The sequence below is a fragment of the Muntiacus reevesi genome, chromosome 1 (genome assembly GCF_963930625.1).
Source record: "Muntiacus reevesi chromosome 1, mMunRee1.1, whole genome shotgun sequence".
Lineage (NCBI taxonomy): Eukaryota > Metazoa > Chordata > Mammalia > Artiodactyla > Cervidae > Muntiacus > Muntiacus reevesi.
Window position 1 is genome coordinate 94880382 of NC_089249.1, and position 72089 is coordinate 94952470.

At 48.5% G+C, this 72089-nt stretch overlaps 1 protein-coding gene across 1 annotated transcript; it reads left to right on the plus strand.

Moving 5' to 3' along the window:
* The first annotated feature begins 16746 nt into the window (after nt 1-16746).
* On the plus strand, nt 16747-18246 carry KCNA2 (potassium voltage-gated channel subfamily A member 2). The gene has a single exon (XM_065927349.1). It carries the CDS (start codon nt 16747-16749, stop codon nt 18244-18246), a length of 1500 nt encoding a protein of 499 aa, XP_065783421.1.
* Nucleotides 18247-72089: the final 53843 nt, after the last annotated feature.

A 72089-nucleotide genomic window follows, 5' to 3' on the forward strand; every position in this document is an offset into this window, starting at 1 on the left:
CCCTTCTTAATCTCTTCTGCTTCTGTTAGGTCCTTGCCATTTCTTTCCTTTAGTGTTCCAGGGACAGTAGCCATTGACAAAACCCCTGGCCCATCAGCTTTGTAGAAATAAACTTCCACACAGAAATTAAAGAAACAAGTAAAATGTTCATATGCTCATTCGTGTCTACCTCTGCGACCCCATGGACTGTCGTCCACCAGGCTCATCTGTCCTTGAAATTTTCCAGGCAAGAACACTGCAGTGGGTTGCCATTTCCTACTCCAGGGGGATTTTCCCCATCCAGGAATTGAACTCGTGTCTCTTGCATCTTCTGAATTGGCAGGTGGATTCTTTACCACTGTGGCACCTGGAAAGCCTAGTACACTATTTATTAGGAGAAAAAATGGTACGTATGAGTAGACTCACAAGAGCAGACTCAGAGGGAGCAGCGCCCTCAGTGATGGTTTGAATCACTGACACAGGGCATTTCTTCCAGGTTTCTGAGAGGCTAACAGGCAGGAAGGCCAGGGGTCTCCAAACGGAGGAAAGAGGCTGTAAGTGCCAGGCATTTTTATCTCTCTTAAGCGGCAGGAGGAAAAAAACCAGCGATATTTTTTCTTCTCTATACAAATTTAAAAGGAGGTTTCTCTTAAAGTGCTGTGTTGCTATGACACCTGGTTTCACCTGAAGCTAACTACTCTCAAACCTTGAGTTAACCAATACATTTCTTTTTCTTATGGAAATGTCTTAAGCTATGTTAATGTACTCTATCTTCAAGTTGGTTCCCCCGGCCTAACTTACTCAGATATTGTTCCCTAATCTATGTAAATGAAACTATTTGTTGGTATTCTGCCCTTCTACAAGATTCAAGTCAATCGTTTTATGGCCAGGGATGAATTATCTGGTGCCATTCTAAATTTTATGACATTCCTTTCTTTTCATTAACAGACTGTGACTATATAACATACAGCTAAAGACTAGGAGGCAGGTACTCTTTTGCCCCCTTCTGATGCCTATGTCAGAAGCTTTCTCTATCTCCTTTATACTTCAATAAAACTTTATTACACAAAAGCTCTGAGCGATCCAGCCTCGTCTCTGGCCCCGGATTGAATTCATCTCCTCCGGAGGCCAAGAATCCCGGCGTCTTATCGTTCAGCAACAACCTTTCATCTCCTTTGGCTGATCATCTTGCTCTGACTGGTTCTGAATCTGTGTTTGGTTTATCTCAGGGTCCTCCCCCACATGTGTGCACCTCTTAGTCAAGATGGAGTCTGGCAAAGAGGCCTATGGGTATGTTGACATCACCTACTGCGGAGTGACATCCCCTCCATTTTTGACCCCCAACGTGCATTTCTGTGCTTGTGTAGTTGGGAAGGTCTCCCTGACCTTGAGAATGAGAAATATGTGGTCTCCTCTCTTATCTGGGCAGGGCTCAGCTCCTCTCTACCCCTGCTGTTCTCCTCATCTTGGAGTATCTGTCTACAGGAGACAGACTCTAGCTGCTCACCCTGGGACCCATCTATCTCCTGCCTCAGGCCCATCTCTATACTGCAGTCCACGCTTCCAAACAGATGAATGGGAAGGACAAGGTTACTTTGGATAAAACTCTTGTGCAATTTTACCAATTTGTAATGCATTATTTTTAGCTCTACAGATGACGCTAATAAATTATTTCTTTCTCCGTGGAGTAGAAGTCTTGACCCTGATATAGTACAAACATTGACCCCAAATGGACACCCAGTGCTATCGGACTCTGCCATGTCCTGTACTCGAGTGGGAGGGATGAGGCCACGGGACTCAGACGGGGTGCCAAGTCCTGTCAAGGGAGGATGTAAGTGTCTGCTCAGCCCTGGCCCGGAAGTAGCAGACCTTCCTCGTGCTCCTCCAAGCAGGGCTCTGCTGGCTCCTTCCCCTCTTCTCCCTTCCCTTCCCCATAGTGCGGGTGTTCTAGATACCTCAGCCTCCTTCTCCTGACCAAGTGACACTAAACAACAGCAACAACAACATGCTCCCATCCAGGAGGATCTCATTCTCCCCTGTGGCTTCAAATACCCCTTCCCGGTGATGACTCTGAACTCTCCATCCCCTCTCTCCTGAGCATCAGGCCAGCGTTGCCATCTGCACACGCCACCCTCTGAGTCCCCTGCTTGGTCCAAGGCACTAGCAAGTTCCCCCTCCCTCTCCCGTCTCGTGGCCACTGAGCCTTACTGACTCTAAAGGCTCCCTGTTGGTGCTTTCTCTTTGTGACCAACCTCACTGTTCCATCCCTTTGCCCCTTGTCATTTCTCAACTGGAGAAGCAACCTTATGCTTCCTGGTTTCCTGCCTCTGTTCTCAGATCATCCATGTTTTCGTTACAAGTTACAGTACATTCCTGAAACCTATGTTAGCTCCTGTCACACTCCAACACAAAACCCTCAGGAGTTCTCTTTTGCCTACAGGACAAAAATAAATCGACTCCTTAGCATAATATTCCCAATATTCCCCAATGACCCTTCCAGTCTTGCTGGGTCCTTCCATATTGCCTGACTTTGTGTTCCTGGAACAAGTGAAGCTGCTTCTGTGCTCCGTCCCTGTTGCCCTCCAACCCTTGAATTCAGTCATTCATTTAGGCGTTTATCTTACAATTATGTATTGAGCGCCCACAGAGTCCCAAGCACCCTCCTAACGGAATTTGCATTCTAGGAGCAGGGAAATAAGAATATGAACAAATAAGTATGTAGCAAATCAGCAGGTCAAGATAAATGCAATGAAGAGAAATACAGCAGGATTAGACGCAGAGAGGTGGGGTTTGCTGTGTGAGATGGGCTATTCCAGAGAGCCTTTCTGTAGGGGAGTGAATGAATGGATGAAGTAGCAGGGAGGTATCCAGATTTCCCAGTCAGAAAGCCTCAATCCTGGCTTCAACACCTCTTCCAGTCTTCGGACATTCTCCTTAAAGATGCCTCTCAATTGCCCCAACGTTTTTGAAGGCTTCTGTTTTCTTAGTCGCTCAATCCTGCCTGACTCTTTGCAACCCTATGGACTGCAGCCCCCAAGTTGCTCTGTCCATGGGATTCTCCAGACAAGAATACTGGAGTGAGTAGACATTCCCTTCTCCAGGGGATCTTCCCTTTTTTTATGCCTTTCTGGACTTCATCCGTGAATTTAGGCTAGTTCATTCTGCCTTGGGTTAGAGTTGACTGCTGACAAGTCCGCTGCTCTCTCCAGCTCTAGAGAAGGATCTAATCATTCAACTAATATCTAAGTGGCTCCTGTGTGCTAAGCTCTGGGTGTTCCCACAGTGCTTGCTCATGCTCGGTTTAGAGCTGGGCTTGAGTCAGACAGACTGAAGTTCAGCTCCTGCCTCTTGCACCCGGTCACTGGCCAAATGGCTGTTGGCTAGTCACTCAACTCAACCTCATTAAGCTTCAGTCTCTGTATTGGCAAAACAGGAATGAAAAATAGTACTCACACTGTTAGGTATGATCTGTATCACAGAAGCCTGGAGAGAAGAGCTTCCATTAGACCCTCATTCCCAGGTTCTTTTGTGTTTTCCTTAGGACTCATGCCACCATCTTACCATCTAACTCTGGGGTCCCACTTTTCCTAGAGAAAGAAATTTGCTTAGTTCCCAGAAGTTCATGGACCTTGGGCAGGATGAAGCTGGAAGACAAGTGTATGCAATTCATTGTGAAGTGAGTTTCAGCCCCTTCCTGCAGCCCCACAGACCCTGCTGTGCTGACCTGGCAGCCACCATGACCTTGGCTGTGACCAATGAACGCAGGGCAGGGGGAGTGGAAGCAGTTGGCATTTGCCTTCTCAGCCTCTTATCATCCCAGAAAGGAAGGCCTGGGGGAGGGGCTACAGACACCCTTGCCTTTTTAGGTCTACACCCAGGAAGGCTTCAGGAATCTACAGATCAGGGAAACTCTGTCTTGATGCTGGGAAAGATTGAAGGCAAAAGGAGAAGGAGGCGGCAGAGGATGGTATGGTTGGATAGCTTCACTAACTCAATGGACATGAATTTGAGCAAACTCCAGGAGACAGTGAAGGACAGAGGAGCCTAGCTTGCTGCAGTCCATGAGGTCACAAAGAGTTGGACACGATTTAGCAACTGAATAACAAGTCAGGGAGGCTTCGGGAATCTATGGATCAGGGAAGCTCTGTCTTACCCCAGCAGATTCTAAGGGCTAGTGTTCAGAGAAGAGAGCAAATCCTTTGGGGTGTGAAGGAGTCTTAGAAAACTTCTAGGCCTATACCCAGAGGACCCTGGGGAGCCCAGCACCACATCCTCAAGGCAGAAAGAAGCCCAGAGTTTTCTTTTTCTGAGTGGCTATGTACTTTTCCTCTTCCTCTGTCTGGTTTGGCTACCCTGAGCACCTCTTGCATTTCATCCACATAGCCGCTGGGTGGCATTGTTGGACGAGACTGGAATTTCTGGTCACAAGCTGGCAAGCCAAGACTCTGGGCTGGGAGCATGGAGGAGTAGGAGAGTACAGTCCCACTCCCTTTCCCTCCTTCTAGCCCTTCTTCATGCCCCTAGCCCCCTGTTCATTCATAGACTGTCTTCCCTTCACTGTGCCAGGTGCATCTTGGCTCTGCAACACCTGGAAAGTTGCCAGGATGACTAGTCCCCTCCACACTCTATCTTCCCTTTCCTTCCCCTTCTTCAAAAGAAAGGCTGAGTCATTCAGAACCCAGATCTGCGTTCCCTGGACAAGGCCCTGCAGCCTCTCCAGACTAGAGCTCATTCCATTCAACAAACACAGATTTGCTAGCCAATAACTTCCTGTCCAATCTTTCACCCATCTAAAGAGTCAGATACAACTGAGCGACTGAACAAAATACTACTTTCTCAGCATTCTTGGGAAGGCCACTCCTAAGTGATGTAGAGCAGGCAATCAGGCCCCTACCCTGTTCTTAGCAGTCTCCCTTGGGTCCCTCGGTCAGTTAAATGTCCCACAGAGTCCACCATTTTCCCCCATGTCTAACCGAACACTCTCACTATGGTTGAAACCCATATGCTCTCAACAGGTTCTCAGAATTGAAGACTCCCTGAGATCCCCTTGTAATGACCCATCTTGGACTCGGAAAACATTATTAAGATGCGCTGAGCATCAGGTTTGCACTCTTTTGAATTATTTTAGGATTCATTTCAAAGTGATCTGACAGTTCCAAAATTCCTTTCTCCCTTTTTAAACAGGCAGTGAGCTGTGATGGGGGAACTGCTGACTTGGGGATCAATGAGGCCTGGGCCTGAATCCCAGATCTGCCACTTCCTAGAGCTGTGTGACCTTGAGCAGGTCATCCAACCTCCCTGAGCCTTCACATCCTCTAGTATAATCGGCTCACTTCGAATCTCAGTGGAGGGACTTCCCCGCAGGTACAGTGGCTAAGACCTCTCCTTCCAATGCAGGGGGTGTGGGTTCTCTCCCTGGTTGGGGAGCTAAGATACCACATGCCTTGTGGCCAAAAAAACCCAAAACATAAAACAGATGCAATAGTATATCAAATTCAATAAAGACCTTAAAAATGGTCCACATCAAAAAAAATCTTAAAAAAAATACTAGTGGAGCATAAATGAGACATGTCCATTTGTCTGTAAGAAGTGCCCATTCCTTAGCTGGTGCAAAGTCATGGAACTAGTCATAAAACAAGAAAAGGTCACCCAGGTGGTGGCAGAGCTTGGCTGAAGTGCCAAGCCGACTGTCTTTCCATGATAGCAAGTTGCTTCTGCTTTGCCTGCTCCATGCCCCTTCTCTATGGACCAAAGGCCATAATGAGAAGAGAAGGGTATAGGAGTTATAGTAACAATCAGGCCATGGGCTATAGACACTAAGGAGACAGTGTGTGCTAGGCTTCATTTATTAGGCAAAAGAGGTAACCCTGCCCCCATCTCTGGGCTGGATGGGCCAGACTTGGGTCAAAGCACTCTCCTCTGGGGACCTCATGTGAAGCACACTTAAAAGGTGCATAATTTTCAGAGAAGGGCACAGTGATACAAAGTCCCAAGCCATGGTGTCTTAGGAAGAGTTGAGGGCCTAGAGGCGATGACCCCAAAGAACAGAGGCCATAGGGCTCCTGGCCACTCTCTTCAGCTTTGTGTAGCGCAACTGTGTGCTGGGGAGGGGGTGCAGAGCTGTACTTTAAGGCCACAAGTGGAATAAAGACCCCTGGGTGAAGGCTTCAGGAAGGAAAATTCCAAAAGACAAAAGGCTAGCTCTGTCCAAAACTGGAATGACCCATGGTGAAAGGCAGTAAGCATCATTCCTTGAGGGTGTGTGTGCAGAAACGGGAGAAGTAGGAGTCAAAGAGTCCTTAGGAGTCCTTGAAAATCTTACAGCACAGAGTGACAAGTGGACGAGATCAAGCCCAGCCTGCGGCATGCCTGGACATGCAAACTATGAAACAGCAAAATAGCTAAGAGCATGAATTCTGGCTGCTAAGTCACGTCAGTCTTGTCCAACTCTGTGTGACCCCATAGACGGCAACCCACCAGGCTCCCGTCCCTGGGATTCTCCAGGCAAGAACACTGGAGTGGGTTGCCATTTCCTTCTCCAGTGCATGAAAGTGAAAAGTGAAAGTGAAGTCGCTCAGTCGTGTCTGACTCTTCACAACCCCATGAACTGTAGCCTACCAGGCTCCTCCATCCATGGGATTTTCCAGGCAAGAGTACTGCAGTGGGTGCCATTGCCTTCTCCGATGAATTCTGGAGCCTGAATTTAAACCCTGGTTCATGCCTAGACTAGCCGTGTGACCTTGAGCAAACTGCCTAACACCTCTGTGATACAGAGATGGAGCCATGTCTCTATGGGCCATCATCCACACTCCTCTGCCACCCTCTGATGCAGGGGTTTCTTGGGGGCACCCTTACCCCTGGAGGTGGCTAGTGTGTATGGCCAGCCCTCCTTCTTGACCACTCTAGGCCTAAGGCAAGAGTCAGGAACAGCCCTTTCTGGTCCTGCAGTGACTCAGGGTTCTTCAGAAGCAAGGGCTTTCCAGAGATGCCAAGTCTGGGGGCTAAAAGGCAAGGAGAGATGGTTAAGCTACCGGGCAATCACTAGTTCACAAACACTGTTGGGCCAGCTGCTCTGTCTGTGCCTGGCTGGACCAGACACAGGGATGCAGGCAGAAGATACATGTTCCTGCTCTCAGGATGCTGCCCACCCAGGGGAAGACAGTGTGGGGACAGTGACAGACCCCAGAACTTGATGCAATGACCTGTTTCCCGGGCAGCATTCAGGCATTGCCCTAGAGGGCTGGGTCCAGGGAGGTGGTCCAGGAATGCTTCAAGAAGGATGTAACACAGTTGAATGTTTAGAAAAGGAGTCACTGGGGTGATCGGGGAGGCAAGGTGTTCTGTGCAAGGAGACTAGAACCATCTGGAAGCTCATTATTCTTGAGTCCTTTCTGCAGATGAGGCACTGGGATAAACACCCTGTTCACATCCTCTTGTTTGATCCCTGGAGTGAGCATTAGGTCTTACTATTCCCATTTTCCAGATTGGAACTCAGAGAGGAAAAACACACTACCTGAGGTCACATGAGAGGCAAACAGCAGAGCCAGGACTCAACCCCAGGCCTGTCTGACTTCAGGTCTTTAGCTAATCTGTATGTTTTAAGCCAGTTCCAGCCTTCAAGATAGTGTAGTTTGATGCCAGTATAAGTATGTTGTTAAGTATGTTATCACTCAGTCATGTCCAACTCTTGATGACTCCATGGACTGTAGTTTACCAGGCTCCTCTGTCTGTGGGATTCTCCAGGCAAGAATACCAGAGTGGATTGCCATTCCCTTCTCCAGGGGATCTTCCTGACCCAGGGATCAAACCCCAGTCTCCTGCTTTGCAGGCAGATTCTTCGCAGTTTGAGCTACAGGGAAGTCCTTGATGCCACTATAGACTTCTGGAATGGGTGACAGAGGGAGAGCAGAGGAACATCAGATCAGGAAGGGCATTGCCTGCCTTTTAGGACATGCAGTTTGCATCATAGCAATCGGGGCTTCCTAGGTGGTAAAGAATCCACCTGCCAATACAGGAGATGCTAGAGATGCAGGTTCAATCCCTGGGCCAGGGAGATACCTTGAGGGAGGAAATGGAAACCCACTCTAGTATTCCTTCCTGGAAAATCCCATGGACAGAGGAGGCTGAGAGGCTATGGTTCATGTGGTCATAAAAGAGCTGGACATGACTGAAGGACTGAGCACACAATAGGGAGCCAAGGAGGAGCTAAGAGGTAAATGACATGATTGGATCTGCACTTTAGGAGGATCACTTTGGCGACTGTGGGGAGAAGAGACCAGGGAGCTAGTCGGAAGGTAGGGGACCAGGAAAGGATACAGTGGGCCAGACCATGCCTACAGGTAGCTTAAACCAGAGTGCAGGAGAGGGAGAGGGAGTCGGAAAGAAGAGAATAGATGCCAAGATCAGCTGATTTACTGGCTGTGGAGGATGTTAGGATGCGGAAAGCAAAAAGAGCTTTTAAGGACTCCCAGGTTTCTGGTTTGGGCAACAGGGCAAAATATGGCATCTTTCCCAATACAGGGCACATAAGGGAGAAGCAGGGCTGTGAAGTGGGACTGATGAGCTACAATTCTGGAGACAGACCTGAGCCGAAGACAGAGCTCCCAGGGGACCAGTCTTGGGCAGGGCTGAGGAGAGAGGTCATGCAACCTTGCTACAGACCTTGATCTGACCCGGGCCAGCTGGCTCTTGGGATTGAGCTGGTTTCCTCTTGAGCCACCGGGACTCCGTACAGATGGCAGCCATCTGCGGAGCCTGCTGGAGAACTCAAATTGTCCCTCTTACAGCCGGGAGGTCGGGGCATTCAGAGTTGCCTCTCCCGACATCCAGGCCAGGCCAGGCAGCCTGAGTGAGCCACCCCAGCCTCAGAAAGAGCCCTGAGTTGAGGAGCCCATGAGACTGTGGTTGAAGGGGGTACTGCCAGCACACTCAGAAACTGTCCTCCATGGGCAGCTGAAGTTGTAGGTGGTCCAGGGGATGTGGCCTGGAACAACAGAAGGCGTCAGCTGTCACAGCTCACCATAAACCCCTGCCACCTCTGTTCCTAATAGAGAAGAAGACCGTGGTGGCCATGCTATGACAGTGGTCTGCTGATGGCTAATGCTTAGTGTTTGCCAGGGCACAGGCACTGCTCCTAGCACTTGACATTCCAGTCACTCCATAGAAATGTGAGGTGAGGAGCCCAGTCACAGCCAAAACATGCCAGGTGTGGGATTAGGCCTGGATCAGCCAACACTAGCAGCTGTGCTTCAGCCACTATGCTGTTCTGCCTTTGGGTGTTAACAAAAGGGCCCTGATTGTGAGACAACCAGCATAGCACCCAATACAGAGGAGCAGCTCCAAAAGGTGAGGAAAGGCCCACCCTCTGCAACCAAAGCCCAGGGCTCCACACAGGAGCTCCTTGGAGGCAACAGTAATTAATCTCAGAAGGCTTCCTGCAGAAGGCAGCCCTTGACCACCTTAGGAAACTGCCTGCAGGAGGCAGCTCTTAGGTAAGTAGGGGGTTGGAATGATGCTCCTTGCACTTCCGGGGGAAGTCCTCAGACATCAGGCATGACATCAGGCACACTGGCAGAGCGCAGTCACAACAGCAGTGGTGACAATCACGAGAACAGTGTACTGTTCCACACGGATCAGGTGTTTTTTGGCTTTTCCAAGTGTGTCCATGCACATTCTTCTCTTTGATCTTTATAAATGAGATTGTAATACACACTGATGTGAACGTGAGTTTCCTTCCTTCCTCCCTCTTTCTCTTTGTGCGTGCTCACTCAGTCATGTCTAACTCTTTTGTGACCCCATGGATGATATAGCCTCCCAGACTCCTCTGTCCGTAGGATTTCCCAGGCAAGGATACTGGAGTGGGTTGCCATTTCCTCCTCCAGGGTATTTTCCTGACCTAGGGATCGAACCCACATCTCTCGAATCTCCTGCATTGTCAGGCAGGTTCTTTACCACTAGTGCTACCCTTTTTCGCTGTAAATCCTATGAAAGAAATGAGGTGGTGAGGGTGATTCTATCCTTCCTGTTTAACAAGTATACTGGGGCAAGAAAGGTCGAGTAAGAAACCTTGGGTCACAGACCTCTGCATGCTAAGGCTACAACCCTGGTCAGATGCTCTGCATTGTATGTGCCTTTGCCGGGGTGAGTGATGCTGAGCCCTGGATCTTGCAGATGAGAGAAGTGTCAGTAGAGCCGCTCTAGCAAAGGGTGCAAGGAGGAGCCTTCAAGTCCTGAATCTCGTACCACTGCCTAACTCCCTTGGTGTGAACAGTTAAACACCATCAGCACCAATCCCCCTCTAAAAAGACCTCCTGTCAGGATGGACATCCTCCGCAGGATGTGTGGGTATGCTCTGTGGCTCTGCAAGTTCTGCTGGATTGAATCCACATTCCTAAGACCAGGAAGTCAACCCAGAGGCCTGGCTCCTTGCTCACGGAGGAAGCAGCCAGCAGAACGAAATGGTGATTTGCGGAGTCAGACAGTCCAGTTCCATCCTAGCCTCACCACTTACCAACTAAATTACCCTGGACAGCAACTGGCCTTCTTTGAGCTTCAGGATCTGCATTTGTAAAATAGAGGTAATGGCATCCTTCCCACTGGGTGGTGGCAAGGATTAAATCAAATGATCTATGGAGAGCTGTCAGCCCAGTGCCTGGGCTCACATTCCATGCTTCCCTGCCCTGCTTCCGGTGGGCTGGCAAGGGCTGAGACTCCACACTGGGTGGGTGGGTAGGGGGGATAACCTTCACAACAGCCTATGAAGTATTCCCATTTTGCAGCAAGCATCAGCAGAGGTGGTAGTCATGCAAGAAGGGAGAGATGGTCCTCCACGAGTGATTCCCACCCCACATACTCCTATGTTCATAAATTGTGGTGGAAAGACCTAAGACCCTCCCTCCTGTCCCTGTGGTGCCTAGGTGGGTGTGGGGGTCAGTGTGGGCATGGACACGCTGTCATAAACCCCTTTCAATGACTGTAGTCTTGGAGGGCAGGAACCAACGGACTCCTTTCTTGTGATGGTCACTCAGCAGTCTTTCCCTCTGCTGAAAGCAGGGCCTGGACTCCAAGAAGGAAACCGGACTGAAGAAGAAAGGAGTGGTCTTTGGGGTTTGACTCAGTCCAGGGAAGGCATCAAAGGGCACTCTGGCTGATCTTTTGTGACCGAAATAGAAAACTGTGACCTCAAGCTAAAAAGATTAAACACCTAGGTTAAGCTAGCTGGCTTAATTCATTTAATCCTTACCATCCCCATGAAGTCTTTTGCTATTTTACCGACAGATGAGGAAGCTGAGGCTCAGAGGGTTGACATAACTTGCTCAAGCTCATACAACTAGCAAGCAACTGTCAAGGGTAAGAATTCTGTTATTTTCTTTCTTTTTTCTTTCTTTCTTCCTTAGCTAATTTCTTTTTGGTTGTTGTTCACACTTAGATCAGAATTTAATGAGGAGAGGTGGGACGACATTGGGCTTCCCAGGTGGTACAGTGATAAAGACTCTGCTTGCAATGCAGGAGAGTCAGGTTCAGTCCCTGGGTGGAGACGATTCCCTGGAGAAGGAAACAGCTATCTACTCTAGTATCTTGCCTGGAGAATCGCATGGACAGAGGAGCCTGGCAGGCTACAGTCCATGGGATTGCAAAGAACTGGACATGACTGAGCAACTAAACAACAACAAGGATGACATACCCCTGAGCTCAACCAGATGGAAGGAGGGTCAGAGGAATATCCCAAAGAGGGGGATGAAATTGAAGGGCTGCTCATTCTACTTGAGCAGTGAGTATGGCGGCTACAGGTATGTGTTAAGACCTGATTCAAGTCCCAGAGCCACCGCTCAGTGGCCTTGGGCAGGTTGTTTCATCTCTCTGCCTCTTTCCTTTTCCCCTGAGATTGTGTGTATGTTAGTCACTCAGTCGTGTCTGACCCTTTGTGACCCCATGGACTGTAGCCCACCAGGTTCCTCTGTCCGTGGGATTCTCCAGGCAGGAATACTGGCATGCATTGCCATTCCCTTCTCCAGGGGATCTTCCCGACTCTGGGATTAACCCAGATCTCCTGCATTGCAGGCAAATTCTTTATTGTCTCAGCCACGGAAGCCCAAGGGATAGTTCTGATGTAGAAATCACCTCCTAGAGCTATGAGGATTACATGTCCCACGGGTCTAGAGATGCCTGGCACAGTGTCTGGCACATGTTAAGCACAAGTCACCAATGAACATGATTATTAATTCTCCCTTGAGAGTTTTTCTCTGTCCATGGCTTTCATTTCAACAAAGGAGGACAAAGAGAATATATAGACTTGATCAAATGGATAAGACTGTTGTGCATTAATTGACATAAAGATCCAATGTGGCAAGAAGGAGGGACAGAGTCCTGCGGGACTGGTCAGGAGAAGCTTCCAGAAGGAGTGTGGAGCAAGGTCTGGAGGACAATTTGGTGAAGGAGGCAGGAACGACTGAGACCTCAGGGAAGGAGATGGGCGGGGCAAACTGAGAAGCAGAGAGAACCTGGTGATTGAGCACTTCTTAGAGAAAGAGCCAAAAGCTTAGCAGCAAGCTGGGAGTTAGGAGTTTCCTAGGGAAGCAGAGTGGAGAGACTGTCATTTGTGGCATGTCTTCCCGGGGCCTAAACTCTTTATGTAAACAGTTGAACCATCACAACAGTTTGTGAAGAATCTTCATTTTCCAGATGAGGAAACTGAGGTCCAAAGATGTGAATGAGCTTGCCAGGATGTAAGTCCCAGCCTGGCTGGCTCTGAAACACCCAGGCCACACAGGCTAGGACACCGCCGGGGCAGCTTCTATGGGGCCCTAAACCAAACCAGTCCTACCTGATAGTCATCTGTTGTCCCCAGAGCTCACTGAGGTCACTGCCCACCCAGACTACCCCCTGCAGCACTGGGTAGGCCCCAGTCTTAAATCCATCTGCCAACGCAGGAGACTAAGAAACAAGGGTTTGATCCCTGGGTTGAGGAGCCTGGTGGGCTACAGTCTGTGGGATCGCTGAGTTGGATACGACTAAGCAGGCATGCATGCACCTTAATGAAACACTGGAATCCCACAAACCTGGACCCTGTGGGCTCTCGGAGCTCCTATCTGAAACTACAGGCCTAAAGAGGAGGATTCGCTGAGCAAGGAGGGATCAGCAGCAGCCTTCCTGGGAAAAGAGGCCCTCTGCATGCAGGATTCCATGTCTGCTTCAGATCTGGGCTCAAGGAACCGCTGTTTGGAACCATAATTCGGACAGGAGACAAGAACTGGCAGGGACTTGAGGCTGTCACGGGCCTTCCAAGAGCACCCCTGACCCTCTCAGACCCACCATCTGAGCAGAGGGCAGCCTGGGCTTCCCACACACTTACAAAAGCAAAGAGCATCCTCCCCCACCCACTCAGGGGTACCATAAGCTCATCCCCAATTTCAGAGCCCGTAGGCCAGCTGGCTCCCTAAGGTCTGTGAGGGGCCGATTTTATAAGGAACCTGGCACTTGCCTGGCGTACTGCAGTCCATGGGGTCACAAATAGTCGGACTGAGTGACTGAACTGAACTGGCGCTTGCCTAGGGCAGCTGCACGCCCCCCCACGCCCCCACCCCCAGCCTTTCCTGCCCCTGCTCCTCCGGGGGAGGGAGTCCAGAGGGCCGGCGCTGCAGTTCTGCCGGGTTCCTGCGGCTCCTCCCCGTGGGGGCGAACACAACACCGAGTTTGTGCCACATTGCGGCCCACACCTGCTGTATTCCCCTCTGCGAAGCCAGAGCTTCGGCTAGGTAAGCGGGAGGTGGAGAGGCAGAACTGCAGGAGGGGGCAAGCCGGCGCGAGAGGGCAACGAAAGGGTCTGCCGGTTCCGTCTGGCAGCATCATATAATAATAGCAACACGTCTCCCACGCGGCTGGATCCCTTCTCCGGCCTAGGATAGCTGCTATTGATTGTTTCCTCCTTGGCTTACTTATGGTTGGCAGGAGTCTCTCACGACCGCTCCTCAACTCTGGTCCCCGGTTCCCCGGCCCGCCGCCGCACCCAGCTCAGCCCTCCGCGAGGTTCTGGTTAGTAAGCTGAGCTCTGCCAAAGGATGGGGTGCTTTCCTAGCGGGGAGGGGGCCCAGGCCCGGGGGCCTCACTGAGCGGACAGCCGGGTGGCGGCACGTCGCCGCCTCGAGCCCCCGCCGGCCCCTTTAATTCGAGTCCGCCGGCGGCCAGGTGCGGCGCTGCGTGGCGCGGTGCGGCGCGGTGCGGCTGCGGGCGGCGGCCGGGTGCTCGGTACGCGCCGCCCGCGGGACTGCAGAGCCGGCTCCGGCTGGCCGCCCGCACGCCGCCTCCTGCGGTCATCCAGAAATATGGAGGCTCCGGGTGCCCATCGGGAAGGGTAAATAGTGTCGGGGCGCTCGGCTGCGCGTGCTGCCGCCCCCCTGTCCGGGCTGCGGGGCACCGGCCGGCACAGCTTGCAGCGCGGCGGGCTCGGGCTCAGTCCGGGGCGGGCGAGCCTGGGCCGGACCGAGCCGGGGCGGGCGATGTGGGGCTGGCGCCCAGCGGAAGGAGAGAACGGGGAAAGGGCTCGGGGACCCTCCGGGCAGTGCCGGGCGCGCGGGGCGGAAGGCGCAGAGAGAAGCTGGCGGGTGATGGGAAGCGCAGCTGACATAACCATGTCTGGTAAATAGCGCTGGTTGGTAGAACCCGAATCACTTGGGACCGCCCGGTTGCATTCCCCTCTTCAGCTCGGAACGAAAACGGCTTTGCGGCAGAGAAGGGGTTTTCCACTTCCCTGGGGCCGTGGGCGGCCGGGGACCCCCCGCTCTTAGGGGAAAGCCAAGATCTGGGGCAGCATCCTACTCCCCACCCCCAGAGTTTAGGTTCCAGTGTTTTCCGGAGGGAGATGAAGCCTCGGCGGTCCCTCGGACCCTACGGGCAAAAGAGCTGGGCTGCGCTCGGGCCCCACCGCTAGAGCCCCCCTCCGGACTGGGGAGGAGAGGGTTAAGGTGGAGCTGGCTGCAGCGGCCAGCTGGTGGGTCAGGTCCACGAGCGCGGAGCGCGCGGGGCGGAATCCCGGCCGGAGCCCGGAGCGATGGGGAGAGGGCCCGGACCCCTCCCCGCCCTGGGGCCGGCGGGATTGGGCCGGCAGGGGGCCAGCCCGGAAGCTGGCTTCCTCCAGGCTCCCCCTCTAGCTGCTGCTGCCAAGCTGCCTCGCAACCAGGCTGACTGAGACTTGGTTCTGCACTCACTGCCCAGGAGACATGAGGGGTTTTCTCTTGGGGAGAAATCAGTGGTCGAGCGCTGCCCGGTTCGAATGCCACCCTACCCGAGGGAGGCCTGCAGTGTAGGGATCCCTGAGGGAGAGGAAGTCCTGGGACCAAGGAAACCAGCTTTCTGTGTGAGAAGTCTCCCTAGATGAGCTCAGGAGGAGTGTGTGTTGGGGGTAGCCAGGCTGGTGAGGAGCGGTTCTCCCTCCAGGACTCCGCAGAGGTCAGAGCTGGGAGTGGGGCTGCAGTGTAGGAAGCTCTCCCCTTGGGAGATGCTGTGTCCTGACCTCGGGATGGGAGGGCTTTGCCCAGAGTCCCTCCTGATGGCTGCAGAGGACCAATGGGGAACCTGGCTGAGCCAGGGGAGGCCCCTGGAGGAGACAGGCCCAGCCAAGTCTAAAGGCTTGTTCCCTGGGAGAAAACGCTTCCAATGGATGGAAGCCTGCCCAGAAGAGGCTAGGAGGCTGAGGGATAGTTCTCAGGTATGACACCAGAATGGAAAATGGGCATGGAAGAGAAGCTGCCAGAGCTTTCCTGAATCTTGGCACCAGTTGCCCAAAAACTCTGATTCCACCTTGCTGCTGTTTTTTCCAGGCAACGTCACACCTCCTGAGGACAGCCAGGAGGACTCCGGCTTTTGCTGAGCATTGCATCTTACCTCTTCCTTTCAAAGGCTCCAGATCCCAGCTTACCTGTCCTCGAGCTTACCTGTGCCCCAACTAGGCATCCCATTACCCCTCCAGGCCAGCCCAGCCCTAGAGCTCACCTCCAGGCCCTGGAGCCTGCCCTCCTGCCCAGAATGACTCACCATTATTTCTAGCTCAAGTGAGAAGACGTGATGGGGTGTCGGGCTGCCCGTTTGTGTATCTAGGATTCCTGAAGCATCGGATCAGCTCTGCAAGGAAGAGAGCTGCAGATTCGTGCCTTGCCAGGTAAATCAATCTATTGTTTAATAACAGCCGTGTGTAGAGTCACTGGGGTGGGGGCAGTGAGAGAGACCCACCCAGGCCCAAGATTTGTCACTGCAAATACCTCTCAGGGTGCAGGGTTCTGCAAGGCATTAGTTTAGTGCCTGGGAGAGGGCTCCCTTCCAACCTCTTGTATGGGGCTGTGCTCCATGAAGCCTGCGCAGTGCAGAGGGACCTATGTCAGCCCCTGCCTCCAGCTCAGGGCATTCCAGGGCTTTCTTAAGAGACCACCACCTGCTCCTCTCTGATCCCCAGATAAGGTAAACATAAATCTTACTTTTTTGTGGTATTGGTGGTGGTAATGATGTTTTTGAGCTTCTTGGCTGAGAGAAGAGAGGGGAAAAAAAAAAAAAAACAGCACCTCAGGTCGGGCTGCCAGTGCTGAGTGGTCTTATGTTCTTAACCCCTGTCTTTCAGCCAAGCGAGGCTCTCTCTCCAGCTCTCAGGGAGCCCTGGAGGCTTCCCGCTGGAACCCAGGCTGATGCCGCTGTGTTTCCTGGGGCCGTAAGCACCATCCCGAGCCCCCGGCCACCAGGCAGCTAGAAGGCGCATCGAGAGGCGCCTCTCCCAGTTCCATTATGACAGTGGCCACTGGAGACCCAGCAGACGAGGCTGCTGCCCTCCCTGGGCACCCGCAGGATACCTATGACCCAGAAGCAGACCACGAATGCTGTGAGAGGGTGGTGATCAACATCTCGGGGCTGCGGTTTGAGACCCAGCTAAAGACCTTAGCCCAGTTTCCAGAGACCCTCTTAGGGGACCCAAAGAAACGGATGAGATACTTTGATCCCCTCCGGAATGAGTACTTTTTCGATCGGAACCGCCCGAGCTTTGATGCCATTTTGTACTACTACCAGTCTGGGGGCCGGTTAAGGCGACCCGTGAATGTGCCCTTAGATATATTCTCTGAAGAAATTCGGTTTTATGAGCTGGGAGAAGAAGCAATGGAGATGTTTCGGGAAGATGAAGGTTACATCAAAGAGGAAGAGCGTCCTCTGCCTGAAAATGAATTTCAGAGACAGGTGTGGCTTCTCTTTGAATACCCAGAGAGCTCAGGGCCTGCCAGGATTATAGCTATTGTGTCTGTCATGGTGATCTTGATCTCAATCGTCAGCTTCTGCCTGGAGACATTGCCCATATTCCGGGATGAGAATGAAGACATGCATGGCAGTGGAGTGACCTTCCATACCTACTCCAATAGCACCATCGGGTACCAGCAGTCCACTTCCTTCACTGACCCTTTCTTCATCGTAGAGACCCTCTGCATCATCTGGTTCTCCTTTGAGTTCTTGGTGAGGTTCTTTGCCTGTCCCAGTAAAGCCGGCTTCTTCACCAACATCATGAACATCATTGACATTGTGGCCATCATCCCCTACTTCATCACCCTGGGAACAGAGCTGGCTGAGAAGCCAGAGGATGCTCAGCAGGGTCAGCAGGCCATGTCACTGGCCATCCTTCGAGTCATCCGGTTGGTAAGAGTCTTTAGGATTTTCAAGTTGTCCAGACACTCCAAAGGTCTCCAGATTCTAGGTCAGACCCTCAAAGCCAGCATGAGAGAATTGGGCCTCCTAATATTCTTCCTCTTCATCGGGGTCATCCTTTTCTCTAGTGCTGTCTATTTCGCAGAGGCCGATGAGAGGGAGTCCCAGTTCCCGAGCATCCCAGATGCCTTCTGGTGGGCAGTCGTCTCCATGACAACAGTAGGCTATGGAGACATGGTTCCGACTACCATTGGGGGAAAGATCGTGGGTTCCCTGTGTGCAATTGCAGGTGTTTTAACCATTGCCTTACCGGTCCCTGTCATAGTGTCCAATTTCAACTACTTCTACCACCGGGAGACAGAGGGAGAGGAGCAGGCCCAGTACTTGCAAGTGACAAGCTGTCCAAAGATCCCATCCTCCCCAGACCTAAAGAAAAGTAGAAGTGCCTCTACCATTAGTAAGTCTGATTACATGGAGATCCAGGAGGGGGTGAACAACAGTAACGAGGACTTTAGAGAGGAAAATTTGAAAACAGCCAACTGCACTCTGGCTAATACAAACTATGTGAATATTACCAAAATGTTAACTGACGTCTGACTGAACCCTATTAACCTACTCACAGCTCAATGGAACTAATGCAGATATTGCATAATAGCCTGCATTGTAGTCAGTGTGTCCTACAGTGTGTATCTGGTTCTGCATGGAGAGCAATAGTCGTGCAAGTGACTTTTGATCTTTTGATTTTTGATTTAGAACACAGAATATCTATTCATGGCTTTCAAGCAAATCTTCATCACCGGCTTAGGGGTTTCCAAAGATGGGAGTCACTTATGGAAGCCAGGATTTCAGAAGGACACATTGAGGCCACCTCATAGCAGATACAGAACCCATCACATCAGTGTCAGCTTTTCTTCCTAATGAAATGCACACAGCATCTCAGAGATGCAACTCCCCACCACTACCACCCTCACCCTCCCACCCCACCACCCCACTTGAGCCTACACAGAAAAAAACCTTCACAGAGAAAAACCATGGTGGCTTAGCTTTAAAGTTCTGGTGATTATTCAAAAGGTCATTCCCATTTTTGCATTGAAAAGAACACAGTGCTGTGTGTTGGAATTACTTTTTGTGTCACAGGCTGGGGGTTTGTGAATTGCAGTTGCCAAGTAGATGCTCCGGAGGCTTGTGTTTCATAACGGAAAATGCTGCATTTGGTTTTTTTCTGTGCAGTGTCAAAGGGAGGGAACCCCAGCGGAGGGACAGTTAGGATGACTGAATGTGAGCTGTCAAGTTTCACATTTGCTCCCTTCGCCCTACAGGGAGAAGCTAACAAACCAAGGGACCTCTCAGCTTCAGATTTCACCATTTTTGCAGGCTTCAGGGTCACAAAAACAGGTCTGATTTCTTCATTACACTGGAGTTTGCAGGCATCTGCTTTCTAGTGCTGTGGCCCAGCTACACTGACACTGCAGTGAAATCTACCAGTGATGCGATAGAGCTGCATGGGTGTTTGTTGCATGAATCTCAATATTTAAAACACAGGAGATAACCTATTTTCTTAGTAGCCTACAGAGTATTCATATTTAGAGTATTAATAGCCTAGGAATGGCATTGAACTAGGGTTTTTTTTTTTTCCTTTCCCATCAGAAGACAAAAAGCCCTCAATCAAGAGAAAAAAAAAAATAGACTGTTTGGAGTGGGGAACCAAAACTTCTGGCCCTCTAGCCCACCCCCATCCCTATTCTTCCAAGTGGGGGCACAGACCTCTGCAAAGCCAGGAGAGTGAGCAGGGAAAGCAGTGTCTAACACCTCACGTGACTGCACCTTAGGAATGAACCTGGTCATGGGCAAGACTGTACAGCTGACTGGGGCACGTCGTCCTGAGCACAGGTGGATCTGTGGATCCAGTGTATATACCTATGTATCAAGTGTCTCTTCCATGAGTTCCTCTTCCCTAGCTAGCTATAGAAAAAATTGCATTTGAACCTTGTATAAGCTTATGCAATATTTTTGACACAGGGCAATATATGCATGTGTTTGACTGTGCGCACTAGAGTGTATATACATGCATATATATATATTTATTTATATATACATATATATACATACATACATGTGTATATGTATATACGCACACACACACACACACACACACATATATATATATATAGTCATTCTCTGGAGTTCAGGTTCAGGGGCAAATCCACTGCTTGGTGGGTTGGTTGTCTCAGAGACCTAATGGGTTAATTTGTCTCATCGGTCAGCCCACTGGACCTGGGTTTGCTGCCATTGCCTCCGACACTCCAGTCTTCATGGACTCTTAGATGTTCAAATTGTCTTTCTGCCCTTCATGTGCTGCAGCTTCAGTTTCCCATGGCTGAAGCTTGTCTTACCGAGTGCACAAGGGCCCCAGGGCCCTCACAGCTCCAGCTGTCCTGGGCCACACCCACCCCAGGCAGCCCCTCCACAGCCCATCACCTTCATCACCTCCATTCTCATTGTCCCTGCCCTGTCTGGTTTTCATTTGAGACTTAGAATGTATTTAACTAATAGAGAACATACACATGAGAAGTACAAACACCATGTCAAAGACATAACCCACAACTCAGATGCAAAATACGCAAAATGACATGATCATCTGGCTCTGCATCAGTCACTTCCATGAACCTTTCCCTAAAGAGCCAGAATGGATCGCCTGCTTTGAAACCAAGGACACGGAGGAGGAGGGATCCTGGGGCCCCAATTCCACAGGTCTAGGCTAAAAGGGAACCTCCTCTATGTGGAAATTTCTGAAGTTCAGGACGAAGAGATGGAGTCCCTAGTTGATCCACAGGCATCATTTTGATCACCAGGCTCAAGCTTTCTCCCCCCCGCCCCCATTAACCTGGCAACTAGGGCTGCTTAAGCAACCAAAGGCTGGGCAAAGAATCATTCCCCACCCCTAGAGCAGGCTGAGAGTGAAGGCCAGACCACCTAAAGGGAGAGTTCTGACTGACCCTGGAATGGGTGCAGATGGGGAAGCTTTTGCCTCACTAGGCTTCTTTGCCTTTCAACATCATTGCTTAAATTTCCCAAACACAGCGAGCCATGTGGTCAGGCTGCCAGTTGTCACTCCAGCCCTGGCCTCACTGTTGGCTCTTTAGCATCTACAGTTACCTTGGGGGGTGGGGCACCAGCCCAGGGTGCTCGCTAGTTCCTGGTCACCCACATCCCCAGGGGTCTACAGGGCATCCCAGGCCTGGCACAAAGCCTCCGTGCTTATCTTCCTCTCCTTCATGGGAGATGGTGCTCTATTTCCAAGGCGTGGGATGGAGGGACGCAGACCTTGAAAAGACAAATGGTAAAATAACCTATACCTAATGCCTAGGTTGGGTGGTAGATATTTTATCCCAGTTCCCTTGGCCTGGGACTATAAAATGTTTACCCACACCAGCACACAGACATACACAACCGCCACAAAAGAGATCTACATTGTTACCATACACAGATACAAAATACTCACCACACATGCAAAACACACAGAGACCAAATTAATGAAAAGGGTGTACTCAAAAGATAGACACTTATATCTGTATCCAAAATATGCACACTCAGCCCAGACGTGGAATGTACGTATAGAACATACACGAAAGACCTACATGGTGTTTGCGCACCATGTAAAAGACACAGCCTGCAACTCGGATGCAAACCATCCAAAATGACATGGTCATACAGAGTGTACACAAATACCTGCACACACCATGCACAAGGACACAACTCAGATGCAAAATACACAAAGACAACATGGACACATGGGTATACATGTGGAATACACCCAAGATAACTTACTATTGTTTGCACGCAAAATACACACAAACTCAGTTTACACACCCAATACATCTATTCATATTAGGCACACAAAATACAGCATACATACCCAAGAAATTACACACAAACACACACCTCAAATATACTGAGATCCATTCCTTTGCCTCCATATCTATAAATAGGCATAAACAAAAGATCAGATTTAATCACCTTTCCGTAGCCTGCATCTCTCCCCCTCAGTATCCTTCAAGAAATCTCTTCCACTAGTCTCTTTCCCTCTTACTCCCAGATTTCAGAAAAATGACCTCGAGGCTTAAAGCAAAAAGATGGGCCACCATGGTCAAGTAGATCTCTGGTTAAGACTGGGAATCTCATTGGGTTTCAACTTATCCACCTTCCTCCCACCAGAAACCCGGGCGCCAAGTGTGGAAGGACCTGGGACAACTGACAGCCCATTAATATACACCTTCTGGCCATGCCCTTTCTTTCAAAGCAGATCCACACAGACAGTGCAATAGCCCAGCCTCCCCCCCTCCCAACCCCTGGGATCTCTGGATTCATCCCCATCCTCTTGAAAGCAGTGTTGGCTCAAAAATCTGCAGGGTCCTGGGCCCAGAATGACAGTGAGGATGCCCCCAACATTCTTTCAGCTCACAGATCTTACTGCTCCTCCAACCCCAGTGGCTTTGTCGGGGGCTGGGCCAGAGAGTTAAACCCTATATAGACTTTATCTCTTAAAACGATTCACCTTTACTTGATTGTGGCATCTCACTTGCTCTTGGGTGTAAGCCCAGTGGGGTCAACTCCTGAGACCCCCCCGCATGAGTGTGTCATCCCAGGCAGGGTTTTTCCCTTGCCCCAGCTCCACCTGGACACCTGTCTTCCATCTGATGGCTGTACCTTGAAGAAACACACACCAATTCAGCTTATGTAAAACTTGGCTAAGGATGTAAACCTAATATTACACAAGCAAACAAGTCTTTTTTAGAAGGCCTGTTTCATATGCTATATCCTAAGGCCAGATTTAAATGCTTTGTAAGATTATGTGCTGTTTTGGGGTTACCCACAGAGCTGGCTCTTCCCACTAGTAGGACTAGCTGAGAGCTAGGTGTGTTTTGGCAAAGGCCTCACATCAGATGGAAGTTGGGGAGTCGCAGTCAGGCATCAGATCGAAATCAGATCCTCACGGCCTCTAGTCCTGCTGCCATCCAGGCTGTGTCCCACCTGCCCTCCTAAACATGGTCGCAGCTCCCCATCTCCAGGAAGGAAACAGCAGGGAATGGGTGTGTGGATCCATATTTGCATGCTTAGTGCAACGTGCTGGGCCTTTCAAGTGTTTTCAAGTCAAAATACCCATTTTCCCTTTAGCTTCAGCAGGTGCCTCCTTGGCTCAAACTTTCAAGGAAGTTGAAGTTCTCAGGAGTCTAAAGAGAAAGAGGTCCAGGTTGGGTGGAGAGGTTGTCAGGAAGAAAGGGTAACTGAGCTAGTCAGATTTCAGAGTCAACTTTTTAGTCAACTTTCTAGTGAAATTTAGTTAAGGTCATAATGAAGGCTTTGTGCTTCCTGAAGCTTCTGTGGTGTTTGACATACCCTTCCTCTCTGCTTCCTCTGCCTCTCTCAGCTGGGCCTCAGAGGATGGAGTAGGCATGAAACCAGGAGGTTAGCCTTGAAAGGGGGCCCCAAAGGAGCATGCCCCTAGACTTCATTGTCTTGATGTGGAAAGGGCTCCCAGGACAGATTTTTTTTGGCCTGAGCCTCCAGTCTGGGTGCTCATGTGGCCGCTCCATGTGGGGAAGGCTGCACGACTAGCTTGTCCTGTCTGCTCTCCCTGGATCTCTCACTCCATTGTACTGAGGTCTTTGGCCAACTTCCTCACTCATGGTCAGTCATAAAATGTCAGTAGCATCTTGATAGAGGGCAGGCTGGGGCTTCACTGCAGCCCATGGTAGTGGAAAGGAGAGGCAGAGGCTGACTTTCCCCAAAGGAAACCATAGGATGGTTTGCAAATTGTATATGAGAGTTGTACCAGGCCCCCATGGCAGGCCGGAGGAGCACACTGCTTTGAACTGTTTCCCCAGGAGTGGGGATGGTGAACCTGCTCCAGCTCTGGTTCTCCTGGAGCCCATTGCCATAACAGCCTCCATCCTGCTGATGGCTGTCTAGTCACAGAGGACTGGTCCACATAGGCTATACTGTCCAGGGTGCTCCTTGGTTACACACTGGAGGCTCCCCCAGCCTTGGCAAAGTGTCCATTGGCAGATTTGAGCCCACGACCTCAACCTCATTAACATCATTGGCCACCTGAGCCAATCAGCAGAGCGCTGGATGCTGGGAGGTATCCAAATGGCTAGTGTGAGCTTCATCTAGATCCGCAGGCTTGGCCCTTGTTGAAACCAGCCCTGTTCTCTCATCAAAGCAGCAAGCAGAGAGGGGTGGAGGTGAGGGATCCCCAACAAGCTGGAATGTGTCTCTATCAAATGAACCTAGTTCACTTTTCCCTTCTTTCTGCTTCCCTTCCCACCAACGTTCAGCTCCATCTCTCATAATTTATTTTTTAAAGAGGAAAAGTGCAATAAACTCAATAGTGACTGTTTTCTTTAGCAATAGCTATTTCAAAATCTTGTTCTCAGGACTGAAAAGTGATAGTACCTGGATTCTCAGATAATGCCCTTGGCTTCTGGGCATTAGCTCACTGTCTCTGTAGCTCCCTCCTCCTCCCACATAGTCACGTGACCCCTGCCGCTCTGAGGCCCTGACCCTCCTCTGGAATGTAAACACACACAGGTCTGATATCTGCTCGGGGAAGGTCCAGGAGAAGACTTTGTCACTCTGACTCCTCCATGTGTACCTCTGTCTGTCTGTGTGCATCTCTGTCCCTCTCGCCTTCCACCTTCTCCCTTCTGCCTGCTCTCACATGGCATTCTCACAACCTCTGGGCACTGAAACCTCGAGTTTGAGTGACCTCACACCAGCCCATCTCACGGACTTTCAGTCAGACTGGCAGGGTGTAATGGAAGCCTGCAGGAAAGCATTTACCAATAGATAAGAATAAAGCATCCTGAGCCATTACAGAAGGTCATTTCCATGCACTAAAAGCCATTACTTGATCCATTTGTTTCCCTCCCTCCCCTCCCTTGGGAGATGGATGCTAGAGGAATGTGGCCTGGAGGTGTGCACCTGCGATGGGTCGCCTGGGCTGATTTGGGGAATTGCCCTCTGGCTGCCCTTCAAAATAAGCTGACTTGTTTAACCAAAGGTCTGCCATGAGAGCTGTGGAGGAAAGCAAGTGTTGTGGATAGAGGTCTACAGGGACAGTGTTTGTGGGTGGTTAGGGCATGACAGTAGCGAAACAAAGACCACACCACCTACTATAGTGTACTGTTGCACAAATATTTGCACATGTTAACTGGGGACTTTAGAAGAGCCTCCTTTCCTGGAAAAAAAAAAATCTGTGCAGCTGAATTTTCAGACTAGACAATCAGGGAAGGCTGGCAACTCCAGGGTCCCACTGCATTCCTTTTCAATCTACCTTGCTCTATACCCGCGTATACAGCAAAACCTCAGTTAACTGAAGGGAAAATCCTCAGGGAAGGAAGCCGTCTGACGGCTTTATAATTATGGGTTTTTTGGGTGGGAAGGGGAAAATGTGTTTTGGTTCAACCTTTGTTATGGAGGGAAAAAAAATCTTTCCTAAGTAGGTTAGTATAAACTTTCCTGCCTTAGTAAGTAGAATGTTTGAAGTTGACAGGAGACCTTGCATTGCTCAGGGTCAGTATTCTCAACCTCAGTGTTCATTGTACAGAAGTGTGGGTGGAGAAGACCAAAGAAATAGGCTAAATGTCTGCTGGCTACAAGACATCTCTGGAAGTTGGACATTTGGGCTCATTAGATAATACCCTTGCTATCATTTGCCTCTTTCTACTGGAAGCAGAGTAAGAAAACATAATTCTTGTTAGTCAAGGTTTTGGTTAATTGGTCCTGAGTTACCAGAGGTTTTCCATATATACATATATCTGTGTATATACATGTATAGTATATGTATATATGTATACCATTGTTTCAAAAAATTATACAGTTATACAGTGACCAATCCCCTTAGCTTCACTAATGTGGAATACATTTGGCAACCCAAGAAATATTGCATTTATTTGAATTTTTAAAATGACCTCCCTTTGCATTCTTACCATCACTTCAGTGCAACTTTTTTTCTCCTGCACAGGGGCTTCTCTAGAAGGTAGTTCTTTCATAACAGAAGATCAGGCGCCAGCATCTTTCCCTTCCCAGATGGCTGCCTGACTCAGGGATAAAAGGGAAGTCTGATCTAAGGGTCTACTGCTTTATCCTTTGTTCTGCCTGTCCAACAGGAAAAGTTATTACAAACTTTGTAGTTCTGGGTGAGGGGAAAGCTTGAAGACCTGGCAAAGGATGGATCTTTTTGCTTTCTCTTTGTCATTGGTGGTAACCTACGCTTGAATTTCACGAGATCTGAAAATAGTAGTTAGAGAATGCCTCTGCCCCGTGGAAGGTGAGATGTGTAGCAACCCATGAATCTAACAAATCCGTCCTCTTGTTGAGTCTGACCAAATCTAGGTTGTGGGTGTGGGCAGTAGAGCACCCATAATTCAGCTGCCTCTTCGGAGAAACACCTGGGTCTGAGCTGAACCGTGCTCTCATTCTCCATCTCCCTGGCAGTGTGTTAGACCCATGGGAGACAGCTCCAGCCTCGCCTCCTGCAACTGACTGTATGTGCTCTGCCTAGACGCGGGTGGGAGGGGTTCCTGTTATCTGATGCAATTGAGATGGGGCAGGGGTGCTTGCCCTCTCTCAACACTCCCAGCATTAGTGTATGTACTAGCAGTCAGCTAGTAGAATCTCATAAACCAGATGTATCATGGCCAGCTGGTAAACTGGAGCAACTGAAGCAGCTTCTCTGGATGGCTCCTTCTTACACTGCCTGAACCTCAGCAAGGAAACGGATATAAGTTTCTATGTTCCTCTGCACTCCTAAAATAGTCAGATATGTTCCAGATAAGTGTGCAGCTGAGAACTGCCTGCATCATTCCATAGACAGATGCACCAGGCAGGTGTAATTACGTAACAGTGTGGACAGCTGCTGCAGCATCTAGGTAATTGAGGGCAGTGTAAACGCGGCTGTGAGCCAGGACCTTTGATAGGTACTCAGAGAGAACTTGGTCCTGGGGTCTCTTCTCCATTCTCCTGAGAGGACTATAAGCCTTGCCTCTCCTGGAAGATGATTCCCCAGACACCGATTTTGTTGGTATGAGCACCTCAACACTCTGGGCTGCTAAAGAAAGCAAGACAAGGAGCTGGGAGAGAGAGGATTTTCAGGGGTTCACTTGGCTACTCATTTCCATGTCAGTGCTGACATGCCTGCCTTTTGAGCTTGTGAAGTGCAGGGTGAGGACTGTGATTGCCAGGTAGGGCTGGAAAGGAGCAAGCAGCCGCAGGCTAAGAAGTGGGAGAGAAGCAGCCGCAGGCTAAGAAGTGGGAGAGAAGCACGGAGAGCAGCCTGGCTGGCTTTGGCGAGGGTGAGTGTCAACTCTGAAGGGTCTGAACATGCTCCGTGCTTGCCCCAGTTCTGTCTTCACGTGGGATCCAGCGACCCAGTTTCCCTCTGTTGTCTTGCTTGGATGATTGCTTCATTTGAAGGGCCCCAGGAAGCTGGAGAGTCCCATGATCCAGCTCCAGCCTGCTGAGCAAACAACGCCCTGGCCAAATTGGCCTCTGACTGGGTTTCTGCATCCTTGCACCCCTTGCTTCACTAAGGGTAATCTTGGAACAATCTGGATTAATCGTGCCAGCAACCTAGGGGGATTCTCTAGTTTTCATCAGGGACACAGCTGTAAAGATCATGAGTGCACGATGCTATTTCCTTTTCTAGACCTGTGTGCGTATGTGCTTCTATAGGCTGTCTCTGGAGATTTTATATATTGCATACATATATATATATATATATATATATAAGATGTGGAAATGGCCGCTCACTTAGGCTCACACAGCACAGATTCCAATTAGGGTTTGCACTGGCTTCCTTGCTGCTCAGGCATGGCTCCACAGCTGCCTCTGCGTCCTAGCTCTAATAATTTCTGAAAACTCAAAGAGGAGAGGCAGATACATAAGCCTCCCTGGGATCAATAGGAGAAGGAACTCCAGGGCTGATGGTAAAGCTCCGTAAGCATGATGCCAAAAGGGAATTGGGGTCTCCATGGTGATAAGAGACTGTGGACCAATGGGAGCTGAAGGCGGAGCAGGACTTGTGGGGAAGACTCATGGGAGTTGGGAGTCATTTAACTATTTGTTTGCTTCGTGAAAATTTAGACACCAGCTATAACCGCATTGCACAGGATGTATAGGTATTATCATTCTTGCTGACATATTCTGGAAGCTTTCAGCCCCACCAACACTGCCCCGCCCAGGACTTCTGCAGCTGAGAGTTTCTGTGTCAGTAGGGTCTGATATTTGTACATAGGTTATACATAAATGTGTACATACGTGCCTCAATGAACATTGCCTGTCCACCTGATCATAGGTGTACATAGACTTCATGGAGCTCCACAGTCTTTTGTAAATATCAACACAAGTAAATAAGTATATAAATATATATATATATATTACTGAGGATTTATTTTAACATCATTCTGTGTGAAATGAAAGAAATAAAATTTTTGACAGACCCTGATGGCTTCCACTTCTTTCTTGCCCAACTGAATTACCACCTCTCCACCAAGCGCGTGTGCTTGCCCCTCCCTCAGTCCAGTCTCTGGCCGTGAGGGCCCATCCAGGGCAGGACAGGACAGGGCTGTCCTGGAGGCGCCAGGGTGCCCCGGCCACGTGCTCACCTGCTCGTGTCCTGAGAGCTCAGTGCGCATGAAGCAGAGGGTGGGGACGGGAGTGAGTGGAGGGCTTGAGATTCCCATTTGTAATGAGCGCTTCCTGTGTCTTTTGTGGATCCAGGGGATGTGTGGGGAAGGGGAACCCGGTTTGAAAACCAGAGGCAATCAGACCCCTGGGAGTCACTGACCTCCAGCTGCACCCACCTTTCCAGGTCCTTTTCTCAAACCCACCCCCATTTCTGCCCATTCCTGCCCATGCCTTCGAAGGAGCAGGGGCCTGGTTCTCCACCCATGCAGTGGCACCTCCTTGGAGAGGAGTTTGACACTCACACACCCACACGTTGCTGAGGCATTTCCTCTGAGGGCTATCTTTGTTCATAGCTGAGCTGCCCTGCACTCACAGAGCTCAAAAGTGGCCATGGTGTGGGGTGTGACAATACAGTGTTTTTCCCCCACCCCCACCCCCCAACCCCTAACTCCACCCCCACCGTCACATAAGTCTCTCATTAATGATTTCTACTCATACCCATTCCGGTCCACCACACTCTGCCCCCGGGAAACAGGCCAGCTGAAGCACCTGGCCCTCCCGCTCCCTCCCACTTCACCTTCAGAAAAGCTCTGTTCTGGGCAGCAGGTGCTGAGGTGACAAGGGAGAGGGTGAGGAAGAAGAGATCCATTTAGGACGACAACGGCAGCTGCAGGCACCCTTGCCCAACAGGCATTTCACCCAGCATGGAGGGGGAGCCTGACGTACCCCCAAAGAGCTGTAGACGGCTGCAGAACAGCCCCAAGCAGACTTGCGGGGAGGGGCTCCTCTCCCCAAAGGAACGGGACGGTGAGTCAGGCTTCCAAGGTCAGTCCCTCCTGCTAGACAGGGAACTCCCACCTGCAAGGAGCTGAGAGCTGGCAGCTCAGGAGAGTTTTGTCTCTCCCTGAGTATTTAGACTCTGTCAGGTAAACACCTCAAGGGGAAAGGGAGGGGCGGCAAGAATGCATGGAAGCTCCAGCCTCAAGGTTCCCATTCTTCCCTTGGTTGGGGAGAGGGCTCAGTTAGTTCAAGTGCAGGGCAGACTGGTCACTTGAGCTCACCGGGCCCTTCCTCAGTAGGCCTGTGTACTCCGCACCACAAAGGCTGGAACCCTGGCGTTTGCCCACCTAGTTCTTTCCAGTGAGGGGGCTGCTTGGTGGGGTGGGTGCGAGAGGGCCAGGGATACTGGCCCCATGTATCCCTGGGGCCAGTGTGGTGGGCTGGAGGAGTGAACCTGCTTTGGAACAGCTGAGAAGCTAATTTCATCCCAGTGAGAGGGGAAAGGCTCTGCAGCCAAAGGCTTGGGTTTGAATCCCAGCTCCATTGTCCATGAGCTCTGAGACCCCAGCATACTACATCACTCTCCTTGGCCTCAGTTCCTCATCTCTGTAAAAGGAATCTGATGCCTACCTTATCTGCTGAAGATTAAATGAGGGCCTGTCTCATCCTGGGAGCCCAATAGCAATAGCGAATACTTCCAGAAAGAATGGCCCAGGATTCTCAGAAATCTAAGATGCAAAAGTTAAAGGATTTTTCCACCTCTTCTGATCCAGAGGTTCCTCATCTGGGCTAAAAGGTACAAAAATTTATTTCAAAGGTTCTAGGAAACTTCTGAAGTTACATACAACGTGCTATCATATGGTCATCTTTCCATGGAGAGGGTCCACAGCTGTCCATGGCCCCCAAACTTAGAATGATTGGTCAAAGTCAGACCCATCACCTTCTTCACAATGTCCAGGAAGAAAAAGTGATTTCCTGAGTCATGTTCCTTTATTCAAAAAGTAGATCTGTACTTGGTCCTTAGGATACTCTGCCCTTGTGGGTCTTCTAGGGCAAGACAGAAATTCACCCGCAGTGAGTTAGTGGGCGACTCAGAGCCAAACCTGCTCCTGGAACATCTCTTTCCATTAATCTGTCCCCTTTGTAGCAGCTGTGCCTGGGCCTCAGGCCTCCAGATCCAGACCTGAAGTTTCCCCAGGCAGGTTTAGCACAGCAGTGGGGAAAGGACCACATATTTTGATGTGAAATTAGTGCTATTGAAATAATATGGAAATGAGGTAGGTCTGCATCTCTTTGATCCAAGGACTGGGGCATTTTTGAATCTAACTTGTCAGCTCTGATTTTCTTCTCTCTTCTTTTCCAGTAGCCTCCCCCCTCACTCAGAGCAGTAAATAACCCCCAAATCACTGGCTTATCCACAGAAGTGAAGGCTCTTTGGCTCTGTCTCTCTTCCAACCTGAACACAAGCCAGGGCTCCATGTTTAATGGTTTGTGGTGAAGTTCGAAGGAAACTCTCCCATCTGCAGGGATTCCTGTACCCAGGAAAATCTGCCCTTCCCCGGGTCTGTTTTGATGGAAGATTTACACTCTTTTCACAGATCATTTGGGAACCACCAACAACCATGTGAGAAGTAAAACCACAGCCACTGTGTTTCAGCAGCATTTCGTGCCTTCACTCTCCCAGCCTAAACTAGATATCTTCAAGTATCTTATTAATCTCTGAATTCCCAGCATCTGACATAGTGCTAGGCACAATGAATATTCACTGAATGAATGAATATCTACATCACAAAGTCACAATGGTGGCCAAGATATCCATGCTCTTAGGACAGCAGAGATATAGCCATACCCTAGCAACACGCTACCCCACCCTTCACCCCCCACACCCCTACTTTCTCCTGTATCTCTGGGCTTATAAGAGACCTTGAATCCTACTTCTCCCAGTCTGGGTCCAACTGGTCCATGGTCAAGGTGCCATACACCTCTTAATGCCCCCTTCCCCGGCACCCACTTCCACTGTTCCCAGAGAGGATGCCCTCCAAACTAAGCCTGCCCAATCCCACACCAGCCTCAGGGCCAAACTCTTCCCATATCCCAGAGGACTAGAATCTACCCAGATTCTAAAACCGAGAAGATCTAGGTGTCTTGGGAAATGCTGGGCCTCAGAGTCAAGGCTGGGCTCCAATCCTGCCTGTAGGGTATAGTAGATGGTATTACCTCTGTGACCTTAACACGGGAGGTAACATTTCCAAACATTTTTTTTCTGCCTCAACTTGAGATTAAAATGCCTGCCTCACAGGATTGTCAAGCAATTTTTTTCAAAAAGCATCATACATACATGCATATATATATATATATATATGTATATATATATATATATAAATTATGCACATAAACACATAAACATATATATATTATGTGTCAAGGTCTTGCTTTGCACCAGATAGTCTGCTAAATGCTTCACAGGCATTATGTCACTTAGTTCTCATGACAGTCTTGTGCCTTGGAGAAGGAAATGGCAACCCACTCCAGTATTCTTGCCTGGAGAATCCCATGGACAGAGGATCCTGGAAGGCTAGAGTCCATGGGGTCACAAAAGAGCCGCACACGACTGAGTGACTAAACAACAGTCTTGTGAGGTGAGTTATTATCTGTATTTTACAGAATAGGACGTCAAACCTCAGAGATACTACATAACTAGCCAAAGGTCACACAGCTAATAACCGGCAGAGCCTTTGTGAGTCCAAAGCCCATACCCTTAAGAAGAATGACAAACCATGGCTGTTAGTCCTTCCACCACCACCATCTTGCCTCATGTGGTTGAGGGCACAAAGGTTAAGTCTTATAAGAAGACAAACAAGAAAACCTCATCTGTCTTAAGGAGACTTGATATAATCAAAACAGCCCAGCTAGCCTGGATGAGCCAGGATAGGAATGACCTGTCTTTCCTCTAAGCTTGGTCATCCTGAGCCCTGAGACACGGCATCAGAAGTCTGTGCAATGGGGAGAAGCACCAACCCCAGGAAGAGTGGTCTCACTCCCCATTTCAGCCCCGATCATCTGAGTGTCCAAGACAGCAGGTAACAGATCCCATTCATCCAGGCCTTCACATGCCCAGCATCCTTGCTCAAGCTGGGGCCAGACCTCCTAGTCACTCTGAGCCACCTCCGCCACCCCCTCTGCTCTATCTGCTCCTAGTGCTCCTTTCCAGCCAAGATGCTTGAGGTGGTGGCTGTGCCTGAATGGAGGAGCTCTCAAAGGGTGACATGGGAACAGAAGCCCCTGGGGGGAAATAGCCACATGGTCGTGCATGCGCGTGCACACACACACACACACACATGCATAGTCAGGCAAATCCTCACAAAATCTTAGGACCTGCTTTATCATTCTTAGCCTAGCCTCCCTCAGGCCTTAACCTTTGTAGGCTGTATTATCTCAAGCTATTGAATCAAAAAAGGAGAAAGTCTCCTCATGCAAAGTGGGTAATTATGCTGACTGAATAAATGATTTCAATCAACTGAGATGTGAGGACCAGCACCCACATGCAAGCACGGTGCTGGGGAGTTTGCCCATCTTACCCGGTTTTGTTCTGACTGCAACTCTCTGAGATCATTGTCACTGTCTAGATTTTCAGATACAGTAATTGAGGCTCAGAGAGACGAAGTCATTGCCCAAACCTACACAGCAAATGACAAGGCAGCTCTGGGACTCAGATCCAAAATGGTTGGAAGCATCAAAGCCAATTCTAGTGCCCTTGATAAGACACCACAGGCACCCAGGTGGGATCAACTCCAGCCGGGTCTTTCAACAACATTGTAGCAAAAGTCACCAAGAGCTCCAACTCTGTCCTTGAACCCTCTTGATCTCTGAGACCCTCCAGGAAAATATAGGGATGAAGAATCTTGGGGACGAGTCAGGAAGTCTAGGGATTACGAGGTGCAATGGAATTGGATCACCCTCCTTGGTATTTTTGTCAATGGGATTCACGAGGCTGCAAGGTGTGAATGAGCAATCGCTATATTAAAATTTCCTGAAAAAGCTTTCCTCCTTTGGGCCTCAGCTCCTGAGAGACAGGCAGGGAGGAAGACTTGGGGGGAGGGGCTCTGCAACTCCTCCTTAGTCCTTCCCTTCATTTGCATCTTCAGGGCCCAGAACTGGATGAAGGGACTGGCTTTACCACTAGTCTTCCTCCCGCTGGTATCCTGACCTCGTCTCCTCACTTATGAAGCAGGGTGGGATGGGCGGGTAAATCCTCTTCATGGGGGAGCCATAAGGATGAAACGCATATTGGAAGTTACCTGGCACTTCTGTTCTGGGGGCGGAAGTGCCCATGAGGCCAGGAGCCAAGCTCTGTGCTGGCAGGTCTGCACTGGAACCCCAGCTCTGGTTTGTGAGCTCGCTGAATCCCAACTTCCTCATTTATAAAGTGGGGTGAAACTGCCCACCTTGTGGAGTCGTTGTGGGGATAAGGGCCTTATATAAAACACCTCTCAGGGGCCCTGACAAGTAATCAGTATTTAATGAATGCTGCCAAATGCTGGGCTCTCCCACAACTTGTTAATTCACTCAGTGATCATGTCTGGAGCACCTATGTGAGCCTGGCACTATGCTAGGCTCTGAGGACTGGTGGTAGATAAGATGCTGCCCTTGTGTCAAAAAACTCACATGGTAAGACTGCTCCTTCCCCCAGAAGGAAAAGATGGAGTAAAAAGGGAAGGAGAGGACATGAACCTTGAACCACTGATGGCACGTGAATAGGCTCTTGATAAATGATCACAGAATGAATGAATCATCCAATGAGTGACTAATAAAAGCAAATGCTTACACGGCACTTGCTGTATGCCAGACCCTGTTCTAAGGGCTTCACATATCTCACTAATTTAATCCTTACAGCCACTGTATGTGGTGAACACTAATTATCACATGTTACACGCAAGGGAATTGAGGCAGAGGAAAGGTTACATAACCTGCAGCATCAGGACTAGAATCCAGACTATCTGGCTCCAAAATCCATGTTGCTAAGTCTCCCTCATATTTATGACCCAGACTCCAAAGCAGTTTCTCATCCTTTAGTACATCTGTGTGGTAGTAGGCTGGGCACGCATGATTATTCCCAGTTTACAGAGGAGGAAACCAAGACACTCAAAGGATGGTAATTTGCCAAGGACACTCAACTGGAAACAAAGAGTTTATATCGATTGTCACAAGAGTGAGGTGAGGGGTGGCAGTCTGAAAGCAATAGAATCCTGGATTGTCAGATCTGGAAAAGGTCTCAGGGGTCGACTAGACTCACTGTTTCATTTCATTGATGAGAAGATTGAGGCCCAGAGGGAGATACACTTTACCTTAAGGATACACAGCACATTGGTAACTGGGATGCCGGATGCCAGTCAAGCCAACTGCAGCATGCTTTTCTTGGAAAGAAGTCAAGAACAATAGCGTTAGGTAAGGGGGAGGTGCACAAAGTCAGGTAGCAGGAATAAACCCCTTTCCTGTCTGACACCTCCCTTTATTCTATGAAGGATGCAGAGAATTGTACCCCCTTCTTTCCTAGTCTGGGAATACACACATCAGGAAGCAAAACATTCAGAGTTCCTGCCCTTGTGGAGGCTGAGGAGATAGATAGTGATAGTGGTGAGAGGGGGTCTTTTATGGGCAGGTGGGTCTCTTAGATAAGGTAGTTTCAAGTAAAGACCTTGAGGAAGCCAGGGAGGTGGCCATGCAGATTGACGTGGGGAAAACATGCCAGGTTCAGGGAGCAGTAGGGTCAGGGTGCTCCCAACAGGAGATGGAGCCCAGTGTTGCTAGAGCAGAATGGGCAAGGGGAAGGCAGCAGCAAATGAAGACAGGGAGGCTGGGAAGGGGGAGGAGCCCTTGCAGATCATGTAGGACCTTGCAGCGATGGAAAGGACTCTGGATTCTACCAGGGGTAAGACAAGAAGCCATGGGAAGCTTTCAGCAGAGGAGAGAATTGACTGGACATATTTTCTGGAATGACACCAGGTGCTGTGTTTAGAACAGACTGAAGCAGGCCAGGATGGAGAAGGAACACCAGTTGAAGTCTGTGGCAACAGTGCAGGTAAGACAGCATGGACAGTGGTGGCAGCACAGGAATTGGTAAGGAATAGTTAGATTCTGGGACTCACCTGTGGATCCAGCCTACATATCCTACGTATAAGGACAGAGCCTGTAGGATTCACTGCTGGACAGTGTGCGGTGTAAGAAAGCAAAAGTGTCTAGGATGCCTCCTACCTTTTGATCTAAACATCTGGTATTATGGACCTGCCATTCCTTGTGATGAAGAAATCTGCATGAGCTGATCAAAATTCACTTACCCACGGTGTTCATCTAAGGATTCTCCCTTCAAGCATCCCTGCAGTCTTAACTGTGGGCAAATGAGCACTGTTGAGGGGGTCTTTCTTAGCCACAAACAGAATCAAGATGGCCTCTTTCATGAGAGCCCACACTATCCCACCCCCACACCACAAATGTAGAACCTTGTGCCTTCTTAGAAGCAAATCCTGGCTTGTCCTGGGAGCCAAGGGCCAGAGCCCAAGCAGGGTCAGAGCCCAGATGGTCAGCCAAGTCTGGCCCTGATTTAATTATGAGATCAATCCAACCAGCTGCCTTGCCAACAGCAGTACCCCTGGGCCTGAGCTTGGCTGGCCCCTGGGGCACAGCTCCGGGGCTTGTCAGAGGGAGTTAGCCTCACAGAGCCTGCCTGGGTCCCATCCAGCAGGCCTGGCTGGCCCTGCCACTGGCCACCAGGAGTCTCAGTAGAGTCCAATCCAAGCCAGCCCTGGGCCATGGAATTTAGGGTGCAGAGCCTGCTGAAACATGGACAGCTAGGGCTCCTAGGAAAGGAGGAGGACCATGAATAGTGGAGTTGACTGCTAGGGAGCCAACCCAGCTACAAGTCGAGGAGAGGGAGTCCTGAGTGCTAATCTAGAAACTCAAGCAGGTATCCCTTACCCAGCCTAGGAGAACACTGAGGGAAGAAGGCTGCATTCTTGGGTGCCCAGGCTCAGCCCCAGGATACCTGGAACTCCAGGAGATTCCAAACACTGTTCAGGGGCCAGGGTAGGGTCACACCTGCCTGGGTCTTCCTATGAGGATCCAGAAGAGACCAACAGCTCCAGTCTGTACAACAAGGTACCCGCTTTCAATTCCTCCCTGAGCACCTCCTCACTATTCTCCAAATGGGCTTACTGGAACACAGGTGTATTTCCCCATCTCTAAAATGGATCCAAGCACAGTCCACAGGGCCACGCATATTCCATAAGATGTTATGGAAAAACCCAAATGCACGTTTTGGCCACCCCAATACCTTATGATTTTCCAGCCAAAGTTTTCGCATCAGGCCCACAGATGGCTCCCTCTGGGGTACCCCCATCCCAAGAATAACACATCTCTTGTTTCTACCTAGTTGTAAATCAACTCTTGTGGGTGCTGGTTCAGCTATGAAGAAACAAAACATCAGGGGCAGGCGGGGAACTTAGAGGTCATCTCACCTATTATTCAGATGGGAAAATCAAGGCCCAGAAATAGGAAAGGACTTGTTCAAGAGCTCAGAGTAAGTGGCTGATGATAACTGTCAGGCGTGCATTCTCCTCGGTTCTGTGTCATCTCAACAAAAATTTGAAGCGATGGACGTTAGAGCCCTTGATGCGTCATAACTCTCAGAGAGAACTTGTTATAGCTCTTGGGTCTTGGACAGACCGTGTTATAGCTCTTAGACAGATCAGTGTTACAGCTCCGTGTTACAGCTCAATCTTACTTAGAAAATAACAGGAAAATACATCCTCGAGGCATGAGAGCAGGCCAACCCAAAGACTAGAAGACAGGAGAGCCCCAGCCCTTTGGCTCCTCTTTTTATATGTCCCCCCACCCCCACCCCGGGCCTGCCCTGTGTAAATTGGGCTAGCCAGGAGTGCCGTTTTTTCTATCTGAGTTCCTCACTCCGGTCCTCAGACCTTCTTTTGTTCTATTTTTGAGGGCTTTTCCCTTCCTTGTCTTTTAGCCACTGCCATTCTGGACTCCTGTTTCCTATTCTAACTACCTGACAAAACCAAGAGGCCAGGTCCTCTGATTCCCAGTCCAGTGCTGGTGCCACCAGACATCATTTACCAGCAGAGCTGTCTGACCTTCTTCCCCTGCCACCGTCTCAGGCCTCTCCCCAGATCCAAGACCTCATGCAGCTGAGGAACTTCCCAGAGTGACCCCCTTCTCCTCCAGCAACTCCCTCCAACATTCCTTTCTTCTCCTCTCCTCCCCTCAGGGTCTCCACTCAGCTTCACAAAGGACCGATGGGCCAGTGGTGACCAATCTCACTAGACAATGATCACAGTGCTCCTGACTCCAGGATGCCCTCGGGATGTAGTTATAATGTGCCTGTGGGGCCTTTACCTTTGTATACCACTCTTACTGAAGTTCAATACCTCTAAAATACCTACATATTTTTATCCTCTTTTGACAGTAGGAGAAATTGAGGCTCAGAGAGGCTCACCAGATAGCATGCTGCTTGGACCCAGATGGGTCTGATTCTGTGAGCCCCATTTCTCCACAATGCACCCAATTCCCTGACGAGGGTTTCAGGTGGAAAACTTGGGGCTCGGAGCGCTCTCACTGTTATGCCCGAAGTCTGAATCCCCAAGCGGGAAGAGAGAAGGCTTCCAAGACAATGCAACTCGCAAAAAAAAGGAAAGTTTATTACTGACTCGAGCCAGGGCTTTCTGCTGCAACCATCACAGTGGTGCATGGTCAGAAAAGCGCTGAGCCCAAGCTGTTACGCAAATTTATAAGATATGCATAAACGGTTAGTAGGTGGCTTAAGCGGATTGGTTACATGTTTGCAAAGCAATTCTATTGGTACAGACTTTCGCAGGCTTTTTCAAACCTGGGCGTTCACGGGCTTTTCAGCTCTCCCTTTGTTTCTTACTGGGCACATATTGATTGGCTGGCTCCAGGTTACCTGATGGGGGTAGGGAATATTACCATTTCGGGGGAAGCTAAAACTTAGGTCCAGGCTGCCTGCCATGGTCTTAACCCTGGCAGCCTCACACTCACATTCTACATCTCTCTGTGCCTCACGCTGGTGGCCTGGCGCGCATTGCTATTCCCCTTTGGCAGATGAGAAAACAGGGGCCCAGAGACAAAGACACTTGCTGAGGTCATGCAGCTGTTTGGATGGAGAGCTGGACTGGAAGCAGAGCTACTGAAAGCACTTGTACACCTGCTGTGTCACAGACTCCTGGAGGCAAGAAGGGGACTCATCAAGGCCTCATGTGCTCCCTGACTTGCCAAGGCCACTGAGCAGCCGGTCACAGAACCAAGATTGGAACCAGGGCCTTGGTGGTCTTGAGGTTAGAGGGATTTGATCAGGCAGCCTTGCTGCTGAGCGTAATGCAGGCCCCAGCCCAATCTGAAAGTAAAATGGGGTGTCTGTTACATGCTAAGCATTGTGCTGGGTGCTTTTTATACACTGAGTACAATCCTGGGAGACAGCATCACTTCTTTTTCACAAATGAGACTGAAGTTCAGAGAGAGTAGCTGACTTGCTCGGAGTAACACAGAAAGAAGTGCTGAGATGGGAACTGGAGCTGCCGCTCAGTCTTCATCACTGGCATCCTTCGGTTCTCAGCTTAGATGGTGCCATCACAGGCAGGTCTTTCCCAAACAGCCCCCATCTAAGCCATGTTCCTCATATTCTTCATGTCTGCACTCTATCTTCTTCTGAGCATTTTTCATAATCAGCAGTTCATTTCATTTATTTGTCCCCCTGTTTATTTTCTGATTCTCCCACTAGAATGTAAGCTCCAGGAGGGCTGAGACAATGTCGGTCTAGTTTCTTGTAGAACCCCCTAGAACAGAGCCTGGCCCACAACAGATGCTCATACATGCTGGTTGAATGAATGAATGAAGACTATCAGCACTGGCCCAAGTGCAGTGAGCCTGGCTGAGTTAGGCGTGTGTAGAGGAAGACTCACTGGCTCAGTGTGGTTGGGGGAACATGGATTCTAGTGCCAGCCAGACCTGGGTTCTAACCTCAATATTTACTTGCTGTGTGACCTTGGGTAAGCTATAGTCCTTGGTTTCCTCATTGGTTAAATGGGCACAGCCACTGTTGCTTTCAAAGACTGCTGTCAGCATGAAATAAGATCAGAGAGACTGAGGATCCAGAATGGATCCTGGCACATCCCAGCTCCAGCACATAGCACCTCCCATCCCCCTCCCTGCTAACAACAGACCCTGGGACTCCAGGCTGGGAATCATCCAGAACCTCAATTGCATTAAGAGGCAGCCTCAGAGCCTGTTACTGCTCCCCCCAACTTCCCCCAACCCACCCTTTATGCATGCAGCAGCCAATTTCAAACTATGTAAATATGCCAGGCTGCCTCCTCAGCAAGGGAACAGCTATACTTAGTGCAATTTGCATGTATTTTAAGCTGACTTGTTCCAGGCAAAGAAGCCGATTCATGAATTTAATAACATTCATAGATTCCCAGAATGTCAGCACTGTGAGAGACGTCAGAGATCATCTAGCCCAGCCCCTTGTTTGGCAGAGGAGGATGCCCAGGGCAGCAGTGTGTCCAAGGTCACACCTTGGCTTGGAGCCCAACTCCAGGGTTCTTTTCAGGGCCATCTGTAGTTCACTCTACTCGCCTCCCAGGCACTCATCTAAGTGTGAATTTGCGGCCTGCAGTCCCTCATGCCGCCTGGACCACCTCAGCTCCAGGGGAGCCATCTGCCCTCCTAGGCAGCCTTGAAGGCAGAGGTGAGGGCGTGGATGTGGGTCTGGGGCAAGCTGGGGATCAGCTGCATGCAGAGGACAAAACAGCCCAGTGGGTACCCAGCGATGAATCTTTCCCTGCCTGGTCACCGACAGACCCATAGAACGAAATCCCACTCCCCTTAACAGCCCATTAAAGTGATGCATTAGGTTATCCAGGGATTTACCTAGAGCAGAGTTTTAACTCTAATTGACAGTCATTGCATCTGCCTGCCCGGCGAGCCTTCTCCCTTCTGGTAACTGCACACTTCTTTGCTTTATGGGAATGGGCCCCCCACCACCAAGGGCTCATGGGGGCTGTCAATCAGAGGATGCTCAGGCCCTGCCACAGGACTGGGCATGTGACCCAAAGCCAGTCTGGTTAGAGGTCCAAGGGTGTTCATGTGACCCAAACAGTCCTTTTGAAGAATGTGATGCTTGCTCAGGGAGAGGCTTGTGGCTCTTTTCTCTGAAGCAAGCTGTGGGATAACAGCAACTAGCTTTGCCACCAGGAGGAGGAAGTCTGCGTGAGAAAGATGCCACACAATGAGAAAGAGGGCCCGAGACGAGAGACAGTGTACTGATGCCATTGTTGACAAATGCCTGGGTGCACACATGCCTGAAGCCCAGCACAACCCCCTGCGCTTCCTTGTTTTTGCAAGCTGATTTGGGTTGCATTTCTTCACTTGCATCTGAAATAATCCTGTCTTAGTCACTAATCTGTATCATCTCTGATAATAGATCCCATGAGGTGAATCCTGTCACGTAAAATTGTACTTCTTTGAGGGGAGGGTCCTAAACCTACCTTCTTAAGCTTTATGAGAGTGTCTCCATTCACATTAAAGGTTTTGGACCCTTTCTGTACCAGATGCTCTTATATAACGTCATTCAGTTACCCTATTTTCTGAAAAGTATTATCATTATTATTATTATTATTAGTCCTATTTTAGAGATTAGGAAATAAGCTCGTTGTGGTCTGGTAACTTCACCAGAGTCATATAATAACCAAATGTTGGAGGTAGTCTGAAATTTACGTACTGTGATTCCAAATGCGCTAATAAAAGTATCTGATAATGACATGATGGTGGTGAGGAGGAGAAAGATGGTGATAATTGTTCCTGATTGATGAGCATTTACCATATGCCAGACACTATTCAAAGCACTTCACCTATGTCAATTACTCCTCCCAACACCCTTGACCCTTTGCTGCTGAGGAAATTGAGGCTCTGGGCACTAATCTGCCAGGGCCATAGAGGGAGCTGGGACCAGCCCTCACCTCGGCTTGGCTACTTCTCAGCCCGGTATTCTAATAGGAGAGAGAAATCTGTTCAGGCTACTCAGGTCTTCCTGTGTTGCCTCGCCTCTCATCCTCTCTTAGCTTCTGTCTTTCGGGTCTAAAGAGAGACCCATTCCCTTTGAGCTGGTTTTAATTTCCCTTGGAGTGTCAGCCTGCACCTTCAGTCAGGTCTGGGCTGGCCAAGCTCACACAGACTCTGCTCCCTCAGATCCTCTTGTCCAGGCTCAAGAGCCTAAGGCCCCAGGGCTGCCTCTGGAGTTTCTTTGACCATTTCTGTCAGTAAGGGGCAAACTAGGGTGGTGGAGCCTCTATCTGGGGCCACCAAGAGTTGGCCGTGGGTGGACTCCAGGTCTCTGCCTCTCTGACCCTCACCTCTTTGGGAGCCCTGCTTTGGGGCACAGTGGGCTGCTGGTCCCTGGAGGTACTGGGCAGTGGCTCCACTGCGTTTGTTTACAGAGCAAGAACAAGGCCCGCCTGGAACACTGGCATGCTGCCTACCTTCCAGGAATAGCTCAGCGACCTAGGCCAAAGAGTCTCCATGTTTGGCAGAAGGAAGAAATCCTTTACGCAGAACAACAGAATGATCCAGAATTCCTGTCCTCTGCCAGGGCCACTCTTCCAGGGTAGACACCTCCTGCTCCCTGACAGGGCCCTTAGATATCCTCCACAGTGATGACAGCCAATGATGGGTCATGGTCTCTGCTGGCTATGCCCCACCTGGGGCACCAAACGGGGACATAGGTACCCACCTGGCAGGCAAGAATTTGGTTTTTATTGTCACCTAGTCATCCAGACACTTCCTAGGCTGGGGCTGGCCTTAAAATGCCAAGCAGGCCTTGGAGGAAGCATCCGGGACAGCAGGCACATGTGGTACCATCAGGTCCGCCACCCGTGAGTCTCCTCAGTGGACATGGGGGCCATTTTGTCCAGTTCTTGGCCCTCATTTCCTCCTGGGTGAGATGTTGTAAGCTCTTTTTCAGAAAACATCCTATGGAGAACAACTTCATGGGTTCTCTCAGCCACAGTCCAAGAGTCAACTGTCCTTTGGCTTCTTGGGAATCTACCTTTGAGCAACCTCAGCTTCCCTCTACCTCTATCCACTGTGCCCTGAGTCCCAAGTCACAGGAGATAGCATTTTGGAGTAGATACAGCATCAGCTTCAGTGTCCAATCTGGACTTGAAATCCAGTTTTCTCATTCAATAGCTGTGTGGCCCTGTTCAGATAATTTAACTTCTCTGAACTTTGGTTCCCTCATTGGTATAATGAAAATAACTCCCTCCTTGCCAGGTAGCTGTAAGAATTAGAAAGTATATATACAGCGTTCCTGGCATAGAGTAACTAGTCAATAAAAGATAGACCCTACCACTGGGTGGGATTGTTTTTCCAATGTTATACATCTAAAAGCCCAGGTCTTTCTGCCCATCACCAGCTTTCCCAGATGAACACTTTCTAGAATCCTCTTCTCACAGTTGTTTCTTAAAAAGCCCTCTCTTCGCCTAGGCTTTCTGGAGGTAATGTCCCCATTTCAAATATTATATCCAAAAGCAAGAGATTTAGGGTCACTCTCACCCCACAGAATGCTTGGCATGGAAACCTGGTTTCTTCTTTCTGTCCATCCTCAGACACCTAGAAGAAGCTCCATCCCCCTGGGAAGGGCCTGATATCCCAGTTCTAGGCAAATGACCTTTGAACCCTCATGCACACTCACACCACATGCAAAAATTAATTCAAAACTTATCATAACCCTGAAGGTAAAACATAAAACTATAAAACTTCTAGGGAGAAAATTGGCAAGAAAAATGTTTATGATCTTGAATTAGGCCAAAATTTTCTCCAAGATGGTACCAAAAACAAAATCTATTTTTTAAATAACAAATTAAACTTCTCAAAATTTTAAACTTATGCTCTGTGAGGGAGACTCTTAAGAGAATGAAAAGACAAATCACACACCGAAAGAAAATATTTGTAAATTACATATTTGATTTTGTTCTTTAACTTGCATCCAGTATATATATAAAGAACACTCAAAATGCAACAGTAAGAAAATGCAATCCTCTCCCAAAATGGACAAAAGATTTGAAGAGATGTTTCACTAAAAAAGGTATATGCACAGAAAATAAGCACATGAAAAGATGCTCAGCATCTCCATCCATTAAAGAAATGCTCATTAAAACCACAATATGCATTGATTTACCACATGTGTAGATACCCCCACACATCTATTAGAATGGCTAAAATAAAAAATCCTGACAATAGCAAGTGCTTGAAAGAATGTGGAATGACTAGACTCTCATAGATGATGGGCTGACAATTGCTACAGCCACTTTGGAAATCAGTTTAGTAGTTTCTTATAAAGTCAAATATATACTTAATATATAACCTACTAGTTATGTACCTAAGAAAAATGAAAACTTATGTTCACATAAGAACCACTATGTGAATTTTATAGTAGCTTTATTCACAATTATTGGGAACAACTCAAATGTCCTTCAGCCAGTTACTGGATAAACAAACCTGTACATTCAAACAAGAGAGTATTATTCAGTAATAAAATGCAATGCATGATACACACAAAATGATGTGGCTGGATCTCAAATGCCTTTTGCTAAATGAAAGCAGCTAGACCCAAGGGTTATAAATACATGCTTTTATTTATATGATTTTTCTGAAAAAGGCAAAACTATGAGGTTGAAGAATAGTTCAATGGTTTCCAAGAGGGGAGAAGTTGACTATAAAAGGACAACACAAGGGAATTTTGTGGGGTGACGGGAGTATTCTGTATCTTGATAATGTGATCAATGTACAACTCCACGCATTTCCAAAAATCTGTAGAACTATACACCACAGCTATTGAATTTTACCAAGTGTAATATTTAAAACCTAAGTCTAATAAAATATTTTTTAAAACAAATAAGAGATTATAAACAATAAAAGAAAAAAGTAAGTTGGCAGAGTTCAGCACAGAAATAAAAGAGAAAAATTAGAATACCACAGGTGTAAAAGCTGCATTAGAAGAATTAAAAATAGAAGCCATGTAACTAAAATATTGTCAACAACATAGCAGACAGGAAAGAAGAAATTACAAAACAATGAGAAGAAGGATAAAGATGTAAAATTATCATACAAAACAATAAAAATACAAATGGCAAAGAAAATCCAGTGTGAACAACATTTGCTGTTTGTGGAGAAGGAACAAATCTAGCTGAACAGGTGAAGGATTCAAAGATATGATTATAGAAAACTTTTTTGAAAAGCCTGCATATTAGAAAAGGTACATAGTGTTCCAAGAAATAAAAATCTATGAGGAATTATCTACACCAAAACATTCTACTAAAGTTATTGAAATTCAAAAATAAGAACCACAGCCACATTAGGAAGAAAAATATTTACTTGCTATAGTGAAAAATACTAATTTGTTAATTCATGAATTTTATAAACCTGTTTTGAGCATCTACAATATGCCAGGCACTGTTACAGGTGCCAGAGATGAAGTGATAACTAAAACAGAATTCCATGGAGCTTACATTCTAGCAAGAAGAGATAACGAAAACAATGTCAGTCAATGAAAACACATAATGTCAGTTAGAGATACGAAGAATGATAGGGCAAGATGTAGGAAAAAATGGTAAAGGATTTTGTTTTATAGAGGTGGCCAAGAAGAATATTTCTGATAAGGATACTTTTTTAATCTGTTGCTTTTCTTTTAATATGTACTTATTTATTTGGCTACATCAGGTCTTCATTGTGGCATGTGGGATCTAGTTCCCTGACCAGGATCGAACCTGGATCCCCCGCATTGGGAACACAGAGTCTTAGCCACTGGACCACCAGGGAAGTTCCTGTTTCTGATAAGGATGTTCTTGAACAGAGAGAACTAAGGAAAATAAAGAAGATGCTATAAGGCTATCTGTGAAAGAAAGTGAAAGTGTTGCTTGGTCACTTGTGTCAGACTCTTTGCAACCCCCTGTAGCCCACCAGGCTTCTTTGTCCATGGAATTCTCCAGGCAAGAGTACTGGAGTGGGTAGCCATTCCCTTCTCCAGGGGATCTTCCCAACCCAGGGATCGAACCTGTACCTCCTTCGTCTCCTGCATTGCAGGCAAATTCTTTACCATCTGAGCCACCATGAAAGTCCTCAATGCTATCTGAGGGTATGGCATTCCGGAAAGAAAAAATAGCAAGTGCAAAAATCCTGAGGAGGGAATACACATGATGATTCAAGGAACAGCAAGAAGACAGTGGTTAGAACACAATGAGTGGATGAGTGATAGGCAAAGACAGGGGCAGAGAGGCTATCTGGGAAGGCTCTTGTAAGGTCTTATAGGAAATATTCTAAACTGATGGGAGACCATTAGAGGACTGAGAACAGGGGAGGTGGCATGATTTAATTCTAAAGGATAATTGTCTACTGTGTGAATTATCTGTAGGATAGGATAGGGTGGGAGGGACAAAGTAGGATAGGATAGGATGGGGAAGGGCAGGACAGAACAGAAGGGGATGCAACTGGATAGAACAAGAAAGGTTAGAAACAAGAAGTCAATTAGGTGATTGCAAGAGCGTAAGGGAGATACTGGTGATTTATATGAGGACAGAATTGGTGGAAGAAATAAGCGGTTAGAATTATGGATATATTTTGAAGGTTGACTCACCTTTTTTGCTGAAGGACTGAAAGTGAGATTCAAGAGAAATGATGACTCCAGGGACTTGGCCTGGACAACTGGGTGGTGCTGAACGGTGATTCTAGTGACGGTATTAGGAAACCTTGGTGGAGGAATAGTTTGGGGGAGTTCAGTTTTGGTCATGTTAACTTTGAAGAGCCTATTAGCTCTCCAAGAGGAAGTGCCTCCAAATTCTCCTGAGCCGCACTCAACCTAAAGACAAGGAAATAATGCCTACAACATTCTGAAAAGAGAAATAGACAACCTCAAAACCAGTAGATAACCAGCAGAACATTTGGGAAAACTGAACTGTCATTTTCTTGGACTCTGTGATATCTACTTAACATTTCATGCTTGTATTTAATACAATAAATAGGCATTTGTCATTGTGTCAAACAACAGCAACAACAACCAACAGACAGACATCATGGGTGTAATATAAGGAGCTCTCTTCAGAAAAACCATTTGACAATAAGTTTAGCAAACCAAACAGTGAATCAAAATAATTCAGAGAGAAAACTTGCGGTTAAAAACCCAACAAGTAGCAGTGAGCCTTCCATAGCAGCCCACAGTTCATAGGTTAAGATTAAGTAGAAATTACAGTTATAGAACAAATTCAATGTTATTACTTTGGACAATATGAAAGCAATGCTTTTAACACATTTTGTGGGAGAGGTGAGAGGAAACGAGTAACGTTCTAATTTCCTCATCTTTCATAGCAGAGAGTCACAAGATAGTGTCTCAAATTGAAGTTTTGCTTAAAACTTCTTCAACTCTTTTAACATTTATGATATTTTCTCTTCATTTTGAAGGCAATTTTAAAAACAAATACTTCTTGTGGTGAAAAAACATGTATCTGATATTCAAAATTCTGTGTCATTTCCTTGAGTTTCTTACTGTCCTATTTAAAATTCCAATTAAATTTAATACATTTTCAGTAAAAATGTCATGCACAGTATGATTCCGTCTTACTGAAATCATTTCCCCTATTTATCTAAGTGCCTTTTCATCTACTCCTCTTGATATACACACAGAGAGATACGACCAAAGCGGTTACCCAGATTGTTTATGAGGACTCTTTTGGGGTAATATGAATTGGGTAATTTTTTCTTCCTCAATCATATGTTTTCTTTTACTACCAATTATTTACATGTAACTACAAAATATTAACTTTTAAAAATTTTATTGGATATAGTTGCTTAACTGCTGTGTCAGCCTTACATATACACATATCCCCTCTTTTCTGGACTTTTTCCCCTTTAGGTCCCCACAGAGCACTCAGCAGAGTTCTCTGAGCTCCGCAGTTCATTCTCACTAACTAACTGTTTTATACATAGCAGTATACACATGTCAATCCCAATTTCCCAATTCATCCCATCCTCCCCTTGGGGTCCATATGTTTGGTCTCTACGTCTCTGTCTCTATTTCTGTCTAGCAAATAGGTTCATCTACACCATTTTTCTAGATTCCACATATGGGCTTCCCTGGTGACTCAGCTGGTAAAGAATCTACCTGCAATGTGGGAGACCTGGGTTCGATCCCTGGGTTGGGAAGATCCCCTGGAGAAGAGAATGGCTATACCCACTCCAGTATTCTGGCCTGGAGAATCCCGTGGACTGTATAGTCCATGGGGTTGCAAAGAGTGGGATATGACTGAGGACTTTCACTTTCACTTTCTTTTTTATACACTATTCGCTTTTCTCTTTCTTACTTACTTCACTCTGTATGACAATCTTTAGGCCCATCCACATCTCTGCAAAAGGCATAATTTTGTTCCCTTTTATGGCTAAATAATATTCCATTGAATATGTGTGTATATGTTAGTTGCTCAGTCATGTCCCACTCTTTTTGACCCCATAGACTATAGACTGCCAGGCTCCTCTGTCCATGGAATTCTCCGGACAAGAATACTGGAGTGGGTATATATTCTCTTCTCCAGGAGGACTTCCCGACCCAGGGATCACACCTGGGTCTCCTCCATTGCAGGTGGATTCTTTAGTGTCTGAGCCACCAGAGAATCCTTCTCCATTGTATATAAGTGCCACAAAAATATGATTAATTTAAAAAACTGAGTAGTAAGCATGAACTCAGCTGGTAGTAAAGGTTCTAGGTATTTGGAAATTCTAGGAGAAGTTGAACAGTCCCTTGGTCATTATATGGTTCCAGTTTTCCCGGGCACTTGTACCAGCCCCCTAGAGGGAAATCAGTGGTCAAGGACACAGAATTTTGAGTCCTGGGAAACACAAGATTCCCCAAACCAGGCACCAGGCATCTATCTAGCAGTGCTGAAGTTTGGACCAGGGATTAGATGTCCAGCAAACATGTGGGTGGAGGGTGGAGGAAGAAAGGAACTCTGTGTTTTTCTGTGTCTAAGCTCACTATGGACAATAGCCAGCTTTCAGGAGTTGGTGGAAGTAGAAATTTCTGGGAGGTGGGAAATTTGTGTCCCCAGCTAGTCTGTCTGTGAGCTTTTAGAACAACAAGCAGAACCCACTAGGAACAAAGTGGGATTTCTAAAAACAACACTGCCCAACTTTCAAGATTCCTTTGTGACGGGCGAGAAAATCACCATGTCCTGGTGTCAGGAAGACATTCAACAGAGCCTCTCACAAAGCCCTGTGGACACCTTACAGAAGGCTCCAGTGGAGGGCAGGCGTGGAGCTGCTCCGAGTTCAGGTGTGAGCTCTACTCTGATGAGCATGCCCACTGACCACTGGGATAAAGAAATGGCTAGCAGGCAGATTCAGCCTGAGACAGTGAAGAGCCAAGAGAGGTGTCAGAGTCCATCTTGAAAGATTCTGTAGGCTGGTACAACAAGCTGCAAAGTAACATGTTCAGCTAAAGAATCACAGAATGGGAAATACCTAGCTTGGCAGCATTGCTTCAGGCAAAGACTTAGGGGCTTTCATTGACTTGTCTTCATATTAATGGATCTTGGGATGTGTGTGTGTGTCCTCAGTTTCTCAGTAATATCTGACTCTTTGCCATCTCTTTGTAGCCTGCCAGTCTCCTCTGTTCATGGGATTTTCCAGGCAAGAATATTGGAGTGGGTTGCCATTTCCTTCTCCACAGGATCTTCCCAACCCAGAGATCAAACCCGCATCTCTTGTGTCTCCTGCATAGGCAGGCAGATTCTTTTCCTCTGAGTCAGGGATCTTGGGGTATTGCTCTGCAAAGCGGCTGCTTGCTGCTCCCAAACACACCATCCTCACCCGGGCTTTCCAGAGCAAGATGTTTTCTGGGTACCAACAGTACACTTCATTGTTTTCATCAAGGCATTGCCTCCCCCTGACTCAGGTGTCAGTCCACTCCTTCAGAAGAGCCCCAGGTTCCACTGCCCCTCTGTGCTGTATAAACCTTTAGTCCAAAACATATTACAGTTTGGACTAAAGGATCAGGTATTCCTGATCAGGCATTCCTTTGTCTTTGTGGCAGGACCTAAGCTTCTGCGTTTTTTTCTCTCTGTGTCCTCAGCACCCAGCACTGCACCCAGAACAAGGAGTAAATGCTTGATGAAGGTGTGGGCGGGCGAGTGAATGAAAAGTGAGGAAGCGGCACGGGAGACCTAGTGAACCAATAATTCAGTGCGGTCACACAGGACTTCATGTGTTTTAGAGCCCTGTAGTCACCATCTTGAAATTCTTTTTTTTTTTTTCTTTTTTGCAAGTGGCTTTAGTTATTTATTTAACATTTTTTAAATGTTTAAATTTTATATTGGCGTATAGTTGATTAACAATGCTGTGTTAGTTTCAGGTGCAGAACAAAGTGATTCTGTTATACATATACATGCATCTATTCTTTTTCAGATTCCTTTCCCCATTTAGGCTCTTAGAGAAGGTTGAGCAGAGTTCCCTGTGAAAGTCTTAATTTTTCAACAAAGTACCCCACATTTTCATTAAGCAATGAGCCCTGCAAATTATGTCGTTGGTGATATTCATCTACATGTATGAAAGAAGTCATTTTATTTTTACTGTAAGTTTAAACTATCTGAGGACTATTAAAATTGAAGCCTACTTGCATCTAATCTTTGTCAATTCATAGCAAATACTGGCCTATGTTTTACATAATTGTCATCAGAAAAAACATACTACTTCTTCTTTTTCCACTTATCATTATTTTATATGTACATATTTGTCCAGGCCTTGACATAGTTCCCATATTTGTCAGTTTAAATAGCTCTATCATATTTTAGAATGTAAATATACCATGGGTTTTAAGCCAAACCCTGATGGCTAGGCATTTGGGTTGCTTCCAATTTTTATAAATAGCATTTCTAAGAGCAAGCAAGTACAAATTACTTTCTTTTTTCTCTTTGAGGCTATTTCCTTGGAGTATATTCTCAGATGAGGAATTATCAGGTCAAAGGGTAGAAAGAATTTTATAATTTTTAAATATTACTAGATTATTCTTTTGAAAAACTGGACCAACTTAAGGGGTGGTCAGCAATATACATGAAACTGCTTCTCAAGTTCTAAAATGATTATTTCCTACTAGGTTAATAGGTATATCAAAGTATCTTAAAATGGAAAATAGCCCAAATGTTCAACAAAAGGGAAGTGCATTTTAAAAGCATGATAAGTCTATACCTTTTCTATATGATCAGTAAGAATCAGCTTTTAAGGGCACCCAAGACCTTTGGCCTGGCACACAGTCAGTCCTCCTCCCAGCCTCAGCTCCTTTGTGCTCCGCAGGGTGATCTCAAGCACAGGTCCCTCAGAGGACAGAAGGTCTCAGCTCCAGACCTGTGTCACAGAAGCAGACAGGGCAAGCTGGGCCCCACACTACCATTCCTAGCCATGCACTCCTGTGAGCCTCTGCTTTTATCCATGAGCTTAGGGTGATCACCGCCAAGTGCCCTCCAGGGTTGAGAGAGGATTCAACCAAAACATGTAGGATGCAGGCTCTTTGAAAGCATCTAAAATAGTTACTGGCATTATTTTCTGGGAAGAGAGCTGGCTGTGCAGATCCTCTGATCAATCCTGATGCTCCCGGGTGACGTGACGATGCTCTACAGAATCTCAGCTGTACTCAGACAGGAAGAAACAATCCTGAACTCCAGCTGCGCACACACCACGAGCTGTGCGCCTTGTCTGAGAGAGCAGGGCAATCCAGGACCCACTCTGATCGTCCCTCGAACTTAACAGTAAAATATATTTACTTAAGACATTTAAAAGCACTTACTCTTCCATGCTGCTGCTGCTGCTGCTGCTAAGTCACGTCACTTGTGTCTGACTCTGTGTGACCCCATAGACAGCAGCCCACCAGGCTCCCCCGTCCCTGGGATTCTCCAGGCAAGAATACTGGAGTGGGTTGCCATTTCCTTCTCCAGTGCATGAAAGTGAAAAGTGAAAGTGAAGTCGCTCAGTCATGTCCGACTCTTAGCGACCCCATGGACTGTAGCCTACCAGGCTCCTCCGTCCATGGGATTCTCCAGGCAAGAGTACTGGAGTGGGTTGCCATTGCTTACTCCGACTCTTCCATAAGTTTCACCAAATTCACCCACTTAACAATGTAGTGAGGAAAAGACGGTCCCATTGCATAGGTGGGGAAAGAGAGGCAGGAGAGGTTAAGTGACTTGCTCCAAATGAGTCAGTGGACAGATAGCTCATGACGGAGTGGGATGCAAGCCCAGGTTCCAGAATCCACATGCTTGTCCTATAAGCTGTATACTATCTCCAGGTGAATAAAGGAACCCCAGAGCCAACACAGGCCCTAAACACCATCTACTCCAAACCCCTCGTTTTCTACATAAGGAAACTGTTGTTGTTCAGCCACTCAGTCATTTCTGACTCTTTGCGATCCCATGGACTGCAGCACACCAGGCTTCCCTATTCTTCACTATCTCCTGGAGTTTGCTCAAACTCATGTCCATTGAGTCAGTGGTGCCATCCAATCATCTCATCCTCTGTCACCCCCTTCTCTCCTTGTTGTCAATATTTCCCATCAGGTGGCCAAAGATTTGAAGCTTCAGCTTCAGCATCAGTCCTTCCAATGAATATTCAGGGATGATTTAAGACTGACTGATTGATATCTTTGCAGTCCGAGGGACTCTCAAGAGTCTTCTCCAGCATCACAGTTCAAAACCATCAATTCCTTGGCGCTCATCCTTCTTTATAGTCCAACTCCATCAGAAACTTGCACAGATCTCTTATCCTCATCTATCAGAGGGTAGGCAGAATGAAAATCACAATCACAGAAAACTAACCAAAATGAGCACATGATTCCAGCTTTGTGTAACTTAATGAAACTATGAGCCATGCTGTATAGGGCCACCCAAGATGGAAGAGTAATGATGGGGAGTTCTGACAAAACATGGTCCACTGGAGAAGGGAATGGCAAACCACTTCAGCATTCTTGCCTTGAGAACCCCATGAACAGTATGAAAAGGAAATTGAGGGCCTGTCAGAGAAGACAGTCCCAGGACACTCAGTGTGCAGGGCTGAGCTGGACAGAAACCCAGGCTCCCTGACCGCCCCCAGGGCAGTGCTCCCCTCCCACCTCCTCCTGAGGCCCAGCTGCTGTTCTGAGATGAGTGAATGGGCTAGGAGGGGACAACCTCTCCCAGTCCCCGTTCCTGAGGGCCCAGGCCAGGGAACTGAGCAGTCTCAGTGCTGAGGGAAAACCAGACTGACAGGTCAGCTCTGGAAAATCAAGCTGAGACCAGCGCTTTCTGGGGAAACACCAAAACCATCATTTGTTCTGGCCAACAGAGCAGTTTCTTTCAGGTTATTTCTGTCCAGAGGAGTCAAGGCCGTGGAGAGAAAGGGGCAAGGTGGCTAAAGCACATTTCTTTTAAAGAATCTAATACAAACGGGCAGAGGAAGGAGCACTCCCCAAGGCCTATCCTGTTGGCTCAGGGGAGGTGCCAGGCTGGGTCCTCCCACCAGTTGTGTGCACCCATCCCCGCCCCTCCCAGCCTCCCCGTGCCCAGCCCTCCCTGCAGCAGGACACCCTCAGCTCCTTCTGAGATGAGTTCTGATGCTTCCTCCCCCTCCTCCACTTTGCTGACGTGCACCTTCTTCGAGCCTCTATCATTATAAATAAATGATGTCTGGATTGATTAGAGGACTGGCTTTCTTTCCAACAACAACCCTGACCTCTCATTTCTGAAATCTTGCTGCCAACCAGCATCAGTCAAATTTCCTGTTGCACTGGGACTTTAGTGGAAAGAGTCCTCACCCCGAGAATGCACAAGCACTAAATATGGAGTCCAGAAAGGAGGGTCTGGTCGTGGTCCTTCCACTGATGTTCTGTGTCCTCAAGGGGGGGGGGGGGGTTACTCAATTCTCCCAGCAGTCAGTAAAGGGAATGGTAATCCCTGGTCACATTCCTTACAGAATTGGGAAGAAGTGAATAAGTGTGAAAACACAGTGAACTGTAAATGCCCAATGCAGATGTCAGTTACAGAGTTGCTCCACCTTGCAGCTGACCAGCTCTGTGACCTGGGCAATTGGTAGTAACTGCCTTGAGCTTCACTGTCCTTCTCCGCAATAGACACAACCACACCGTCTCTTCTCCAGTGTTGTTTTGGGGACAAAAAGCTCATATACATGTGAAGACATTTTTAAAAAATAAAATGTCCCACCCCACTGATATTTAGTGATTATAAATAATGCTTATGGAGAATGTCTAAACAAATAATTACGCTACAAGTGAAAAATTCAGGATACAAAATTGTGTACACAATATATAAGGAAAAAAACACATAGAAAGACTAGAAGGAACAGTGGCAAAATGCTAATAGTAGATGTCTCCACATATGAGGATGCTTTACCTACTTTATGAACTTCTTTTTTTCTACAACGAAGATATACAATAACTAACAGGGTGTGGGGAGATTAGAATTTTTATTAAGGTTTTGAAAAAGTTGTTGAGAAGTCTTGTTCTCAGGTTGCTCAGACAGATGCGGCACTAACTGCCAGATCAGACCTATGCCTAACACAGAATCTGCCAGGCACAGTGCCTTAGGGAGGGAGAGGGAGTCGGTGTGGCCCCGCAGGGAGGCGGGAGGGGAAGTGGTGAAACTGCCGGCCCAGCAGCCACAGGAGCACCACCTGCCACTTCCTCGAGCCACCACAAGACAGCAGAGATGGCAGGAAGCTCAGAGACCCCCAGTCACTCATCATCCTCGACCCCTCTTTCCAAATCAACATCTGGGGCTAAGATGGGAAAAGTGACTTGTCTAAGGTATCGGATCTCCCATCTCCTGCTTCTCCCTCCCTTCTGTGTCATCTCTGGGGGCTGTGAGCTGTCTGCCTGTCTGCTCTCCAGCTGCTACTCACCTTCCCAGTTCTCAGGTCAGCATATCTGCTAGGGAACCAGAATCACTAACATGAACTTGAGCACAAAATATTCAGGATGTGAATCTACCTATCCTTGTCCAAAAAATAAGGCCATTACAATCACAGCAACTGAATAATAAAAGCTATAAAATTCAGAGATCCTAGAGCTTGGCACAATATCTTCCTCCTGCAGACAAGAACAGTGATGGCACAGAGACCTTGAGTGACTTACACTAAAAGTTAATTTGTGGATGTGCCAAGTCACATACCTAGATCTTTTTATTCCTAGTTTCATCATCTTTCTCATTATATTGTTCAGCTCCTCAAAAATGAATCAATAAATTAATGAATGGAGCAAAAATTAATTATAAGTGTTGTGATTTAATAGGTAATTATCACAGACTGGAACTTCCAAAATACTGGGAACATGTATAATAATCAAACAGTTTATGTCTTTATATAAAAAGATTGCCTATGAACCAATAAGAAAAAGACAACCCAATAGAAGAAAAGAATAGATAAAGGATACAAAGAGGTAATTCATAGAAGAAGAAATTTAAATAGCTGACAAATATATGTCCTACTTTTATAAGATAAGTTTGTCATAAAAAATTCAATTCATTCAAAGGAGGATTGGATGGGGAAGCTTGAGGCATTGTGTTTTTTACATTTTGTATTTCTGCATTGTTTAAATTTATTATAACAAATATTTTGAAATTTTTAAAAACTGGCCTTCTCAAACTTAAACATATAATCACACAATTTCAAAGCTAAACATTTCTTTGTTGTTTGGAATGATATTGGCCAGTATTTGCCTTTGTCCAACATGTCCAACCTTAACATGCTCTAACAACAAATAAATAACATATTCACCCACTGGCCAAAATTAATTCCAGGTATTTCAAAATGTCCAAAGTGAAACACTACTTTAAGAGTAGGTAGCCATTTTCTTCTCCAGGGGATCTTCTCAACCCAGGGATTGAACCCGGGTTTCCTGCATTGCAGGAGGACTCTTTACGCTCTGAACCACCAGAGAAGCTAAAACATTACATGATAATACAAAATAATTTAATCTTGGGCTGAGAAAGGGCTTCCTAAACAAAACATAATACTGGAAAGCCATAAAGAACATAGCTGACAGATATAACTACTTACAATTTTGTGCAAGACTTATAAACCAAGGAAAGAAATGAGAGGATGGGAGAAAATATTTGCAATATACATAACACACAAAACATTAATGTCTATAACTTAGGTAATACCCTAAAATCAATTATAAAAGACCAAACACCCAATGTAAATAAAAATGGGCAAAAATTATGAATAGGCAATTCAGCAAAAAAAAATAATAAATTTAAATGGTGAATTAATAATTTTTATGATGTTCCACTTCATATATAATTATAATACACACCAAATATTCATGAAAAGTGGTTTAAAATTATAATTCATATTATGGAATACTTTGAAGGTGTTTTTTTTAATTAAAGCCAATCTATATGTAAAACATGGGAAGATCTTCAAACATATTTCATAGAAAAATATGTTACAGAACAATACAAATATCATGCTTAAAAGCTTTATATCTGTTTTAAACATGGACAGAGGAACCTGGCAGGCTACAGTCCATGGGGTCGCAAAGAGTCAGACACGACTTAGCAACTAAACAACAACATATACATATAAGTGTATGGGCAAGATTCCGAAAGAACACACATCGAACTGTGACCAGTGGCGTCCCTCCCTCTGGAAGGAAGCAGGAATGAAAGAGGAAGCTTGGGAACAAGAGGATGTTCACCATTTACTTTATTTACTAATGTATGTATTGTTTGAATCTTTTGCAAAACTGTATTCCTCTATGACCTGTTTATTTTGGTGGTGGTGGTTTAGTCACTAAGTCATGTCTGACTCTTGCAACCGCATGGACTGTAGCCTGCTGGGCTCCTCTGTCCATGGGATTCTCCAGGCAAGAATACTGAAGGGGTTGCCATTTCCTTCTCTGGAAGATCTTCCTGACCCTGGAATTGAACCCGGGTGTCCTGTACTGCAGGCAGATTCTTTACCGACTGAGCTACTAGAGTGGGTTGACATTTCCTTCTCCAGGGGATCTTCCAGACCCAGGGATCAAACACACGGCTCTTTCATCTCCTGTATTGGAAGGCAGATTTCTACCACTGTGTCACCTGGGAAGACCCCCTGTTTATTTTATTTATTTATTTATTTATTTATTTTTATTTATTTATTTATTTTCAATTCTTTTTATTAGTTGGAGGCTAATTACTTCGCAACATTTCAGTGGGTTTTGTCATACATTGACATGAATCAGCCATGGAGTTACATGTATTCCCCATTCCGATTCCCCCTCCCCTATTTTAGAAAGCAATAAAATAGAACAAAGGAGAGGTCTTCATGGCTGTGTTTTCTCCTGAACCAGACTATCAAGAATCACCTCAATTTTAGGAATAATCTCCCAGCATGGAAATGAGACAACCAACTCATTAGGAACTTTCTTCTGAGTCCACCCTTAGCCTCCATGGCGCATGAACCTAGGCCTGTTTCCACTTGATCAATCCTCAGAAGCCACACAGAAGAATGACTGCTACAGACTTTCATACAGAAGTGTCCCACCTCCACCTACTCCCACTTTTCATCCCTCCCCTCCCCACAGGACAGGTTCCCGTCTCTGCATCTAACCAGGTCTCCCTGCCTCTGGGATCCTCCTGTAGGAAGGCCAGCTCCAGAGCCTTTGCTGGCAAAACCCAGGTTGTAGACATTTCAAGTGAAGAAACTGCAAAATTTCAGGCCACCTCAAGGAGAAGGTCTCCCAGAATCCTTGGTCATTTTCATTACCTTCACCGGAGGGACGAGAATTTTTCCTCTGCACCGTTAGAAGATGCCAGATTCAGAAAGCCATCCATTCATCACAGGGTATGAGTATGTACTTACATGCCAGATATCACACAGGAACTTTTGTTTCATTCAGGCCACACCACAGTCCCAAGGTGGGCACCACTGCTTGTCCACATCTTACCAATGAGAAAACCCAGATCTGAAAGGTGACATCACCAAAGAACAGTTCCAAGGTGTCAGGGACACAGTTTATAGTCAGGATTTGGACTCCAACCTGTGTGCCTCCAGGCTTCATGCCATCTCTACTTGCCACGTTGAAAAATATTTCTCTCTACAGTGAGGAAACCTGAGGGTACAGATTATACTCAACAGGAGAGATCAGTGTCAGACACATAGATGAAAACTGGCTTGACAGAGTTTTACCCAAAAGTAAGCCCCCAAGGAGATCAAACCAGTCCGTCTTAAGGAAAATCAACCCTGAGTACTCCTTGGAAGGACTGATGCTGAAGCTGAAACTCCAGTATTTTGGTCATCTGACATGAACAGCTGACTCACTGGAAAAGTTCCTGATGCTGGGAAAGATTGAGGGCAGAAGGAAAAGAGGACAGCAGAGGATGAGATGGCTGGATGGCATCATCAATGCAACGGACATGAACTTGGGCAAACTCTGGGAGATGGTGAGGGACAGAGAGGCCTGGTGTGCTGCTGCCCATGGGGTCACAAACAACAAAAAACATGCCCCCTAATGAGCTTTGACTCTGGGAAACACCATCAGGGAGACCAGCTTTCCATTTAGCCTTGGCCTGAGAAAGTGTAGCCCTTCCTCACTATACCTCAAGTGCCGTTTTAGGGTTGGAACTGCTCTCTGCATGACCTCTGGAATCTCAAATTCCATGCTGCCATCTCACCTCACCAGACCCACAGGCATCCCCCCACACGCCTCTGTCTTCTCTGCTTTCAACTTTCGAGCTTATCCTCGTGGCCACTTCTTGCAACCTCAATCCGTTTATCAAGTAGTCTGAGCTAATCTCCCCACTCTCCATCCGTGCCTCTGGGACTCCTCCCAGGATCCACACAACGAGCAGCCCTCCCCCCCACATCCTGGCCGCCCCCGCTCATCTCGGCTATGCCTGTCACATAATTCTAACTCGGTGCTCACATTATCCCAGCCAGGGGGCCTCAGCAAGGACCAATATCCTTGAGTTAACTCCTCCCTACTTACCTTTACTACCAAACACGTTTCTTGTTTCCCCTGCCTCAGAGCAGGAACACCTCAGGCAAAGCCCACTGCCCAGAGAATGGGCACTCTTTATACCAGAGTGGGAGAAAGTGTTTCTCCAATCACTGACCCATCCCCAGTGGGTCTTGACTATTCCTGGAGACTCAACAGGATACTTCTCTATCTTCCTTCTTCCTCTGCACACCTCTCAGCACACACAGGAGGCACCCGCCAGCCACACAGACATAGCTGTTTAGGCAGAGGCATTGTGCTTTAGCACAATGGAACCCAGAGCTTCCGTGAAGCCTCCCCCTCCCCCGAATGCAGACACCAGAGATGCAGCCCTTGGCTGCCTGCCCGGGAAGCTCCCCATCCTCCCCAGCCCCTGCTCTTGGGTCCTCCTGACAAGCTGACGGCAGCCACAGGCCGCCACACATCACCCTCCCCGGCCTAGAGGATCCCATCCAGAGCAGATAGGGCTTTTTAACGAACAATTAGCTTGAATTTTTCATTAGCTGCAGCTTCCTTTGAAGTTCCTGCCTCTATGCCTTTCACATCACCAAGCTATGTATAGCCGGGGAGGCCCAGGCCATCACAGTGGAGAGCCCAGCGGAAGTGTGGGTTAAGGTTCCGGTGGACCCACCTCTGAAGCAGACCCCTAATGAAGCTGATTATCAATTCAATCCATTTCCTCCAGACAGCCCATGTGTGGTCTACTTCAGACAAGGGTTTCCAAGGGCATCAGCAAAGCCCACTCTGCTCTAAGAAATGTTACTCTTCCCTGCTGCTGAGAATGACCATGGTAAGGACAACGAAGGTGATAAAAGGGATAAAGAGAGGTAGATGCCTTCTGTCTGGACACCATTTCATTGTTAGCAGAGATCTTACACATTCAGACTCTCATCTCAGCCCCTTAGCAGCCCTGTGAGGTCACTGTGATCATGACTAACAGCTTCTGGCTTATAGAAGAGGACACTGGGCTTCAGGGTTGTGACTTCATCCAGGGACACAAAACAAGGGAATGGCTGAAGTAGGCCTGAGGATGTTTCCAATGACGAATTCAGGCTGGATATTTCAGAATGAGGAAGCCCCAGGCCAGGGAAACTCTGTCTAGATGAGAGGATGGATAGATTTTCAAGTATTGCTACTCACACCGGTTTTTTGGAGATGTTTTCAAGAAAATGAGAGAAGAAAAAAAAAACCTTTTTTAGTTCTAAGTACATATGCAGACAGTGAGGGAGGAGCCCACACACATCCACTCTGGGAAGTCCACAGACCGGACTTAAATCTCGCCTCCACTGTCACTACCAAGGACGCCTACCTAATGTCGGGAAGACAGAGCTTTTCCAGGGGAGTGCCTGTCCTTTTAAGGCCGGCAGCAAGGCAGGTGCCCTGGTGGAAGGAAGGAAGGCCTCTGCAGTTCCAAGAAGAAGAAACCTGAGGGGAGACCTCACCCCACTGCTCCTCACACCTAAAGAGAGGGCCACCCACCTGTCAGATCTGCCTTAGGTACTGATTTGGCTCCAAGTTACCTCCAAGCCCACGGTAGAAGCAGAAGAGGAACTGGTTGTTTAGATGGATCTGGTTGCTTTGTAGCACCTAGTGGGTGATCAATAAACTATTGTTGGTAAATGGAATGGAGTGGGAGGGGATGGGATGGGAAAAGGGCAGAGAGCAGGTCACAGTATGCCCCACCCCCCGACTCCCAACCGTATGTCCACCTCCTCAACCTCCTTCCCACGGTAAGTACCCTGGCCTCCCGCTGCCCCCTCCTCTGTTTCCGTGGCCTTGGACTTACCTCCAGTACTCTCCATGAGTCTTCCCCTCTCTGCCCCAGGGTTTCCATGCCACTGTGGACACCAGTGGGACCTTGTTCAGCACACATGCCTGTGGAGTCCATAGGCTCAGGAAACCAACACCCTTAGAGGCAACACTCAACCAACGGGACAGAAGAGCCAGCGGATAAACGCACGCGGTTAGGTGGACAGCTGTGAGACACATCGTATGGTCTCCCCGGACAGTCTCGGTGAGGCCCAGCCCCATTTCCCTGCAGTAGTGCCTTTATCTTGGATTCTCCTCCTTCCTTCACTTTCCCCGAGGTCTCCCAGATATACTACCTACTATGAGACCTCTCAGAGAGCTCTCAGGACCACTGGCCCTCTATTTCCTTGGTTCCTGTCCACAGAACAGATAGCCTGTTTTTCTCCCTCCCTGAGAGAAACCCTGCTGTGTGCTGTCCCCAGATGGCAGATTAACAATGCAGCTAGCCTGACCAGAGTCCAGTCCCATGCATGAACTGGGCTGTGTGCTTTCTAAACCTTATCTCCAAGCCTCACAACTATTCTCTGGGGCAGGTTTATAGATCCACACATCAAGCTTCAGAATATGATACAAGTCACAGCTAGAGACAAGCAATTGGCAGAGCTGGAAATTGGCCCCAGGACCACCTTGGGGCCCCCTGTGTTACACACGATGGTAATCTTTGCCCCAGAACAGTAGAGCGACCCTCAGGACCAATTTGGAGACACATGAAGCCATGAGATTGGTCCCCTATCATCCCTGGCAGAGGGACACTAGAACAAGCTAGAAGGTGGGAGAGAGCAGGAGGTGTGGGAACAGTGAGGCCCAACTGAACTAGAGCAGAGAGAGCAGGCTGAAGGGCCGAGAAGAGGGATCTAACTTCTGGTGTGCCAGCTCTGCCTGTTGGGAAAAGTGGATTCCTCCGTGAGGGCCACCTGGAGCCTGGGGAGGTACTGAAACAAGGGACTGGCAGGGTCAGATTTCTGTTTCAGACTCAGGCTGGGCGTGGTCACAGAGCGACTGGGCGTGGTCACAGGGCGACTGGGCGTGGTCACAGGGCGGATGGGCGTGACCAGAGCGACTGCGCCGACAGTCCCGGAAGATGATCAAGGCCTGGAGCTGGACAAGTGAAAATCAAGGCACAGGGTGAGGAAAGGCTAAACCCCGAAAGATGTGGGAGTCCAGGGAGAAGGTGGAGTTGAAGACAGCCTCCAGGGCTGGACCCAGGGTTGCCCTGCTAGGCAGCCCTCCTTAGGACCTGTCTGTAGCGGGGGTGTGGGTCCATGAAGGGCGTGCCCCAGCACCACATCCCCACCGGCCACAGCACGGCCAGTCTGGTCAGTATCTCTGGGCAGCCCCTCCATCCCCCCGAAGCTTCAGGCCAGGCTCCTCTCCTGCCCGGAGCGTGGTCAGGAGCCTCTGGGAAAGGGTGTGGCTTCCTCAAGCCCCGTCCTGGGAGTCTCTGCGGGGCCAGCTCTGCCCTCTGAAACCTGTGATATATTTACAGGCAGCCAAGCAGGGGAAGTGAGTGGGAGTAGAACATGAATTATTGACAGCTCACTCTCATCCTGGCCCGGGCTGCTGGGCCGAGCAGAGACCCAGGGGAGCCCCAAGGCAATCTATGGGCATTAAGCAGAGCTCTTGAGGAAGCCAGAGGAAGAGACTTCTGACTGTCGGGGGAACCCCAGGTGGCCTGAGCAGTGTGGCCCCTGTCCTGGCTCCCTGGGGTGCCTGGCGTCAGGGAGGGAGTGGTGAGCAGATACTCAGTAAGGAGCCAAACAGCCCAGACCCAGCTTTACCAAGCCCAGCCAAGCCACCCCTTCTCCCTCACTGGCTGCCACCCAGACACGAGGGATGTGGCCTGCCGAGACTTCACCAAATCCCCTGCAAGCTGCCTGTCACTGCAGAGGTCCACTGTCCCCTCTGAGATGACTGTCACTGTGGTCCCGAGTCTTACTGTTCAGTCACTAAGTCATGTCCGACTCTTTGAGACCCCATGGACTACAGCACGCCAGGCTCCTTTTTCCTCCACTATCTCCTGAAGTTTGTTCAAATTCATGTCCATTGAGTCGGGGATCTAACCATCACATCCTCTGCTGCCCACTTCTTTTTTTTGCCTTTAATCTTTCCCAGTATCAGGATCTTTTCCAATGGATTAACTCTTTGAATCAGGTGGCTAACATATTGGAGCTTCAGCTTCAGTATCAGTCCTTCCAATTGAACATTAAGGGTTGATTTCTTTTATGATTGACTGGTTTGATCTCTTTGCAATCCAAGGGACTCTCAAGAGTCTTCTCCAGCATCACAGTATGAAAAGCTCCCAGTCGTGCAGGGCACCAAATCCAGTCCATGGAGTGGCCCCGAAAGGCAGACCTCACACGGCATCTCTGTTAGGCTGCAGCACAACTTCTGCAGAACTTGCCGTAGGAAAAAGGCCTCTGGGTGACCACTCCCTACTCCAGCTCCTCGCCAAGGAAAGAGCTGGATCCCGCCATCTAGGAGCCAAGACTTCAGCAGACATGGGTCTGAGTCACAGCACCACTAGCCAGCCATGGACCCAAGCCTCAGTTTTCCCATCTGAGAAATGGATATGAAAATAAAACCTGGCCTACCCTCTGGTGTTGGCAGGCATATCCCAGAAAGCACGTGAGGATGAACTCTGCAGATTGGAGTATCGTTCTTACCAAGCCCATTTCTCCTGAGTCTTGGCTGCAGTCAGCACCTCAACCTTCTCAGACGGTGAAAACCTGACAGCCAGGCTGACAGGCCACCCAGCCGTGTGATCCATGTGATCCAGCCTCAAGACCAGAGGCTTTTTATATTTTCACATTTGTCCTTCCAGGACGTGTGGTGTTGGGAGAGGCAGCCTCCTGCCAGGCTCCCTCCCCGCCTGTCCGCCTGCACAAGACAGCCCAGTCCTGAGGTGAGGGAAGAGACCAAGGTGGGATGGGGGTGGTATGTCTCTGGAACCCACAGTGAACAAGCAGCATCTGGGTCACTGCCCTCTCTCCTCACTCAGCTGGGGCACTCACCCAGCTCCTGCGAGCCTCTGGTTTCTGCTGGTAGGCTCTGGAGGCATGAGCATTGTGGACAGGGAAGGACCCCGCCCCTCCATGTACTTCCCAGAAGCCCACCCCCTCAGGCCTTGTGGTCCAACCGCCCCCTGCCGAGGAAGCCAGACCCATAGGCAGATGGTGTTTCTGCTTCTCACTTGCTTGCCACCTCCCTCTCCACAGCTCATGGCACTCTGAGAACTTTCCAAGTTAGCAACCACAGCATCTTTCAGAGGAGAGAGAGAAGAGGTCACTAGAGGGCTGGGTGTGTAGAAGGTGCCGGGTTGCAGAAAAACCATGCAAATCATTTGTATAAAATGTTTCATTCGAAGTCTGTACTAAAAAAAAAAAATACATACAGCCTGAAAGTAAAGAGTTATTTTATTTGGTGGGAATGTTTAGGTCTCCGAACCCAGGAGACAGACAGCATCTCAGTAGCTCTGAGAAAACTGCTTCAAGGAGGCAGGAGGGAAGTCAGGCTGTATACAAGTTTGCAACAAAGGGAGCAGAGGGTCTGAACAGCAAAGATCAGGTATCAAGTTAAAGAATGTAGCATTCTTTGTATGGGAAGATGCAAGCCTCTGGGGTCACTGAATTCATTCCTTTTATATGCACCTCAGCTATCTCTGGTCAATCCTGTTTCCTTGTTCACCTTAAGGAGTGGCAGATGGCTATTTCTTGCATTCCCCTAGCTCTTCAGCAATCACCGTGGAGGGTGGGCGGAGACAGCATCCACTGTATAACAGTTTAGGGAGCCCTCATTCATATTTGGAAGCCAGAAATTGCTGATGGCTGTGACATTTCTTGTTTATTGATATGGCAGGAGATATTTTCATTTCACAGACTGGACACAGTATTTCTCAAAGGGGACCCTACTGGCTTTTGGACTGAGATCATCCTTGGTTGTGTAGGATCAGCCTTCATTGCAGGATACTTGGCCTCCCTGGTTCATCCTTATGCAGTACCTACCCTCAAGGTTCTTTTACACTCAACCCCCAAGCACATTTCCAATGGTCTCTAAGGATGACGTTCTGCCCTATTAAGAACCAGAGGCTCACCAGAGCAGAGACCTGGTAGTTCTCTTCCTTTTCTGACTTCCTCTGCCCACAGCACCTAGTACTCATGTCAGCCTGCAAGGTGCACACAGAACACGCTCCTACCTGCCGACTCAATGCCCTCTCCAGGTGACTGTTGGACAGACAATTTCTGCATGCTAGACTGACTGTCCAGCTAATTGGATGGGCAACTGTACTGACCAAGTGCGTGCTTACCTAACCGATAGAAGACACAAGCCTTTCCGGAACAAGTATTCCCTGAAACCGAGCACAGATCTGCGTCAGCCACACTCTCTGGGGTCACAGACCCTCCACCATCTCATACAGGGGGGTTCTCGCTTGCCTCAGTTCTCTTCCTTTGGGAATTCTCTGCCACCACCTTTGAGGGACAGAGGCCATTCGCCCGGGCTCTAAGACCCCAGACCTCCTCCAGTTAAGCCCACACCCCAAGAGCCCATCTCCACCCCTGACTCAGCAACCAGAAGCTCCTCGATTCTTCCTGCCTTTAGACTGATCTCAGGGATGTGTTAGAATGAGTCATGCCCCCCACCCCCAACCAGTGCCTTCCCTGCAGTTATAAACACACAAGAGCAGCTGTTTCCGACACCTTACCTGAGCAAGATCAGACTCCCCCATCCCGATTCAAATTTGGCTGACTTGGCCTGTGTGCAATCAAAAGCACTCTCCTACCCATCCTCCCTCCCCTGGATTCTTCAAACCCTGGCCTTCCTCCACACAGGGTAACATCCATCTATCCTTGTATCCATCCAGTCATCCATCCATTAATAACTCTTCACCGTCTATCCATTTACCCATCTACCTGTCCAGCCCACACTCCAACCATCCATGTACTAAGTTATTCACTCAAAATTCAGAGCTTATTCAGTAGGTTAATAATGAGGCCCACACCTGGCTAGTGTCCATTACTCTCAGCTAGCCCTCTTATTAAAAGACTTCAAAGTTGGCTTTCTCAAATTGTATCCCCTAGAACTTACTTCTTCCAGTCATCCCACATGTGTTTATTAAGCACCTATTCTGTGCCAGACACTGTACTAGCTCCTGTGGATACAATGATAAAGAATGTGGTGCCTGCTTACCCAAGGCTAGTGTGTTGCTGAGGACAAACCATGGAAACAAAAAGTTGGTCCATTTGGAACAGTGATGAGCAAAGCATGCCAATGGAGAATCAGGGGACAGCAATACTAGCATCTCCACAGGGCTCACCACATCCGGCACCGCTCTGAGCCCAGTGCTTAAATTAGCTCACCTGGTCAGAAGGGGGACACCTACTCCAGGGGGAGGGGTGTCCTGACAAAGGGAAGAGTCTGTGCAGAGGCAAGGGTACAGTGACTGAAGCATGGGAGACAAATGAAGGAGTGGCAAAAGAGGAGACTGACAAGGAGGCAGTGTCACAGTCATGCGCTGTGTTGGGACCCAGGGTTTCAGCAACTGTGCAAGACAGAGAGCCCCAGCCTCACTGAGCTTATAGTCCAGTCTTAGAGCAGTGACAGGATCAGAGCACATCAGAATCTCCTGAGGACAGTTTGCAGAAGCCTCTGGATGATTCTGAAGTGTATCCTTCACCCAGGGTGAAGATTATTGTATCCAATGGTCTCAAAATTCACTTCTAGCTTTAACATTCTATAAAAGGGGCAGTTAGGAAAAGGAACCAAATCAACCTGCCTCAAACAAATCTGAGGTGCTAACCTTGGTCTTAGAGCCCAGTTGGGGGCATCAGACACTGCGGGGTTCCCTTCCTGCTCCCATCACGATGGGTAACAGGGGTGTCGTGGTATATCACCAGACCTCCCCTGCATGATAGAGGCACTCATCCCACAGTGGCTGACAGCTCAGAGCTGAGTCCCTTCCAGCACTGCCCTCTGAGGAAGGGACCTGCATCCCCTAAGCTTATACCCCAGGGCAGCCTGCATCCAGTGACTGATGGAGGGACATAGAGATTTTGGCTCCCCAACCTCAAACAGGAATCTCTTGGAAAGGTCCAGAGCTCCCCATGAGATCAGATGAGATCTCTGTACAGCTCATCACAGTTCAGCCTCCCCCTTAGCCCAAAGCCTCTGAAGTGCTGATACCAAGTGCCCTTCCCAATAATCTTGCATGCAAAGTTCTGTCTCAGAATCTTTTTCCCTTGGAAAACTCACCTAAGACAACAGGCCATATTGAGTTGGACCCTAGGAGGGAGCTGCCTTGACAAGACTACCCAGTCATCCACCCTCACACCCCCTAAACTCCTGTTCTGACTTGACAGTCCCACCAAGGAGAGTTGCTCTCCATTCCTTTAACATCATTCATTCTTGCAGTATCTCTATATTCCAGGAAAGTGAAAGTGTTAGTCACTCAGCTGTGTCCAATTCTTTGCGACCCCATGGACTGTAGCCCACCAGGCTCCTCTGTCCATGGATTTCTCCAGGAAAGAATACTGGCGCCACTATCAAATCTCTCCTACCTTAAAATGATTATAAATGTGGTTATCTTGGCCTGGAGCTCCATCACCATCACCCACTACCCTTTGCTCTGTACTCTGTTCCTTCAAACAAACAAAATTGTTTCCTCTTCCAGGAAGCCTCCCTTGACTTCCCCCGAGTTTGATGAATTTAGAATCCTGGAGCACTTGAACTTCCAGCTGTTGTTAGTTTGGAAATTTTTGTGTGTTTATAGATGGATATTTAAAACCATGTTTAGGGGTTTCTTTGAAGTCTATATTTGTGCCTTCTCTGCCCTCAGGAATGTGTGTTCTGTTTCTCCAGTAAAAGAGGGGGCGGAGATCCCCCAAGATCAAGGGAGTCTTTCATCTGTGCCTCCCCCTGCTTCTGCTTGGCAACCACTTGGCTGCCCAGAGAAGTGACCAGGGTCTGATGATAACCCAATAACTCAACAGGAAATGGAAGTTGGAGCACAACCTACTTTTAGCCCTTTTTCCCATAGAAGACCTGAGTGCACAGTCTCTCCAGAACCTCTGGGGGCATTATGTCCATTGATAAATGATGATCCTGAGACCAGAGAGGTGAGGTGACTTGCCCAAGGGCACCCAGTCCTCAAGCAGCAGTGTTCTAGGCCAGACCCCAGGCCGCTCTCCTCTCAGCCCAGGGCTCCTCCTGCCACACTCTGCAGGGAGGAGGCAGCCCAGTGCTGGTGAGATTGGTGATGTCCTGGGAGCTTAGGAATCTGGTCTGTGGTGGAGCAGTGTGCTCCTGGTAGGCAGGGGGGCCCACATCCACCCGGGGGGCTGGGAGATGCTGTCAGATGCTTGCTGGGTCACCCCAACTGTTACCCCTCTCCCAAATGGCCTTGTGCAAAGAACCGTTTCAGGAGACCCAGGCACCAAGGAGACCTGGGGAGCCACAGCTGAGGTAGGAACCTGCAGTCATTCAAGGACATGGTCAGAGGCTGAACTCATCTGCAGGAAACAAGGGTGTACCAAACACACAGGACTTCACCGCCCCACTCAGCAAAGGCTCCAGTCTCCCCTGGCCCCGCCCAGACCCTGAGGAGTAGACATGGGCACTGAGGGTTCACAAGGGTCACAACATCATTGGAGGCAAGACCCCTGAGCCTCGCTGAGCTATAAAGACAATGCTCTATCAGGACCGTTCTCTGGTGGGCCTGCGAGCGGGTGGGCATCGGCACTGGTTTGTGGAGGAACCCTGAGAGCTCATGGCACCGACCCCGCTGCGGTGAGGACCACAGACAGCCCTATGACCCGCCTTGAGCTTGACGAAAGGAGGGGCAGAAGCAGGGCTTAATAATAATAACAGTGAACCCTTAGATACTTCTGAGCCCATGCCAGACTCTGCCTTAACATTTTACATAGAGCGGTAACTCGGTGAGCCTCACAGTAGCTCCAGGAGGCAGCTATTATTATCATCCTTGCACCAGTGAGGAGACAGATGGAGGAGGATGGTGGGATCAGCTGTCTAAGATGACCAGCTAGAAGTGGTAACAGAATCTGCTGGTTTAGCCACCGTGTGATATCAACTCTTCTAGTGTTCTGGGGTATTCTTGCCCTAAACATCAGTTCCTAGCCCACAGAATTGACCAGAAAGGGACACGCCCCCTACGCAGCCCCCCTCACCCGCCATGCACACACATGCTTTGGGATGCTATCCAACTGCAGTGCCCCGGTCGAAGGCAGCAGAAGCCCCTCGCTGGGGGCCTCTGGCCAGGGCCGGATCGGCCGGCTGCGGCGGAGTCGAGGGTCACAAAGCCAGCAGCGGTCCCCACAGAAACCACCGCTCAGCCCCCGGCTCCATACACACCCGCAGCGGCCCGGCCTCTCTTTGGTTAAAGGACAGTCAGACCTTCTCCAGCCGCCCAGCCTGCGGACTGGGCCTCCGGGAGTCACCTGAAGATGCGCCGACGAAACCCCATCGGTTCCGGTTTCCTCGCGGCGTCTGCGCCGCATCCGTACCCAGGCAGCGCCTTCTGCTGGTCTGGCCGGCTCTGTGCGGGTGGGAAGTTGCCTTGGGGCCGGGACAGCCCGGAAGTGTGCCCCTTCTCCCCCTGGGCTGTTCCAGGAGGATACAGATGCCTGCCGGGCAGCCACCTCAGCCTGACCTGCCAGTCCAGTAAAACGTGAGCCTTGGTTTATCTCTAAAGGGTGGCTGAGAAGAAAAGTCAGTGGAGGGACCAAGATGCACAGGCTTCCCAGCAGAGTAGCCCCTGTTCTGCTTGCCCTAAACTGATGGAAGCCTCTTTGACCATCGGTTTACTGATCTCTGCAATGGAAATGATGATTCCTTGGCCCCAGAGTTGTTGGAAGGGTTGAATGTGGTGAGATTAAGGTTCAGGCTAACAGGAGGTGGTCATCATTCCATGCTCCCCACCCCCAGCCCAGCACAGATAAAGAGGTGCCTACCCTGCTGGAATAGTGACCCTGGGCACTCTGGGCTTTGGCCCTGCTGCTCCTCCCCAGCTCCCTTCCCTTAACAATAAGGGTGCCCAAAAGACCGGCCCTCTGAGGAAGTTCACCCCCAGGCAGAGGTCAACCAACTCTCCATGGTCAAATCAATCCCTTCTCTGGGCTTCACTATTACATTGTGGTTCCCAGATACTAGACTGTCAACGTCCATAACACCTAGCGACCTCTTTAATAATCCAGATTTCTAGACTCCCCACTTCCTGGAATTCCAATCTATGAGATCACCGTGGAGTCTGAGAATTTGTATTTAAACACCCTCTTCAGTTTACTTGGCTGTCCAGCAGGATTTAATAACCACTGCTTTAGGTGTTCATCAGGTCTTCTGGTGGTGTTAGTGGTAAAGAACCCACCTGCCAATGCAGGAGACATAAGAGACGCTGGTTCAATCCCTGGGTTGGGAAGATCCCCTGGAGAAGGAAATGGCAACCCACTCCAGTATTCTTGCCTGGAGAACTCCATGCACCAAGGAGCTGGTGGGCTGCAGTCCATGGGGTTGCAAAGAGTCAGATAAGACTGAAGTGACTTAGCATGCATGCATGCAGTTCCAAGATTCAATGATCTTAGGCCTCAACTGATTCCTGAGCCTTGGTCTCCAGCCTGGAGCAGCCTACCTTCCTCTCAGAAGATGGCTTCAAGAGGTTTTTCCTTGTCTTTGTTCCTCTGTGGAAGAATTTTGGGAATTGGCTCATGGATAGCAGATACTTTGGTTTAACTTCTTAAAAAACACACTCTTGATTTCTTAGTAAGAGATCCCCAGTTTTGTTAAATGGTCCCTTAATCAGAGACAGTGATAGTAATCTTGATTCTTCTCAACCAGTTCTGATCATCTCATTTTCTTGGCAAGTATTTATTCAAGTAGCATGATATGAACCAGTGTTGGGCAAGTAACATGAAGGGAAGTTTGGAGGGGTGGGTAGTTAGGGAGGGGTTGAGAAAGGTTACTTAAAAAGAGATACAGAAACAGACACTCTCTCTTCTTTCCTGGATATAGTCACAACTAGATGTGATGTCGGGAACTTCAGCAACCATTTTTCAACTGTGGGTAGATGTTTGAGGGGAAAACCCCTCAGCCTGGAATTCTCTTTTTCACCTGACTCATTCTCCAACTTGACTCTTCCTTGCCCTTCAACCCCTCTCTCAAACAACACTTCCTCAAGAAAAGAACCCTCACACTAGCCTGGTAATCTCCTATTCTCCTTGTTCACCCTTGTCAGGCCTCCTAAATTTTGCTTTGAACATATGGATCACAGTTTGAAACTATTCATCTATAAGATTATTTGGTCAAACACGTCCCCTTGACTAGACTATACACTGTAACCCCAGCACTTCATATGATGCCCAATAAATCAGATGTTTCATACACCATTGTCAAATGAATGAATAAACAAGCTCTCACTTTCCCAGGGAAGGATCATGCTCATTTTCAAAATCTACTCCCAGAACTTTAGGCATATAGACTCCCCTTCCTAACAACTCTCTTCTGTGAAATCAGAGAACAGTGATGCTAGATGAGCCCCGGAGACTTTTTTTTTCCCCCAGATAAGCAGACCAAGGCCTCGGGCATTCACTCCATTGTCTACAGTTCCTATATGTCCTCTCTCTGCCCACAGCTGTGCTGGGTGCTGAGGCCCCAGAGTTAACTAGGGCAGGGTCCCTGCCCTTTCAGAGCTCTGTCTGGTAGATTTTCCCAATGTTTTCCTCCCTTCTGTTCTCCCCTGACCCAGTTCTCCATCTGTCCTGTGAGGCACTAAAGCCAAGGAAAGTGAGACAGCAAGACATATGGGGCCCCACTCCCTCCTGGGGGTGACCTAGGGACTTCTGGAAGCTTTTGTCTGGAAGGACAGAGAGGTGTCCAGTCAGCGCTGACCAGAGGCTGAAATGGAGGTCTTCTGGCCAGTTTTGCCTGCACACCAGCCAAAGAAAGAAACCGTCAGGGAGTGTCCAGGGTACAATGAATAGCTCGTAGCTACCTCAGTTTCCACAGGGTGACTTTCTTCCTCAGAAGCAGAGGTTTCTGGGCAATAGCAGGGGAAGAATTCAGGCTCCATCTCAGAAGCAGATAGAAGTCCCATAGAAGACTCCTCTGCTTCCACCTCTGGTGCCTCTTCATTCCTCTCTAAGGAGGCCAGCCTCACTGACAGAGAGAGCTCCTGAACCCCTGAGGTCTGGACTCAGGACTGACAAGAAGCCTGGGGACAGGGGTCAGCTCTGGCTCTGGGCAGGGGTGAGGAGACTTACTGAGGTTGGAAAGTGTCACAACAGGGTACGGGGAGAGAGCTAAGATGTGGAGCTGAGAGAGGTCTGCAGGAGAGATGAGATGCATCTCATCTCATCAGCAATTGATAACCTGGTAGCATCTCTCAGCAATGGACTTTCCAGCTGGGCACGGTTACCCACACTGGGCTCCGCAGTCCAAGCTTCTGCATCCTCCAGAGCTTTGCTCTGCCTTACTCCCTCCCCTCAGGTGAGGGGCCTTGTGGAAGATGCCCGCCCCATCACCAAAGAATCCCCCTACAGAGGAGGGCTGGAACCAGAGGGAGCATGACCCTGGGGTGAAAGGGTTCCTTTCCTGGACCTCGGGTGATTCATCTTGGAGAGGCGGCCAGAGTAGCAGCAACCTGGGGAGAGAAGAAAATGGGAGAGGAATTCATTCAAGGAAAGAGCTGCTCTGTAATTCCTTAAAGACATTCTCTATTTGCTTTCCTCCTCCTTCCACCCTTCTCCCTCCTCTGTCCTCCTCCCTCCGTCCTCCTTTTTCCCTTCCCTCTCCTCCTTCCCCTCTCCTCCTTGTCCCTCCTCCCTCCTCTTCTCCCCTCTTCTCCTCTATCTCTCCTTTCCCTTCTCCCTCTTCTCATTTTCTCTCTCTCTGTCCCTCACTCACTCATTCTACCCCCCCTCTCACTCTCCCTTTCTCTCTTCCATCTTTCCCTCCCAGCACTGACAGTCTTTATATGATTAAAGTAGGACAAGAATGTTTTCCAAGGCTTTAAAATATCCTCGTTAAGGAAATTCACTGGGAGGAAGGAACTCTGCTTAATTTCTTGGAAAATACA

Bases quoted from the DNA above. Each gene is read 5' to 3' on its own strand.
- KCNA2 (XM_065927349.1), top strand. From the start codon at position 16,747: ATGACAGTGGCCACTGGAGACCCAGCAGACGAGGCTGCTGCCCTCCCT.